General features: G+C 39.2%; 3 protein-coding genes and 2 long non-coding RNA genes across 7 annotated transcripts in view; 4 read left to right on the top strand and 1 right to left on the bottom strand.

Annotated features, from left to right (window-relative positions):
• The first annotated feature begins 20,967 nt into the window (after positions 1 to 20,967).
• LOC128738422 (uncharacterized) lies at positions 20,968 to 27,043 on the top strand. Of its 2 annotated transcripts, none has more exons than XR_008412106.1 (3): positions 20,968 to 21,192; positions 21,247 to 21,415; positions 26,935 to 27,043. It is a non-coding gene; the product is annotated as an uncharacterized LOC128738422 (long non-coding RNA). The 2 variants fall into 2 exon arrangements; XR_008412107.1 differs by lacking the exon at positions 26,935 to 27,043 and adding an exon at positions 21,710 to 21,824.
• Positions 27,044 to 28,531: 1,488 nt separating this feature from the next.
• LOC128738413 (uncharacterized) lies at positions 28,532 to 34,607 on the top strand. Of its 2 annotated transcripts, none has more exons than XR_008412104.1 (3): positions 28,532 to 28,756; positions 28,811 to 28,979; positions 34,499 to 34,607. It is a non-coding gene; the product is annotated as an uncharacterized LOC128738413 (long non-coding RNA). The 2 variants fall into 2 exon arrangements; XR_008412105.1 differs by lacking the exon at positions 34,499 to 34,607 and adding an exon at positions 29,274 to 29,388.
• A 1,570-nt stretch (positions 34,608 to 36,177) lies between these two features.
• Positions 36,178 to 37,605, top strand: LOC128737151 (LETM1 domain-containing protein 1). The gene is made up of 3 exons (XM_053831720.1): positions 36,178 to 36,412; positions 36,467 to 36,841; positions 36,912 to 37,605. The coding sequence occupies exons 1-3, from the start codon at positions 36,303 to 36,305 to the stop codon at positions 37,528 to 37,530; spliced, it is 1,104 nt and encodes a 367-aa protein (XP_053687695.1). The 5' UTR covers positions 36,178 to 36,302; the 3' UTR covers positions 37,531 to 37,605.
• A 194-nt stretch (positions 37,606 to 37,799) lies between these two features.
• Positions 37,800 to 40,083, bottom strand: LOC128737145 (zinc finger CCCH domain-containing protein 3). The gene is made up of 4 exons (XM_053831711.1): positions 38,981 to 40,083; positions 38,762 to 38,917; positions 38,508 to 38,703; positions 37,800 to 38,440 (listed from the first exon to the last, which is right to left on the bottom strand). Exons 1-4 carry the CDS (start codon positions 40,021 to 40,023, stop codon positions 37,985 to 37,987), a joined length of 1,851 nt encoding a protein of 616 aa, XP_053687686.1. The 5' UTR covers positions 40,024 to 40,083; the 3' UTR covers positions 37,800 to 37,984.
• Positions 40,084 to 53,181: 13,098 nt separating this feature from the next.
• Positions 53,182 to 60,948, top strand: part of LOC128737824 (merozoite surface protein 2) — a 9,836-nt gene continuing 2,069 nt past the window's right edge. Inside the window, exons 1-4 of the mRNA XM_053832561.1 lie at positions 53,182 to 53,424; positions 59,825 to 59,999; positions 60,536 to 60,711; positions 60,775 to 60,948. The exon at positions 60,775 to 60,948 is cut by the window's right edge and continues 27 nt beyond it. Of these exons, the coding sequence (XP_053688536.1) occupies positions 53,347 to 53,424; positions 59,825 to 59,999; positions 60,536 to 60,711; positions 60,775 to 60,948 (603 nt within the window). The 5' untranslated portion in view covers positions 53,182 to 53,346. The remainder of the gene's footprint in view (positions 53,425 to 59,824; positions 60,000 to 60,535; positions 60,712 to 60,774) is intronic.

The following is a 60,948-nucleotide window of genomic DNA, read 5'->3' as shown; positions in this document are numbered from 1 at the left end:
TGTACTTGAATTTAAAGCTGTCTTGTATATTCTTCTACATGCTAGGAAAGCGGAAGTTGCGAGACAAGGCAACGGCCTACATCCACTGAGCTAAACTTTTCCCGTTTAACCATTAGTGAGATATGTTGTACCATGTATCTCACACTCATGGTGGTAAGACGCACACGTTTACGTGAAGGCGAGATGGCCTGCTGAGTGATTCACCAGTTTAGTACATTCTGAATGCACCTCACTCACCGGGTCCAGCTAATATCAGGGACAAGCTAAGGGAATGGACAGGAAATTCCCACTAAAAGTTATTGGCTACATTGTGGTGGCGGATGCCACAACTTATACTTGTAACCCAACGGTTACATGTCTTACAGGGCAGTAACTTGGGACCTTTGCTTTTCACCTTGTACTTTAACGATATTGCTATTCTTCTGGGTTCCGGATGCGTACTGATATATGCCGGCGATCTAAAGATCTACTTAGGTGTAAAATCCGTCGATGATTGCCGCCGATTGCAAACACTGCTGGACACCTTCACTGATTGCTGTAACAGATACAAGCTAACAATAAGTGTCACTAAATGTGTGGTTATAACATTTAACCATTGTAATGTGCCTATCTCATTTGACTATCGGATAAACGGAACTGTTCTTGATCGCGTCGATCAGATTAATGATATTGGAATTCTGTTGGATAACAAGCTAACGTTCAACCAACAGTATACTGCTGTCATCTCTAGAGCTTTGCAGCAGCTAGCACAAAATTAGCTCGTGACTTTAAAGATCCGCATTGCTTGAAGGCATTGTACTGCGCATTAGTATGACCAATACTTGAGAACGCCTGTATCATCTGGAATCCTGAAAACTTGTGTTGGACAGCTAGAATAAAACGTGTTCAACGAAGATTTGTCCGTATCGCTTTAAGACATTTACCGTGGGCGTCTAACTAATAACCTTCCCCGCTACGAGGACCGATGCCAGCTTTTAGATTTCGATACACTAGAGAATCGTCGGAAGATTCAACAAGCAACTTTTGTAGCCAAACTTCTCAATAATGTACTTGATAACCCGGTTTTGCAGTCTCGCATTGATTTTCGAGCTTCACGTAGACAGTCTCGTTCTTTGAGCTTGCTGACAACTATAGATTCCATCGGATCATGTACGGATTTTATGAACCACTCTCCACTTGCACTCGAATTTTTACTCTAGTCCAAGACTTATTTTACTTCGGAAATGTTACCTCACGCGCTTTCAGTAGAAGAATAACAAGGTCTAGGATGCTGCAATAGACTTAGTTTTAGATTTAGTTTGTATGTAGATAATATCAGTTGTCAGATGAATCGACCAATATACAGTACAAAATGAGTTAGCCCTTCATCACATCAGAAATCCTTCTTCTATAAAGGTGGTTTTTACAATCGACGGAGGAAACGGTAGAAGAAAGTTTATTTATTTATTTATTTATTTGCAGTCAATCGTGTGTAGACCGTGATACAAGCTTAACCTAATGTTATCAATCGATTACATATTCTATTTATGTTTGCTCGTTTCTGCTAGTTTTCTGTTGTTATTGACTTGAATTACTTATTGTCCTAAAATATTGCTTCAATTTGGTTTTTTTAATTGTGAAGTCAATAAAATTACAATGTTGGTTGTATAGCACCATCATTTGATTTATGGGCCCGAATTTAGCATAATTAGTTCGATAATGATCCGTGGCAAATAGTGTACGAACACGTAAATTTCTAGTAGGTGCGTAAAAATTTAATTTAGATAAGAGTTCGGCAGAGTCAATACGTTGTGAGACTATGTCATTAACAAATGAGACCATTGCAAATTCACGACGCGCCTTTAATGTTTCGATATTTATAAGCTTGCAGCGGTTGTCATATGACGGAAGAGGAAGGCTCGTCCAATTTAAATTACGGAGTGCGTACAACAAGAATTGTTTTTGTATTGATTCTATTCTATTTATGTGTGCATTGGCAAACGGAGACCATACCACGCTACAGTACTCAAGAATTGAACGAACGTAGTAAATGTAAAGTGTTTTTAATGTGTATGGGTCTCGAAAATTAAAGCTAAAGCGTTTTATGAAAGAGAGCATGTTGCTTGCTTTACAAGTAATTGTATTATAGTGATCTATAAACGTTAATTTTGAGTCTAGAATAACTCCCAAATCTCTAATTCGTTCACAATTTTCTATCATTTGGTCTCCAAGGGAGATGTTGGTTATATGTGTATTTCGTTTCCTACTGAATTTAATTAATTTACATTTGTTCACGTTTAGTTGAAGTAAGCTCTTCTTACACCAATTATAAAAAATTTGAATTTCGTTACAAAATGTGTTGACATCTGTCTCATTTTTTATTTCTAAGTATAATTTCATATCGTCGGCGTAAATAAGGATTTTTATATTCTTGAGAACGAATGAGATATCATTAACGAATAAAATAAACAATAGCGGTCCTAAATGAGACCCCTGAGGGACTCCAGAAGTGACTTGAATGGGATTAGATGTTTTTCCTTTAAATTTAACAATTTGCTGGCGGTATGTGAGATATGATTCGATCCATATTAAAAGTTCTTGATGTATACCTATTTTTTTCAATTTGAAGAGAAGCATTGGTATATCAATGCGATCAAAGGCTTTACTAAAGTCGGTATATAAGGCTTCAACGTAGTTTCCATTATCCATTGCGTTAAGCGAAAAGTTAACAAACTCGAGTAAATTTGTTGTGGTTGAGCGTCCTTTGTAGAAACCATGTTGTGTATGAGTAATTCTATTTTTTATTTGCGAGAATACCTTCTTATTGACAATTGCTTCAAAAAGTTTTGGAATACAAGAGATAATTGCAATACCCCTATAATTACGGATATCAGATTTCTTACCAGCTTTGAACACAGGCACTAAGAAAGATCTTTTCCAGATGCTTAGGAAAATTCCAGATTGAAGGGACAAATTAAAAAGCCAGAATAGTGGAGTAGCTAGCTCTGTTGCTAGTTTCCTTATGAATGCTGGAGGTAAACCGTCTGGTCCGGGGCCTTTGGAGGAATCTAATGTTTCTAAGGCGTCTAATATTTCTAATACACTAATTTGTTTAACGTTTACGTTATTTGAGGATTCTGGAAAATGTGTAAAGTAGCCGTAATCGCGATCCTCTTCTGTGAATCTACCATAGATATCTCGGAAGAAAGTGGCAAAAAGGTCGCAAATTTCTTCTATGTTATCTGTGGTTTTTTCGTCCAAATGCATTCTAGATGGAAAGTTTTCTGATTTTAATTTTGATTTTACATAGTTGAAAAAGTTTTTTGGTTTTGATTTTATCTCACGCTCGGTTTTTTGTATATACTCTTCAAAGGCAACATTTATTGCTTGGTTTAGTTGATCACAGAGATCAAGATAATTTGCTAAGTTATTGTCATTGTTATGGTTTTTGTATGCTTTATGTGCCTTTTGCTTGCGATTTTTTATATTTTTTATTTGACTGTTGTACCATATAGGATGCTTTGAATGAGCCTGACGTCTTCGTTGTTTCATAGGCACCTCGTCTTTTAATATTTCAAATATGAGCTTATAGAAGGCTTCGACAGCCATTTCTACATTGTTTTCATTTCGAAATACATGTTGCCAATTAATATTGTGAAGCCTTTGTTTTATGTTCCCATAATTTGCGGACTGAAAGTCCGATACTTTTTCATATTCGCACTCGTAGGGTCGCAGATTTTCATGTATAAATAACGAATATTCGATGGCGGTATGAAATACCTCGTTTTTCCATAATGGAGTTTGCGATTCAGTTACGCAGAAGTCTTCGCCTATGTTAGTAAACAATAAGTCTAAGTAGCAATCTTGCCTATTCTTTACGTGATTAATCTGATAAAGACCCAAGTTGGCAGATTTGTCAAATATTAATTGCAAGGTTTCGTTTTCACCAACGACTGGGAGAAGAATGCTCTCGTTGTCAATGTCTGTAATGAAGTCAAGATTGCGTTGGTTGAAATCTCCGTATATGTGAAGCTTTATTTCAGGAGAGAGCTCAGATAAGACATTTTCCGCGACTTCAAAAAACCTTTCATAGTTTTCTTTACGTGCATTGTTTGGAGGAAAATAGACGGACGCAAAGATATGTGTCTCACCAGCTATTCGTGCTTTCGCCCATACATGTTCAAATTCGGTAAATGATGGAGTGATTATGATCTCTGAGTCTAGCTCTGATAGAATAGCAATTAATACACCGCCACCTGATTTCATTTCAGACAATTGATAATTACGATCATTTCTATAGACATTATATCTATTACCAAAAACTTCCTCGCTATGTACACTATCATCCCAACTAGTTTCGGTTACAAGAATTATAGAAAAGGAGCAACATAAAATATTCTTTTGAATTTCATTAATTTTGTGAGCACTTCGCATGCGGTTTAGATTTTGGCAGTATACCGCAACTTCAGTTACCGTAGAATAATTAAGCGAAGAAGTTGATGGGGTTTCAATGATAAAATTATTTGGTATATTTTCCAAGCAATGTTTGGAATGAGTATTAATAGTAGCGTGGTTATCAAACATATTTACCGAACTATGACTTATTTCATCAAAAACACGAGTGTTGCTGCAGGCAAGCCATACAATGTGTAGCAGAAGAATTAGATGCCATCGGTCGTAATGAAACAATAGTGTTTAAAGTAGCTCATGGGTGGCAAGACTTAAAGGGGAAAGAGCAGAAAATAAGGTAAGGAAGGGTCATTTGAGCAACGCTTATTAAAGTTTTTATAACGCTCCTCTTTACCCAAGCTGAGGGATTCGGGGATGAAACCAAGCTATGATGAGTGCCAACCCAAGTAGCAATGTTGGTTTTATTACACTCTTTTTATGGTTTTGCTGTTCAAAATTGACCTTTGAAGCTGCTATAAGAGTGCAATAAAACTCAAATTGTTACTGGCTAATTATAACCAGATTCTTCCGGATTCAATGCCCCTTTCTTACCTAATTTTTGCTCTTTCCCCCTTCACGTCTTGTCACGTGCTGAAGATACTGTGAACACCTTTGTTTCATTACATTCTGCCACCGTTCCCTCCCTTATAAAAAGTGACTTAATTAAATGCCTGACGTTATTACAAAGGTCAAGATAAAACACGAGGTTGGTCTACATCAGAGATCGTTCACAGACGAATACTTCCCAAAGCGCCTTTTTCAAAGGCTCGCCATTGTACTGTATTGACCGATAACCACTCCGGAACTTCTGCCATTCGAGAAATTGTGGGCCCCCATGAAGGGAAATGTTCGTAAAATCTTAAAAGTGATCGAAAATGTATTTGAGTTCAAGAAGGTGTAGTTAAAAGTATCAAAATAAGACGGCCCTATCATTGCCTAAAATTTGTTGAAAGGGATGAAGGCAAAGGTACGGGCGTTTGGATTGAAAGAAGAGTTTCAATAATGCAATTATATCTAAATGTAGGGTAATGCCGTTATCGTCGGGCCACTGTTATGGTCGGGCCACCACGATTTTTTCAGTTTTAGTAACTCGTGATACGTATATACAAGCAATGTAAAACTTCTTACTGTGACAGCTAACTTTTCACAATATTGTGAGTTTCAATCGTATATTCAAAACACGCGTACTGAATTCACTGATTGAATCAATACAAAAAAGTTTTGCAGGTGCAGTTAACTTTTATTCAAGAAATGAATCATGAAATGCAATTATCGGGATAAATATTGAACATTTATTAAGTGTGTTGTGCTCTAATCGAAGGATATTGAAAAATCCCGTCCGGTTAGGACGTAAGGGGGTAAGGGGGTAAATGCCACAAAAGCGCTTATTGTAAAGGTCGGGCCACTTGTGTAGTCATGGTTGGACCACCATAATTTTAAGCACAGAAGCACAATTTTCGCTAGAGAACGTCAGTCGCGGAAAATGTGATGAAATAAAGCAAAATTAGTATAATAAAAACCTAGATTGTTGTTGATTTTTCATTGCAGTAGTACACTTCGGGAAACGCCATTGTAGTAATATTGATTTTACAAGATTACCTAAAATTTCGCAAAGATGTTATTAAAAATAGGATATTCATACTTATAAGGGCCGTTGCTCACGAAATTCATTCTTTTGATGTCTCTACATAGAATTTCAATACGTATTTGTTATATTAAGAGCGGTGGCCCAACCTGTACAACGTGGCCCGAGTATGACAACATTTTTTGTCTTCACGTAAATGTCTATAACTTTATTATGTTTTAAGCAATCAGTTCAAGATTTTCCAAAAATATAGCTTATTTTTAGACCTTTCCAACGATATATTTAGATTTTAAAAATTCTTTTTGAAACGGGCAGTTATGGGCAAATGTCAAAAAGGCGGCCCGACCACGACTACATTCCCCTAATCATACAGTAAAGCTTAATTTCTAAAAAGTATAAAGAATAACGGCTTAAGGAAATAAAATTTGCAACCTATTTTGCACATTCATTTTTTTAAGTCATCAGTAGAATGAATTGGTTACAAACAGATAAAGATGAAGCTTGAAAACCAAATGCAATTCCGGCAAATTTTTCATGTTACGAAAAATCACAGGGTCTTGGGAACAATAGCAGAGGATAGTATTTTTTTCAAAATCAACCTTGATCAACCTAGACGTATTTATATGATGAAGTAAATACTACCTGTTGCAAATAAAGAATTCACTTATGTAAACGCGAACCTCGCCAATTATCATGGGAGACATGGTGGGGTGGGGGTGGCGTGACCAAAGTGGTTATAATTTATTTATGCAAAAAACATAATCCAAACTTGCTCACATGTCGTAGTACTTAGCATTTTTTCTTTCACGTGAGGACTTGCACGTCCCGAAAATTCATCACAGTCAGACGGATTGACAAAGAACTACTACGAGGCATTAGTTTGGTGGATCCACCTGCTTTGCGCTGTACGGAGACCAGAACGTATTTTCACAGGCTGTTCACATAAAATTAATTTACATTTAACATCTTTCCAAACATTAGACATGCTGGGCGGCTCCTGCTGTGCCTTGCTGAGTTTGCACTGCATGCTTCAATGCGCTCCAGTAAAAAAAGCTATAAATTTTGTGCTCCAAAGGTGGAAGCTATGGCAGCGAGTAGCTAGCAGCTCGCTCGGCTAATACTCATGCTCACTTACTGCAGTAAAGTTTTCTTATGTACTGATGTTGTATGTATACAAACAATGATGTGCTTGATTCATCCGCACATTAGGATGGTAATCTATCTCGAGTCAAGAGGCGGAATTTAATCTTTTTACTACACTTATAGAGTACGCTCAAAGATACAAATTAGCATCGTTGCACTACCAGTTATCCGAACCGAACTATAAGCACAACTTTAGTGACACTTACTGTCCCGTTCTCCGAGCAACGTTAACTACATACACTAGCTTGAGTGTAAATAAACATATGTTTTACACAGCCACACAGCCACCAACGAAAACAGGTCGCCACGGTGAGGAATGGGGCGGTTGGGGATGAAATTTTCCTCACTGTGAACTTGAGGTCTCTACCAGCAGACCCGCCAGGGTAGGTTTTCCAAACACGCACTCAAACTATTATTTCAATGGCAAATCTTCAGCAATCATTTCCACATCCTTCACCACCCGTTTTCTCGCAGCATCCGTGGATAGTGTGCTTGCCACTTTCAATCATCCCCAAACTTTTCCTGCTGACACACACACCAATTCTGCAGGAAGCCAGCAGTGTGTCACAGACAGCACCGAAAGAAGAAACGAAAATGCTCACTTTTCCCCGAACGCGTCTGAGATGCGTGACGTCCCGTATAAAACTGAACGTGGAAAACTTCGTGCGAGATGGTTCCAGTGGAAAATGGGAAAATAGCGGGAGAAATCTTTAACCACTTTACACACAACGTGGAGAGGCATGATGCCGTGGCAGTGAAGGACAAATTGAAAGCTCTCAGTTGGTAGCTTCTTCCGTCCGTCGCAGGACGAACGCACTAGAATGCGTTTCTGTGCTCGAGTGGGCTTCAATATTCAAGCAACGTTGAAGTAGGGTCTTTTTCTAATTCCCGTCATAATAAGGAAAGCCATTCTAATTTTCATCATTTGCTGGATGGATTTAGTGAATACTCCAAAAATTCTTGTACTGATTTGACTAAAACACACTTATCTTCCGATCCGTGAACTTTGAAATCACTGAAAAGCGACTATTAAAGCATAATATTGAAATTACGCAACTGACTTTATTGCTAAAATTCGTCGTACCGTTTTAAAATCCGTCCAACAAAATTTTTCATCGTCCGAACTAAAAATCACAACAATGTTTACGAAGCTAACGCGCATGTATTTGTGTAGGACGGCATGACAAATGTTATTCTACAAAATTTCTGCAGGTCAGGCAAGTTTTTCTGGCTGTAGAATAACGACAATGCCTTGCGTGAGTTATTTTCATTTATGAATGACGGAAATTAGCACGATTAGTCGACATTGTCTTCTTCGTCGCACGAAAAAACGTAGGAAATTTGGCTGGTAGGACTTCTTTAATGATAAAAAGCATTTAAATAGATCTCAGCTCACTTTGATTGATTGCGTATGATAGACAACTAACTAAAATATTAGGGAATACCTAGTTTTGCATTGTGTGTCATAAAAATGCTGATATTTTTAATAATTTGTGTTGGATAGGACGGGAATAGGCAATTACGACGATGTAGCAACATACCCTACAACCAATTCAGCTGATTGTTTATCAATAAAAATCGTTATTCTTTTTTGGATCTTTTTATTCATTATTAGTATGATGGTTCGACCAATTGTTGCGAATGTGATATCCAAAATTGACTTGTTTGATCAATTTGACAATAAAACCACGGCACATGGCAGATACTGTGGAATCAACCGATCTACTCATTTGTTCGCTACTGTACATAAGCCTCGGTAGTGTGCATACTTGTTAGATTATGTGAGAGTGTAACCTTTAGTATACGATCCGATGCGCTCTTCTCTATGCAGGATGAGTGGATACGAGCTCTGAACTTGAATCTTTGTTGTCTAACGCTCTGTCGTTCTTGAGGAGCTCCCGCCTTCCTTCGCTGGGGTCAATAGGGGGTGCATAAGCTGTGTAGCTTACGACGAGTGGCACCCACAGGCTGTTTGAATAATGGTTCACATAACTGCTCGCAGTTCTTCGGCGGTTTCCATGTAAACTGTATATGTACATGGAATATGTACGTCGTGTAGGACAGTGTTTTTGTAAATGTTTAATTCACTATAATTGGAATCCGATGCTGCTCGATATTTCATCTTCTCGCATAGGAAAATATATGTGTTTTAATTAAGAGTAAAGGAGTAGCTTACTCACACCTCAGTTTATTCAGCTTCGTACGCGGCGATTGTTTATACTTTTTAATTATAAGTTGTTCCGAAGAATGAGGCCAAATAAAATTAAAGTCAATAAAATTATGAAATGAGTTCGTAACGTCGTATTGTTAGGAGGCAACCAACCTTGTTATTGTCATATACAAACTTTAATCTATACCTATAAAATGGATTTCTGTCTGTCTGTCCAGGATATTTGTATAGGAACCCCCCCCCCCACACTATTGAAGGGGGGAGGGATCATAATTCCCCTACTAAAGAGGGGAGGGGTCTCAATTCACCATAGAAAAAAAATTGCCTACGAAAACACCCACATGCTAAATTTGATTCCATTTGCTTGATTAGTTCTGGAGTAATGAGTAAATTTGTATTTCATTTGAATGGGAGCCCTCCTCTTAAAGTGGGGAGGGGTCCCAATTCATCATAGAAAAAATTCTTGCCTCTAAAACTCTTGACATGCCAAATTTTGTTCCATTTGCTTGATTAGTTCTCGAGTTATGCAGAAATTTGTGTTTCATTTGTATAGGAGCCCCCCTCTTCGTGAAGGGAGCGGTCTCTAACCATCATAAGAACCTTTTCTGGCCCCAAAATCCCATATATGCAAATTTTCACGCCGATCGGTTCAGTAGTTTTCGATTCTATAAGGAACATTCTGGCAGAAAGACAGAAATCCATTTTTATTGGAATAGATTTGTATGGGAGCCCCCCCCCCTCATAGTGGAGGGAGGGATCTCTAACCATCATAAGAACCTTCCCTGACACCAAAAACCCCTACATGCAAATTTTCACTCCAATCGGTTCAGTAGTTTTCGATTCTATAAGGAACATAAGGACAGACAGACAGAAATCCACTTTTATAGGCATAGATTTGTATGGGAGCCCCCCTCTTAGTGGGGGTAGGGGTCTTTTACCATCGAGAGAACCTTCCTTGGCCCCAAAAACCCCTACATGAAAATTTTCACGCCGATCGGCTCAGTAGTTTTTGATTCTATAAGGAACATAGGGACAGACAGACAGACAGACAGAAATCCATTTTTATAGGTATAGATTCCACACACTATTTATATGCGTATAATTTTTATGTGTATTTCTGGGAGGATTATGTTTATATGCGGCACATGATAATCATATGGAATTTCATATAGAAATTTACTATTAGTTATGTGCAGAATATTTTGAGTCTACCAATTGGTAAGTGAACCACCGCAATACCTTCCAACAGACACCCATTCGGTAGGGTGATTTACCAGGACATGTTCTGTTTCCGCTTGCGTTGTCCTGATGTCCTGATTTACAGTGAAAACTCCTGACTTTCAAAATGAAATCCTGCTTTACTAAAGAAATTGGAATATAAATGATTTTTAAGTCCTGTTTTCGTATGATATTGATATTGATTCGTCTGATGGAGGTAGACTCGATGCCGAGAAGGAAGCCTTCTACGTGCCGCTAGAGGTGACGTACAAGTTCTTCGCCACGGGAAATCAGGATTATCATCGGTGATATAACATTGGCGTAGCTAGTTGCGGTGCCCAGGGGACCAGGCTCCCTCCTAAAATTTTCACCATTAGAATTTGAAAAGCGAAAAAAAAATCAGTGTATATGTTCTCAAAAATAGTTCCCTCCTAAATTTTCTTGCACAAAACGCAAACGAATATCAACAGCTTTGTAATTACGAAACCAGACACATGTCAGGGACGAGGGAGGCAATCTAATCACAAACGAGCGCGAGATAGTCTTCAAGTGGGAGCAGTTCTTCGGTGAACACCTCAATGGCGAAGTTGCAAAAGGAGGCGGAACGGAAGTCAACCTTGAAGTGCCCATGGAAGATAGCAATATCCCAGTACCTGATCTCTAAAAAGTCAAACGAGAAATCGAATTGCTGAAGACCAATAAAGCCGCTGGTAAGAACCGTCTACCGGCAGAGCTTTATAAATATAATGTTCGAGAAACACTGACAACGGCCCTACACTGGGTGTTTTTTAAGATTTGTGAGGAGGAGAAGCAACCGATGGAAATGGATGGAAGAAGAAGCATATTGTTGGTAAAGCTGCCTGCAAGGTATTCTCCTAGATCTTGTCACACCGGCTGTCACCGATAGCACATGTTTTCGTAGGGAATTACCATGCAGGATTAAACGGGGCGCGTGCAACTACTGACAATATTTTTGCCATCCGACAGATCTTGCAGAAATATCGGGAGTACAACATGCCCATGAATCACATCTATTGTTTTTAAAGCAGCATACGATACAGTCGATCGAGACTACCCATATGGCCGATTATGCAAGAACACGATTTTCCGGTAAACTGACTGAGCTAATCAGCGTTACACTGCATCAAGTATATGTTTCGTGTGCATCTTGGAGACACTCTTGAATCCCTTCGAGGCACAGCGAGGATTGAGACAAGGTGACGACTGATCCTGTATGCTGTTCAACATCGCTCTTGAGGGGGTGATCCGAGCTTAGAAAAACTAGGGATAATTTGGCAAAGTGTCGACGAACGCGGAGTGAGTTGACCATGATCCTTAGGAAAAAAAGCGTCAGGAGCAGGACAGGGATCGTGAATAACTAGAACAACTATTTTACACTCAGACAATTCCTTTCGATATGTCGGAAGTACAATATGCCCAAGTATCATATTTGCGTGGATTTCAAGGCAGCATACGATGTAGTTGAGCGCAAAGAGTTATGACAGTGCACAAGAACGGTTATCCGGACAAACTAAATAACACGGCTGATCATAGCTACCCTGAAGCTAGTGATGTTCTACACGCGTGTTTCGGTAGCACTCTCGAGTTCTATCGAAACGGTCGATGCACGCTTCCGTATTCTATTTAACCTTCCTAGTGCATTGGGGTCGTTTTCAACCCATCGGCATACTAGCAAAGCTCGATACTCCATAGCGGAACAAGCTAGATACTTGAAATTTTCAGACTTTTCCTAACTTTGAAAAACTAGCATTGTGAAGGAGTTTCAGTTTCCAGCGACATCTAGAAGAGGCACAGCAAAAAAAAGTTACACATTGACATTATGCATTGAGATCGAAAACGATCACCTACCCCGAATTATCCCGTTTTACGGTACATTATAAAAAAAAAAATAGCGGGTGCCGGATTTTATGCGGCTAACGTTGAAGTGGCCATTTGGCTCCAATATATCCCCATTGTACTTCCATTAGTGTCATTTCATCAAAGCGATGTGATTTGATGTGCAGCATGATGAATTATACCAAAATCCACAAATGTCCCCCGAACCAGGTACCGGATGTTCCTGAACCGATGGTAAAGTGGTCAATTGACTTCTAAATGATCCTGTTTTACTTCCATCAGTCTTATTTTATCAAACCAACGTGACTGTATTGCATGATGAATTATCTTAAAATACAAAAATGTCCCCAAAAACCGAGTACCAGACGTTCCGGTGCCGATACTGAAGTGGCCATTTGCCTTCAAAATGTCTTTATTATACTTTCAATAGTTTTATGTTATCAAGGTGATGCAAGATAAATCATCCTTATATTTAAAATTGTCCCCAAAAGCCGGGTACCGGATGTTCCCGAACCGATGGTGAAGTGGCCATTTGGGTCCAAAATGTCCCTATTGTACTTCCATTAGTCTTATTTTATCTTGCCGATGTGATTTGATGCGCCGCATGATGATTTACCTAAAAGTACAAACATGTCCCCGGGACCAGGTATTAGGGTTGCCAAGTCTGAAAATTATATTACCCGGCCAGTCGGTCCTGTCTTCAAAAAATGGCGGGGGGGGGGGGGGTTGTGTCAGCCGCCGGAAGTCGGTTGACAGTTTCCCGTGTAAATGGGATGATCAGTCAGTAGTTGAGAACCAAATGGTAGGACATCGCAGTCGAGACCACAACGAACATTGAATGGATTATTGAAGATAGCTAGTTTCAGAGTGACAACTACTTGCTTCTGGTGCTAGGGGACAATTTAATCTATGTTACCGCCAGAAGCAAAGTATTATCACTGCAAAACTGGCTATTTTCAATGATCCACTGCTCAGGATTGCTAATAAATTCATTAGAAAATTTTACAAGTCAGGCAAAAAGTACAAATCCGGCTTCATATGTCGGAAAACCGGCCTTTTTGCAGGATTGACTGGCCACCGGCTTTCCAAGTGAAAAACCGGTCGGGCCGGCCAAAAACCGGCCACTTGGCAACCCTACCAGGTAGTGGATGTTCCGGAACCGACGCTGAAGTGGCCATTAGTCAACAAATATTCCCTAACATACCTTGAGTGCCACTTTTGGGTCATACCTTACAAGCGAAGTAAAGAAAACGAAATTCGGATTGAAAATGGATGAATGAGCGCAAGTTAAATTCTTGGTTCGTTTTCGACCCTAATGCATAATATGTAATATGTTTTTCCTAATGCATTAGGAAGGTTAACATCGCTATTGAAGGTGTCAGCGGGCGTCAAAACAAGGGGAACGATCTTCAACAAAAGTAACCAACTCCTACTTAGCAGAGGACCATGACATCATTACTAAAAACCTTGGGACGGCAGAGGCAATCTACGCCGATCTAAAAACTACAAGGTATACAACCCTAAGGGTTGTACGAATGGATGACGTAAGACTATATCATATCATTAGATCAAAGTCAAAGACTAATGTAAACTGCATTTCTGGCATATGTATGTTTATAAGAATCTGTGAGTGCCATTGTTTAAGTGAATGTTTAAAAGAGAGCGTAATATTCAGATTCAATTCTTCTTTGAATGCAATGGTGGCTTTGAAAATACGTGGATGGAGGTTCATAAGTACAACGCCTGCAACCATTGAGACATAGAAGATTTCTTTTAAAAATCACTTGTGTGCATCATAAAGGTTGAAATAGCATAGCATAGCATAGCATAGACAACCGTACACATCATGGGTGGCTGATATGATATACTCGTAAGTACACCATACACCTGGCCATGTCCTCATGATTGTAGAAATGGGTACGTTAGTTGAACGCCTACTTTAAAAGGATGCGCAAAAACTCACGCAATCTTCATAGGTATTCTTGAACCCAGCAATATACAATATGAATATAATATTAAAAATAAAATTAAATAGAGCATACATGGGAAAAATAGAACAATCTCACCATCAATCCGTCGAATGAAAAATAATTACGTCAGTTTCCATCAGTGCATCTAATATCCAATAATTAATTTAATTTTTCCTTGCGATATCCACGTGCATTATTTAAGCTTCTTACGGCTAGAGTCTTAATTGTACAGTAGGAGGTGCTTGATGAGCTAAAACGAAACAAAGAATTAAAATAACATATTATACTTACCTGCTACCAATGCCGTGTGGCTCAGTCGTCTGCATCTGGGAACCACGCGGCATCGCACCTCCTAGCTTAGCTACTCAATATAGCATTACCGAGTATGGCCACGTGGAGGCGCTAGGTAGGAGCTTGGACTGGCAAAAGCTATGTTGGTCGCTTTCTCGTTTGCCTTCCCCATTTCATACCCGAGTGCATCATAAAGGTTGAAATAGTAATGAATGACCAGCTTCCCGATTGTTGTATTAAATGTGATTATGCGTAGCTTGACATGTTTCTATAATCTTACTTTTACTCGCTTGTAACCTTTAAAAGGGCCATTGGTTACAAATAACATTAAAGCCAAAGCACGTTCATCGCAAATATGACGTACCATTCGAACGTCCTTCTCTTTTGACATAAATGACAACAGGCACGAAAGTTAACGGCGTCGATTCACTGTCTTTTGCTCCGAAAAGGTTTTACTAGTTTACTTTCACAGCTTACCGCTTGTTACATAGCAGAAAATATAGCACATACGCAAAAATTTCTGTTTTATTTGTATGAGAGTCCTTATCCTCCTACCACAGGGGTGAGGGGTCTCAAACCATCATAAAATAAATTCATGTCTCCATGAACCCCCACATGCCAAATTTGGATCCATTTGCTTGATAAGTTCTCGAGTTATGAGGAAATTTATGTTTCATTTATGTGTGATCCCCCCTTCTCAAAGAAGGGAAAAGTCCTAATTCACCATAGAAAACATTCCTGCCTCCAAAAACCACCACATGCCAAGTTTGATTCCATTTGATTAATTAGTTCTCGAGTTATGAGAAAATTTGTGTTTCATTTGTATAGGAGTCCCCCCCTCTTAGAAGGGTAAGAGGTCTCAGTACACCATAGAAAAAATTCCTACCTCCAAAAACCCTCACATGCCAAATTTGGTTCCTTTTGATTGATTAGTTCTTGAGTTTTGAGGAAATGTCTATATTATTTGAATGGGAGCCCCCCCCTCCTAAAAAGAGGAGGGGTCTCAATTCACCATACAAAAAAATCTTGCCTTCTGAAACCCCCACATGCCAAATTTGGTACAATTTACTTGATTAGTTCTACATTTATGAAGAAATTTGTATTTCATTTGCATGGGAGCCCCCCCCCCCTTATTAGAAGGGGAAGGGGTTGTAACGGGAATAGTAGGTCATGTCACACCCTTGTGTATTGCTTTTTATAGTCTAAGTTTATATAATACAGATGATCACCAATACTTGTAGAACGATGTACAACAGAATGAGAAACAGAATAATAAACACTTCGTTGTCAGAACTGATCCGAGTCGCACGCGTTATTCTTACATGGTGTCAGCAAGTAAAAGTGAAAGCGTTCTTTTGCCTATCTTGTAATTGCAAGATTCGGAATGTTGTGAAATTGGAAGCAGGAGGATAAAGAAATGCAGAATTCGAATCTAAGCTTCGAGCAGAAGGCCATGTCGACTACAGGAACGTCGATTAAGCCTCCCAGGCCATTAGTCATCGAAGAGGGTATGGCGCTCAAGTGGAAGCAATGGTGGCGTCAATTTCATTGGTACGCGGTAGCCACCGGACTCGACAGCAAACCTCAACATATCCAAGCAGCAACCCTGCTTAGTTGTATTGGTGACGACAGTGTTCGTGTGATGGATACGTTTGGTCTAACAGATGCACAAGAACAAGACATAACGGTTCTTAAAGAAAAATTCGACTCATACTTCGTGCCAAAATCGAATCTAACTTATGAGCGAAACGTGTTCGGTAAAATAGTACAAAATCCCGGTGAACAATTCGATACGTTTTTAACTCGTGTCCGTGAACAAGCGAAAAAATGCTCGTTCAGCGTACTTAGCGATTCGATGGTAAAGGATAGAATTATTTCGGGCACCGTTCACAAGAAAATCATTCCTCAGTTATTGAACGACGATTTAGACCTACAAAAAACTGTCGATACATGCAGAAATTACGAACAGTCGATTAAACAATCGAAAGTGATGTTGGAGAATTCGTACAGTGAAGTGGATTTGCTCAAACAGAAAAAGTATGACAATTCGCAAAATAGTGGCAGAGAAGAAAAGTTTCCGTGCAATCGCTGTGGACTTGAACATCGAAGAAGACAGTGTCCGGCGTTTAACAAAGTGTGCGTGAGATGTAATCGCGTTGGACACTTTGCAAGCAGATGCTTTGGAAGAGCCGGTACTGATTCAAGGAAAAATAAATCTGTGAAAATGGTAACATGCGAGCAAGAAGAAAAATCCGAAGAACTATCGGTCGAAGAGCTTTTTATAGGCGCGGTAAATGATGATGATGAAAGCAGTGATGATGTGTGGTATGAGACGGTACAAATCAACGGAAAAAGTGTTACGCTGAAACTGGATAGCGGTGCTGCGTGCAATGTATTACCCAATAGCATTTTTCGTTCACTTGGGTCAAAGTTAATGTCATCCACAACTATGCGTTTAGTTTCGTACAGTGGTCACAAATTGAATGTAAAAGGGGAAGCACATTTACCGTTAATCGTGAGAGGTCGCGCAGAATCAGCTGTGTTTAAAGTGATTGATGAAGAAGTTATGCCTATCCTTGGTCGTAAAACGTGCGTACGGTTCAACTTAATCGCTAAAGTGCAGGAATTAACTATGGATGACTCGTTATTTAACGGATTAGGGTGCATCAAAGGATTCGAATATGATATAGACTTAACCGAAGACCCAACGTTCCAGTACAATCCACCCCGTAGAATTCCACACTCACTTCGCGACCAAGTAAAGGCTGAGCTAGATGCAATGGAGAAGATAGGTGTAATAAAAAAGATCAGCGCGCCAACTCCAGTATTAAATGCGATGGTAATTATTAGACAAAAAGGTAAGCTTCGTATTTGCATTGACCCTTCGCAAGTGAATAAAAATTTACTTCGACGCACGCACCCTCTTTCTACCATAGAGGAAATTTCAAGCAGAATTTGCGGTTCTAAGTGGTTCACCGTATTGGATATGAGAAAGGGATTTTGGCAAATCCCAGTGTCCGAACGAACAAAAAAATACCTAGCATTCGGTACGCCATGGGGGCGGTATACATGCAACCGTTTACCATTTGGGCTTGCTTCGGCACCCGAAGTCTTTCAAAAATTAATGAATTCCTTGCTAGAGGGTCTCCAGGGAGTGGAAAGCTCAATGGATGATATTTTGATACACGCTCCTTCAAAGGACCAGTTAGGCCAGATTACGAAACTAGTACTTCACAGAATAGAGTCGGCAGGTTTGAAACTAAATCATGAGAAATGTTTATTCGTCAAACAATCCGTCAAGTTCCTGGGCCATATAGTCTCAGGAGAAGGACTTAAAGCTGATCCTGATAAATTAATAGCAATACAACGACTTAAGCGACCCGAGAACAAAATTCAACTCCAACGCGTGTTAGGTATGGTAACCTATCTGGGAAAATTCATCGAGAACCTTTCAGAAATTACTGAGCCCCTGAGGAAACTGCTAATAAAAAACGTCGATTGGGTATGGGACATTGAACAAGAACAGTCTTTTAATAAAATCAAGAATCTCATGCAACGGCCACCGGTACTAGCTTATTACGATGTCAAATCAGATGTGACTCTTTCTGTAGATGCAAGCTCAAAAGCTTTTGGAGCAGTATTACTGCAGAACGGAAAACCCGTAGCTTATGCTTCGAAATCTCTTACTTCTGCACAAGAGAATTACCCACAAATCGAAAAGGAAGCGGCGGCAATTAGGTTCGCTTGTAATAAATTTCATGAGTACGTTTACGGAAAAAGATTAACCATAGAAACCGATCATAAGCCTTTAGAGTCTATCTGTAAGAAAACATTGGATAGAGCGCCACCCAGACTCAAACGAATTTTACTAGATGTTACTCAATATGCCCCCAAAATAGTATATAAAAGGGGATCTGATATTCCGATTCCTGACATTCTCAGTAGGGACGTAGAAGATACATTCGAAAACGATCCAAACGACGAATTAGAGGTTCATATAGTGCTCCAAATGTCGAAAGCTGCTAGATCAGAAATAACAGAACAAACGTTAAATGATCCAGAGTTAAAGGAATTGAGTGCTACAATAATGTCAGGATGGCCATGCGACAAACACGCTGTCCCCAACCGTATTGCTAAATATTGGAATTTCCGAGATGAGCTGGCAGTTTACGAGGGATTAATTTTTCGATCGCACCAAATATTGATCCCCGCTACTCTCAAACAAAAAATGTTAACGGTAATTCACGCTGGACACAACGGAGTACAAGGATGTGTAATTCGAGCAAAGCAAATGCTATTCTGGATAGGTATGGTTAGTGATATTAAAAAGATGGTAGAAAACTGTAGAATATGTGAAAAATATCAACGTTCGTCAACGAAACATGAGATTTTGACCAACGAGGTTCCTACGCTGCCATTTGAAATAGTTGGTTCCGATTTGTTTCATTTCCAAGGGGAAGACTATGTTTTAATCGCCGATAGTTATTCTGGGTATTATGATTTTAAAAAATTAAGAGAGACGTCATCAAAATCGGTAATCCAAGAACTTAAACAATGGTTCTCGTCATTTGGAATACCTCGAATAGTTTATACGGACAATGGACCTCAATACTCATCACACGAATTCGCAAAGTTCAGCAAAGAATGGTCTTTCGATCATATCACTTCGAGTCCGCATTTTCCCAGAAGTAATGGCCTTTCAGAGCGGTTTGTTCAAACAGCAAAGAACTTGTTAAAGCGTTGTACAGAAGAGGGCTCAGATCTTCAGCTAGCACTTCTACTCCAAAGGAATACACCTCGCGATAAACAACTATTATCACCAAATCAACGATTAATGAGTAGAATGGTACGTACAACCATGCCAGTAACAAAAGCGATACTTCTACCAAAGGTAGTTCTTAATGTTCATGACAAACTAAGAGAAGCAAGAGAAAATCAAAAACGATACGCGGACCGCGGCTGCCTTACTGCGCCAGAGTTTGCGAAGGGTCAAAATGTGGTAGTGCAAAATACGAAGTCACACCTTTGGGAAAAGGGAAAGATCCTGGAACGACTGGATCAACCACGCTCTTACCTTGTAAATTTGCCTGATAATTGTCAAATACGCAGGAACGTCAGAGATATAAAACCATCTAAAACATCACCATCAGACACACAATACGTTGAAGATCCATTCATCATAGTTCCCGAGGAAAACGATCAAGAAGCAGAGCCAACAACAGACTTCACCTCAACGAGCGTTCCGAACACTGAAGTTGATACGAGCTCGACACGATTACCAATCAGAACAAGAAGTGGACGGGAAGTTCATATGAGAAGAGACAGTGAATTTGAATATTACTAAATTGATTTATAAAAGGGGAGATGTAACGGGAATAGTAGGTCATGTCACACCCTTGTGTATTGCTTTTTATAGTCTAAGTTTATATAATACAGATGATCACCAATACTTGTAGAACGATGTACAACAGAATGAGAAACAGAATAATAAACACTTCGTTGTCAGAACTGATCCGAGTCGCACGCGTTATTCTTATTCAGTTTCGTTCAGTACTTTAGTAGTTATTAGCATTTGAAATCTTTCATTCCAACGTTACACATCTATTTTCGTTTTCACAAAGTGCTACCCAGTCCCAGATAGTAAACAAAGACGTAGTCCTACGTCAAAACGGATCATCGTACCCCTGGTGAAAGTCGGGAGGCTTCGGTGGTCCAGCCATGTCGCATAGTACCATCGATTCCAGAAATAGAGAGACCCTACGTCCTGGGTAGCTTAATCAGGTTGAAGCTGACTTGCGAGTGTCGAGACGCTCAACGAATTAGCAACGAGTAGCCTAGGTCGCGTACAATGGAGACAAGTTCTTGATACCTGCTTCTGTAATCTGAACATAGGGAGAGAAAGCGGTTAGGTTGGCCATTTGCCGAATCTAAATCTTCATCCGCATATTTGGGCGAAAAATGTCCTGATTTTTAATTGGACCGGTATGGTCACCCTACCATTCGGGGACAATTTATTTGGGAATTCTTGGATAAAATTACAAATTAATATCACCTAGTACACTAGTGCTGGTAATGCTCCTATATTGAGTCATTTTAACTTGAAATTTTATCCAAAATCTCCCGAAAAAATTGTTCCTGAATGGATTCTGTTCTCGGCATCGGCATTCTCTGTTGTCACGCCTGTTCACACGGAAAACCAAAAGTACCCAACAACTATGTTTAAGTAACCTAAAATTGGGTACTATTGATTCATCTTCAGTGTTGGGTAGTTTTTAAATATATACATTGAGTCATATTTACTTAATAAAACGGTAATGTGCGCATATGCAATGTTGGGTACTATTCTCCAACTTAACGTTGAGTAGTTTGTACCTAACGTTGGATGAAAATAATTGAACCCTATAGCGAGCTTTGTTGATGGTGGTTTTGCTCGTTTTATTTACTTCGTGATTAGTTTTTTCCGCGGTGGCATTTCGTTCGCGGTTTCGTTTATGAACCATTGACTGTTCGATGTCGAATGTTCGAAATTGGTAAGTAAGTAATTTCTGTCTAAAGCAGTCGATTTTGAAATTTTATTTTTGAAGGACTGCAGTGTTACGTATAAACAGCAGAAAATGGAAGAACAGCATCAATCTTCTTATGACTTAGATGGATCATCGAGACTACCAGACATTTTCATACCGACCCGTGATAGCTAATCAGGAAGCTCAATAGTATGCCAAACTGTGGGACTACTGCGGATCGAATCCCGAGGTAAGCTATAGTTTCAAAATACTGTAGTTTAATTAGGCTATTTTTATGGAAATAAGCGTGAATTCTTAAAAACAAAGCATTTTCGGATAAATGTTTATAATAGTAACACGAAGTACACCCAACAAACATTTTTGTTTAAGAGTAGCTTGTCTAACAATTGTGTAACTAAAACCAATGAAACAAGCCCTTGATAAGCTACTATACAACAAAAATGTTCCTTGGGCATAGAGTAGTTATGTTGGAAATTCTTTTAAAACAAAACATGTCTCTTTATATGATTTTACCGCTTCCCAGGCTGGAATGCAGCCGCAGCCGGGTTCGAATCTAATGGCATCCGCACCCACAATATTTTTGACATAGGACTACGTGCTAGTTTACTACACTGGGTTTCACGCCAACTCAACCAGAAGATAGCTTTTTTGACGTAGGACTACGTCTTTGTTTACTATGCTGGGACTGGGTAGCACTTTGTTAAAACGAAAATAGAAGTGTAACGTTTGAATAAAAGGTTTCAAATGGTAATAGGGATCATTCAATAATAACGTCCACTGTGGGGGGAAGTGTCAATTTTGGGACAGGTTGTGACAAAGGGGGGGGAGGCAAATGGACTTTCATCAAAAGGCTGCAAAAATATGTTTCTCAGTCATTCATCACTCAGCGATTTATTTCGATTTTCGAATTTATCTTACTTCAGAAGATCGCTGCAGAGCCCGACATCGTCAAAACAAATAAATAAAACTGATTCTCTGCTACCTTTGCTTCACTCTAGAATCGACTTGTTTCATCTGCTGAACAGAATCTTTCAAGCAAGCACTTGGTTGAGTTTTGCGACGCAATCGAACAGAGGAGGGAGAGGAGCAGAAATTTGGTGGACGTCATAATTCAATCGTCCCATAACTACTCAACTACTGAACGAAATTGAACAATTTGTATGTCGTTGGATAGATAACATGACCAGCAATTTTATGGAGGGGATAAGAGAGCAATTTTAAGGAGGGCGTAAGAGGGAGGGCTCCTATACAAATGAAACACAAATTTTCTCAAAACTCGAGAACTAATCACAGAGAACAGATTAACAGGCTCGAAGGAAGTAATCGATTTTTTGTATGTAAAATCTGTCGGTAGCGCCCTCCAGAAATAGTTTGCTAAACGCATCAAAAAATATCCATGTACCTTTATCAATATTTCTTTGTGTTGGAGTTACATAGCAGCGACGGCAGCGACATCAAGATTTAGTTTGCCACTTACTGCTCGAGGGGTGCTCTATTGAAGGATTTCTCGTAGATCACATAAAAACCTTTTACACACTTTTTGTCAATTACCTGGTAGTCTGTTCTCTGTGAACTAATCATGCAAATGGAACCAAATTTGCCATGATGGGGGTTTAGAAGACAGAATTGTTTTCTATGGTGTACTGAGACCCCTTCCACTTCTAAGAGAAGGGGCTCCCATACAAAAGAAATACAAATTTCCAAACTCTAGTGCTCATCAAGCAAATGGAACCAAATTTGGCATGTGGGGGTTTTTGGAGGCATGAATTTATTTTATAATGGTTTAAGACCCCTCACCCTTATGGTAAGAGGATAAGGACTATTATACAAATAAAAGAGAAATTTTTGCGTATATACCATATTTTCTGCTATGTAACAAGCGGTAAGATGTGAAAGTAAACTAGTAAAACCTTCTCGCGGCAAGAGACAGTGAATCGACGTCGCTTACGTGCCTGTTGCCATTCATGTCAAAAGAAGACATACGAATAACGTCATATTTGCGATGAACGTGCTTTGGCTTTCATGTTATTTGTAACCTATGGCTCTTTTAAAGGCCACAAGCGAGTTAAAGTAAGATTATTGAAACATGGCAAGCTACGCTACCTGTCAATTTCAACCTTTATTATGCACACAAGGTAAAAGAAATCTCTATGTCTTAATGGCCACCTTGAGAAAACTTTGAGCTCAAAGAAGTACTATTTTTCACCGAAAAAGCTCAACAACAGAAAATTTAGAAAATAACGTATATAACAATGTTCCACTAAAACGTGGATTATAGTAAGATAAATAGCTTTCTAGAATACTATGAACACGTAAAAATTGACCAGAATAAGGCCTTTGCAAAACTATACCTATAAAAATGGATTTCTGTCTGTCTGTCGGGATGTTCCTTATAGAATCGAAAACTGCTGATCCAATCGGGGTGAAAATTTGCAGGTAGAGGTTTTTGGGCCAGGGAAGTTTCTTATGATGGTTAGAGACCCCTCCCCCCAGTAAGAGGGGCCAAATTTGGCATGTGAACGTTTTTGGAGGCACGATTTTTTTCTATGGTGAATTAGGACCCCTCCCCACTTTAGGAGGGGGCGCTCCTATATAAATGAAACACAAAGTTCCTCTTAGTTCGAGAACTAATCAATCAAATGGAACCATATTTGGCATGTGGGTGTTTTTGGAGGAAAGAATTTGCTCTATGCTGAATTAGGACCCCTTAGCTTTTTAGGAGGGGGGGCTCCCATACAAATGAAATATAAATTTCCTCATAACTCCAGAACTAATCAAGCGAATGGAACCAAATTTAGCATGTGGGAACCAAATTTAGCACCTTCCCCTTCAATAGTGGGGTGGGGGCTCTTATACAAATGAAATACAAATATCCTCATAACTAGAGAACTAATCAAGCAAATGGAACCAAATATGGCATGTGGCGAGTTTTAGAGGCAGGAATTTTTTTATGATGGTTTAAGACCCCTCACCCCTATGGTAGGGGGACACCCCGTCGACATCTCTATATCGAGCTGCAGTGAACTTCAGCGACAGCATGTCCTGGGCTCAAAATTTGACAGCGGGCCCAAATCAGACTGCTGGCAGTTGAGCGAAACGCAGTGCTGACATGCTATCTCATTTTCGCACACACGAGATGTTGGCGTCGAAAACATAGTTGCCTGCCGATGGCGTGTAGGGGGATAAGGACTCTCATGCAAATAAAACAGAAATTTTTGCGTAACCCAAAAACTGATTGAACTCGAGAAATTTTAGACTCTTATAAAACATTAGTCAATAATAAGACCACCAAAAACTCCGGGGGTCAGCCCGGAGCCATACTGTAGTAGAACGGTTGAATGTTAGATATTGGGGAACCATATTGTAGTAGAATTTAATTGGAATAGTTTTCTTTTTATTTAATTTCAGATGCTAGATCAGTAAAACAAATCAGGTTTATGTGCATTGTTTTCATAAGCAAATGATGTCATGTTCATTATGACATTTGAACCATTTTCAATTTGCACGTCGTGTAAACTAACGGGATTCAAATTAAAGTGTTCAGAATAAGAGTGGTGAAACAAACGGGGATCCACGGCACGTATTTCTCTAGAGAACGAGCCAAGTTTGATGAATCAGCGTCAAATAAATCTAATAAAACTGAATTATTTACTTGAGTGTAACAGAAAACACTTGCATAAGAAGAATATCCCAAGTAACCAGTAAGCACTAAACATTAGTCCTCTGACAACATTGTATAAGCATGCAGAACCATGATTTAAAGTTTATTATTCTTTATATACTTCTATAGAACTCTGATAATGCCAAAAAGGCGAAATAGCGGGTTAATTGAATGATTCTGGCGTAGCGAGATCGTAGGCGCGAACCTGCATTTTGCCCAACACTAGGAAGCCCTTTCTTAGCTCGTTGGTCGCTCCACCGCTCTGGAAAAATTGGGCTTTATCGCCACGGATCCTCCACACTATCTCGCCTGTGCGACAGATCTCCTACAGTGCCACGATGCCAAAGTTTCGGGGCTCTAACTGATCGAGCAGCACCCTATCGCCACCAGCGAAATTTAGCGATCTGCAGTTCCAGGTACCAAGTTTCCATTCTATGTCTTTATTTCATCGCCTTAGTCCATGCCAAGGCCCATGCTGAATGTTCCGAGTAAGATTTCTTTGATTCTTTTTACCTTTAGGGTTTAGATAGGTAGCCGTACCAAGGCCTACGCTACCGAGTCTCGGGATGGGGCTATCATCTTGTACTGTCGAGACACACTGTGTCTCCTTACCTGTTGGTATACGACCTTAGTTTCCATCGGGGTTGGTTACCCGATCTCCGCTAAGGTTGCCCATTTTCCGATTGGTACCACGAGGAGGTAGGGGTAGGAGTTGCTGGATAAGAGGCTAAGCACCACTATGGGGTCTGTTTTACGCATTACTCAACCATTTACCAACCACCATCTCTTGCAATTTAGCTTCCGTTATTACTTGGGACACAAAAGTAATTCGCTTAGAACACTCTCATTCATGCAATTTTTTTCAGTGTGCCTTATTGTGCCGATAAAGTGCTAATCACGTCAAACTTGTAATGCTTATCTGTTCAGTTTAACAAGTTTGAAAGTGCGACTGCTCAGAACCGCGATCAAACTGCGATATACTGAAATCACTGTGGTAAGAAAGAAAAAGGGCAACAACGACAATGTTGCTGTTTCGTTCTGTTATATACATGAGCATTAGGAACAATAATCCATATTTAACTACCACGCATTAAAAAGATTTTGGTAACTGTTTGAAAAATCAGTTAAGTGAATTCTAGATATTCATATAGGGATACCTCGATATAAGACAACCTCGTCATAAAACAACTTCGATATATTGCGGAGTTTCCACCTGTTTAGAGTCCTACTCGAAAATTATTAGCGTGGTTATTTTCTGCGTTTACCACACATGTTTGCAATTTAGCAATTTGAACCATCAATGTTTCGTTATTGCCTCCTCACTGCACCCCTCCTTGCTAGACAAGCATATTTTCAATGTATTTATCCCGCATTTTGCACCTTACTGGACACCGCAGTCTAAAAGTGCGACTGGCACAAAAAGTGCGACAATGCGAATGCTGTGAGTGAAAAAGAGAAAGAGTGACAACTGCAATGTTGCTGTTTTGTTTTGTCATATGCATTGGCATTAGAGTAAATAATCTGGATTAATCCAGGTACAACTGCAAAGCATAATAGTAAGTACAAGATAGTTATTATTAAAAAACGAATTTGCGTAGGACTCGTAAAATTGCTGCCAGGTGCAATAAGACAATTCGATATAAGATAATTGTCACATTGATATAAGACAAAACTCTTTAACATAGCTGGTAACGCAACCAGAGCTAATTTTCCATTCCAAAATCGGCGCCATGATGTTCATTATTTCAAAATAACCCTAAAAGTTGTAAAAAACTAATAGCTCCAGCAATAATAAATAGTTCAAAAAACGTAAACACACAAGACAGAGGAAAATTGGAGACCGCTAATGCATTTTTTTTGAAAAAATCATATTTCGATATAAGATAATTTCGATATAAGAAAACTTTTTGAAATTATAAATTGTCTTATATCGAGGTATTCCTGTATACTGGGAAATTATAAAACAATTATTGTAATGCAAAGGCCAGGTAACACCGCTGGGTGGATTAATTTAGGTTTTATCAGTAGAATCTAAAAGGAAAAAAATACATGACGACTAATCTACTGATTTTTCTTTTCACTTCCAGAAGTCCGATGCCTTCCAGCATCACTTGCTTGTGTACAACGCTTCCGATCGTCACTAGGTCACTCCCTGTTTGCTAGATCAGCTGGACGATCGATAACATGATAGATACCCAACAAACATTTTTGTTTAAGAATAGTTTATACATTTATTTTACAGCTAATACACATGGAACAAGTGCTTGATAGGCTATTATACAACAGAAATATTCCTTGGGTATTCAGAACAGAACTATTCCGATGCAATCAAGCTTGTCACAGCCGGTTGCATCTGTTTCGGGTTTACAACCACTCCAATGTAGTGCAGGTGATGGTGAACAATGTTTAATAGCATCTTAGATAAGATTACCTTGGATTAACTCGAACATAAACGATTCGCTTGTACAGCGTTGATCAGCATCAAATTTCACTGTCGAAATTTATCGTTCAAAAGATCACTCGTTACTCAAAACTATATATAGTCACATTTACAAAATAAATTTAACTATCTTACGATTGTTGCTTTTCGGATAAGTTCGACCTTTTTGTTATCTTTATCATCAGTTCTTCAACATTGGTTTATTCCATCTACTCAAACATGAGTTCTTGCGTATCAGTATAATTAAAAATAATGTAATAGCGAATAACCAGAATTCATCCTATTTTATCTAATAGAAGAAAATGAACAAAAAAACGTTTAAATACGGCTTAAAGTTTAAACACGAGTAATTGATTTCTGAGATTTTTAATGCAGTTATTATGCTTAAAACAAAAGACATCCACGAAAAAAATTTTTTTTGTTAGATTATAGTCACTTTAACAGCTTATGTCATTCGTGACTTCTGCGGGGTTGGGATTTGAACCCGGGTCTTCGGCGTGAGAGGCGTGAATGCTGACCACTCCGCCGAGACTGACCCCTTCATGAAAATTTATCATTGTGCTCTGACAGACGTAAAGAACACAATGATAAATTTTCGTGAACTTATCTTTTGTTTTAAGTATAAAAACTGCTTTTAAAATCGCAGAAATCAATAAGACCTTAAATAGACGAAATCGGGCCCATTTTACGTATTTTTGAGTAATTTTTTACTCATTATATAGTTTTAAGCATAAACTTAATGTTGGGTACTTTTAATCGAGCATTAAGTAGATTTTACGCAATGGCGGGTTCAAAAGCATTACATTATTTTGGGTAATTTTAACCGGACAGTAAGTAAATTTAACCTAATAAATTAGGTTTATAAGCATTAACTCAATGGTAAGTATTTTTAACCTAACATGTAGTAAATTTTACTCAATAGATAGTTCAGATGAACAAACTCAACATTAAGTAATTTTAACCGAAAATTGTGTTTAATACCTTTTACCTAATATTAAGTTTATTAAAAATACTCAAAATTGGCTTCCTGCACGCATGTTACGGATTGGGTAGAAGGAACTTAATACTGGGTACTTTCAGTTTTCCGTGCACCTTGTTCACCCCTCATTGGCTTTTATGCTGCATGCACGGAAAACCAAAAGTACCCAACAACTATGTTTAAGTAACCTAAAATTGGGTACTATTGATTCATCTTCAGTGTTGGGTAGTTTTTAAATATATACATTGAGTCATATTTACTTAATAAAACGGTAATGTGCGCATATGCAATGTTGGGTACTATTCTCCAACTTAACGTTGAGTAGTTTGTACCTAACGTTGGATGAAAATAATTGAACCCTATAGCGAGCTTTGTTGATGGTGGTTTTGCTCGTTTTATTTACTTCGTGATTAGTTTTTTCCGCGGTGGCATTTCGTTCGCGGTTTCGTTTATGAACCATTGACTGTTCGATGTCGAATGTTCGAAATTGGTAAGTAAGTAATTTCTGTCTAAAGCAGTCGATTTTGAAATTTTATTTTTGAAGGACTGCAGTGTTACGTATAAACAGCAGAAAATGGAAGAACAGCATCAATCTTCTTATGACTTAGATGGATCATCGAGACTACCAGACATTTTCATACCGACCCGTGATAGCTAATCAGGAAGCTCAATAGTATGCCAAACTGTGGGACTACTGCGGATCGAATCCCGAGGTAAGCTATAGTTTCAAAATACTGTAGTTTAATTAGGCTATTTTTATGGAAATAAGCGTGAATTCTTAAAAACAAAGCATTTTCGGATAAATGTTTATAATAGTAACACGAAGTACACCCAACAAACATTTTTGTTTAAGAGTAGCTTGTCTAACAATTGTGTAACTAAAACCAATGAAACAAGCCCTTGATAAGCTACTATACAACAAAAATGTTCCTTGGGCATAGAGTAGTTATGTTGGAAATTCTTTTAAAACAAAACATGTCTCTTTATATGATTTTACCGCTTCCCAGGCTGGAATGCAGCCGCAGCCGGGTTCGAATCTAATGGCATCCGCACCCACAATATTTTTGACATAGGACTACGTGCTAGTTTACTACACTGGGTTTCACGCCAACTCAACCAGAAGATAGCTTTTTTGACGTAGGACTACGTCTTTGTTTACTATGCTGGGACTGGGTAGCACTTTGTTAAAACGAAAATAGAAGTGTAACGTTTGAATAAAAGGTTTCAAATGGTAATAGGGATCATTCAATAATAACGTCCACTGTGGGGGGAAGTGTCAATTTTGGGACAGGTTGTGACAAAGGGGGGGGAGGCAAATGGACTTTCATCAAAAGGCTGCAAAAATATGTTTCTCAGTCATTCATCACTCAGCGATTTATTTCGATTTTCGAATTTATCTTACTTCAGAAGATCGCTGCAGAGCCCGACATCGTCAAAACAAATAAATAAAACTGATTCTCTGCTACCTTTGCTTCACTCTAGAATCGACTTGTTTCATCTGCTGAACAGAATCTTTCAAGCAAGCACTTGGTTGAGTTTTGCGACGCAATCGAACAGAGGAGGGAGAGGAGCAGAAATTTGGTGGACGTCATAATTCAATCGTCCCATAACTACTCAACTACTGAACGAAATTGAACAATTTGTATGTCGTTGGATAGATAACATGACCAGCAATTTTATGGAGGGGATAAGAGAGCAATTTTAAGGAGGGCGTAAGAGGGAGGGCTCCTATACAAATGAAACACAAATTTTCTCAAAACTCGAGAACTAATCACAGAGAACAGATTAACAGGCTCGAAGGAAGTAATCGATTTTTTGTATGTAAAATCTGTCGGTAGCGCCCTCCAGAAATAGTTTGCTAAACGCATCAAAAAATATCCATGTACCTTTATCAATATTTCTTTGTGTTGGAGTTACATAGCAGCGACGGCAGCGACATCAAGATTTAGTTTGCCACTTACTGCTCGAGGGGTGCTCTATTGAAGGATTTCTCGTAGATCACATAAAAACCTTTTACACACTTTTTGTCAATTACCTGGTAGTCTGTTCTCTGTGAACTAATCATGCAAATGGAACCAAATTTGCCATGATGGGGGTTTAGAAGACAGAATTGTTTTCTATGGTGTACTGAGACCCCTTCCACTTCTAAGAGAAGGGGCTCCCATACAAAAGAAATACAAATTTCCAAACTCTAGTGCTCATCAAGCAAATGGAACCAAATTTGGCATGTGGGGGTTTTTGGAGGCATGAATTTATTTTATAATGGTTTAAGACCCCTCACCCTTATGGTAAGAGGATAAGGACTATTATACAAATAAAAGAGAAATTTTTGCGTATATACCATATTTTCTGCTATGTAACAAGCGGTAAGATGTGAAAGTAAACTAGTAAAACCTTCTCGCGGCAAGAGACAGTGAATCGACGTCGCTTACGTGCCTGTTGCCATTCATGTCAAAAGAAGACATACGAATAACGTCATATTTGCGATGAACGTGCTTTGGCTTTCATGTTATTTGTAACCTATGGCTCTTTTAAAGGCCACAAGCGAGTTAAAGTAAGATTATTGAAACATGGCAAGCTACGCTACCTGTCAATTTCAACCTTTATTATGCACACAAGGTAAAAGAAATCTCTATGTCTTAATGGCCACCTTGAGAAAACTTTGAGCTCAAAGAAGTACTATTTTTCACCGAAAAAGCTCAACAACAGAAAATTTAGAAAATAACGTATATAACAATGTTCCACTAAAACGTGGATTATAGTAAGATAAATAGCTTTCTAGAATACTATGAACACGTAAAAATTGACCAGAATAAGGCCTTTGCAAAACTATACCTATAAAAATGGATTTCTGTCTGTCTGTCGGGATGTTCCTTATAGAATCGAAAACTGCTGATCCAATCGGGGTGAAAATTTGCAGGTAGAGGTTTTTGGGCCAGGGAAGTTTCTTATGATGGTTAGAGACCCCTCCCCCCAGTAAGAGGGGCCAAATTTGGCATGTGAACGTTTTTGGAGGCACGATTTTTTTCTATGGTGAATTAGGACCCCTCCCCACTTTAGGAGGGGGCGCTCCTATATAAATGAAACACAAAGTTCCTCTTAGTTCGAGAACTAATCAATCAAATGGAACCATATTTGGCATGTGGGTGTTTTTGGAGGAAAGAATTTGCTCTATGCTGAATTAGGACCCCTTAGCTTTTTAGGAGGGGGGGCTCCCATACAAATGAAATATAAATTTCCTCATAACTCCAGAACTAATCAAGCGAATGGAACCAAATTTAGCATGTGGGAACCAAATTTAGCACCTTCCCCTTCAATAGTGGGGTGGGGGCTCTTATACAAATGAAATACAAATATCCTCATAACTAGAGAACTAATCAAGCAAATGGAACCAAATATGGCATGTGGCGAGTTTTAGAGGCAGGAATTTTTTTATGATGGTTTAAGACCCCTCACCCCTATGGTAGGGGGACACCCCGTCGACATCTCTATATCGAGCTGCAGTGAACTTCAGCGACAGCATGTCCTGGGCTCAAAATTTGACAGCGGGCCCAAATCAGACTGCTGGCAGTTGAGCGAAACGCAGTGCTGACATGCTATCTCATTTTCGCACACACGAGATGTTGGCGTCGAAAACATAGTTGCCTGCCGATGGCGTGTAGGGGGATAAGGACTCTCATGCAAATAAAACAGAAATTTTTGCGTAACCCAAAAACTGATTGAACTCGAGAAATTTTAGACTCTTATAAAACATTAGTCAATAATAAGACCACCAAAAACTCCGGGGGTCAGCCCGGAGCCATACTGTAGTAGAACGGTTGAATGTTAGATATTGGGGAACCATATTGTAGTAGAATTTAATTGGAATAGTTTTCTTTTTATTTAATTTCAGATGCTAGATCAGTAAAACAAATCAGGTTTATGTGCATTGTTTTCATAAGCAAATGATGTCATGTTCATTATGACATTTGAACCATTTTCAATTTGCACGTCGTGTAAACTAACGGGATTCAAATTAAAGTGTTCAGAATAAGAGTGGTGAAACAAACGGGGATCCACGGCACGTATTTCTCTAGAGAACGAGCCAAGTTTGATGAATCAGCGTCAAATAAATCTAATAAAACTGAATTATTTACTTGAGTGTAACAGAAAACACTTGCATAAGAAGAATATCCCAAGTAACCAGTAAGCACTAAACATTAGTCCTCTGACAACATTGTATAAGCATGCAGAACCATGATTTAAAGTTTATTATTCTTTATATACTTCTATAGAACTCTGATAATGCCAAAAAGGCGAAATAGCGGGTTAATTGAATGATTCTGGCGTAGCGAGATCGTAGGCGCGAACCTGCATTTTGCCCAACACTAGGAAGCCCTTTCTTAGCTCGTTGGTCGCTCCACCGCTCTGGAAAAATTGGGCTTTATCGCCACGGATCCTCCACACTATCTCGCCTGTGCGACAGATCTCCTACAGTGCCACGATGCCAAAGTTTCGGGGCTCTAACTGATCGAGCAGCACCCTATCGCCACCAGCGAAATTTAGCGATCTGCAGTTCCAGGTACCAAGTTTCCATTCTATGTCTTTATTTCATCGCCTTAGTCCATGCCAAGGCCCATGCTGAATGTTCCGAGTAAGATTTCTTTGATTCTTTTTACCTTTAGGGTTTAGATAGGTAGCCGTACCAAGGCCTACGCTACCGAGTCTCGGGATGGGGCTATCATCTTGTACTGTCGAGACACACTGTGTCTCCTTACCTGTTGGTATACGACCTTAGTTTCCATCGGGGTTGGTTACCCGATCTCCGCTAAGGTTGCCCATTTTCCGATTGGTACCACGAGGAGGTAGGGGTAGGAGTTGCTGGATAAGAGGCTAAGCACCACTATGGGGTCTGTTTTACGCATTACTCAACCATTTACCAACCACCATCTCTTGCAATTTAGCTTCCGTTATTACTTGGGACACAAAAGTAATTCGCTTAGAACACTCTCATTCATGCAATTTTTTTCAGTGTGCCTTATTGTGCCGATAAAGTGCTAATCACGTCAAACTTGTAATGCTTATCTGTTCAGTTTAACAAGTTTGAAAGTGCGACTGCTCAGAACCGCGATCAAACTGCGATATACTGAAATCACTGTGGTAAGAAAGAAAAAGGGCAACAACGACAATGTTGCTGTTTCGTTCTGTTATATACATGAGCATTAGGAACAATAATCCATATTTAACTACCACGCATTAAAAAGATTTTGGTAACTGTTTGAAAAATCAGTTAAGTGAATTCTAGATATTCATATAGGGATACCTCGATATAAGACAACCTCGTCATAAAACAACTTCGATATATTGCGGAGTTTCCACCTGTTTAGAGTCCTACTCGAAAATTATTAGCGTGGTTATTTTCTGCGTTTACCACACATGTTTGCAATTTAGCAATTTGAACCATCAATGTTTCGTTATTGCCTCCTCACTGCACCCCTCCTTGCTAGACAAGCATATTTTCAATGTATTTATCCCGCATTTTGCACCTTACTGGACACCGCAGTCTAAAAGTGCGACTGGCACAAAAAGTGCGACAATGCGAATGCTGTGAGTGAAAAAGAGAAAGAGTGACAACTGCAATGTTGCTGTTTTGTTTTGTCATATGCATTGGCATTAGAGTAAATAATCTGGATTAATCCAGGTACAACTGCAAAGCATAATAGTAAGTACAAGATAGTTATTATTAAAAAACGAATTTGCGTAGGACTCGTAAAATTGCTGCCAGGTGCAATAAGACAATTCGATATAAGATAATTGTCACATTGATATAAGACAAAACTCTTTAACATAGCTGGTAACGCAACCAGAGCTAATTTTCCATTCCAAAATCGGCGCCATGATGTTCATTATTTCAAAATAACCCTAAAAGTTGTAAAAAACTAATAGCTCCAGCAATAATAAATAGTTCAAAAAACGTAAACACACAAGACAGAGGAAAATTGGAGACCGCTAATGCATTTTTTTTGAAAAAATCATATTTCGATATAAGATAATTTCGATATAAGAAAACTTTTTGAAATTATAAATTGTCTTATATCGAGGTATTCCTGTATACTGGGAAATTATAAAACAATTATTGTAATGCAAAGGCCAGGTAACACCGCTGGGTGGATTAATTTAGGTTTTATCAGTAGAATCTAAAAGGAAAAAAATACATGACGACTAATCTACTGATTTTTCTTTTCACTTCCAGAAGTCCGATGCCTTCCAGCATCACTTGCTTGTGTACAACGCTTCCGATCGTCACTAGGTCACTCCCTGTTTGCTAGATCAGCTGGACGATCGATAACATGATAGATACCCAACAAACATTTTTGTTTAAGAATAGTTTATACATTTATTTTACAGCTAATACACATGGAACAAGTGCTTGATAGGCTATTATACAACAGAAATATTCCTTGGGTATTCAGAACAGAACTATTCCGATGCAATCAAGCTTGTCACAGCCGGTTGCATCTGTTTCGGGTTTACAACCACTCCAATGTAGTGCAGGTGATGGTGAACAATGTTTAATAGCATCTTAGATAAGATTACCTTGGATTAACTCGAACATAAACGATTCGCTTGTACAGCGTTGATCAGCATCAAATTTCACTGTCGAAATTTATCGTTCAAAAGATCACTCGTTACTCAAAACTATATATAGTCACATTTACAAAATAAATTTAACTATCTTACGATTGTTGCTTTTCGGATAAGTTCGACCTTTTTGTTATCTTTATCATCAGTTCTTCAACATTGGTTTATTCCATCTACTCAAACATGAGTTCTTGCGTATCAGTATAATTAAAAATAATGTAATAGCGAATAACCAGAATTCATCCTATTTTATCTAATAGAAGAAAATGAACAAAAAAACGTTTAAATACGGCTTAAAGTTTAAACACGAGTAATTGATTTCTGAGATTTTTAATGCAGTTATTATGCTTAAAACAAAAGACATCCACGAAAAAAATTTTTTTTGTTAGATTATAGTCACTTTAACAGCTTATGTCATTCGTGACTTCTGCGGGGTTGGGATTTGAACCCGGGTCTTCGGCGTGAGAGGCGTGAATGCTGACCACTCCGCCGAGACTGACCCCTTCATGAAAATTTATCATTGTGCTCTGACAGACGTAAAGAACACAATGATAAATTTTCGTGAACTTATCTTTTGTTTTAAGTATAAAAACTGCTTTTAAAATCGCAGAAATCAATAAGACCTTAAATAGACGAAATCGGGCCCATTTTACGTATTTTTGAGTAATTTTTTACTCATTATATAGTTTTAAGCATAAACTTAATGTTGGGTACTTTTAATCGAGCATTAAGTAGATTTTACGCAATGGCGGGTTCAAAAGCATTACATTATTTTGGGTAATTTTAACCGGACAGTAAGTAAATTTAACCTAATAAATTAGGTTTATAAGCATTAACTCAATGGTAAGTATTTTTAACCTAACATGTAGTAAATTTTACTCAATAGATAGTTCAGATGAACAAACTCAACATTAAGTAATTTTAACCGAAAATTGTGTTTAATACCTTTTACCTAATATTAAGTTTATTAAAAATACTCAAAATTGGCTTCCTGCACGCATGTTACGGATTGGGTAGAAGGAACTTAATACTGGGTACTTTCAGTTTTCCGTGTGGGTCAACTAAATGTCACTTCATAAAAGTGTCAGATCTGATCAGATGATCTAAATAATTCGCGTTGACGGCATTAAACGATCTCTTGCACACTCATAGAAATGCCCTTATGTACGTGTGGGTGAAAATCTGCCAAAATGTTTCGATCTCTTGCGCTCTTTAAGGAATCCCTATTCCGCTTCACCCCTACAGTAAACTTTTGGAGGTGGCAGCAGCTTACGTTCGTCAACGCGAATCAAAACATTTTCAGGCCGCTTCGCATCCGAGTGGTCGTAGTTTTATCGTGAAATCAACCAAAACATTGTGAAAATGATGTAATTGTTACAAAAAACAAGTTCTGTTACTAGTCACCGTATTCCAAAATGTCGTTATCTCTGCTGAAAAACATCTGTCGGCAGCAACATTTTATACAACGACAAACTCCTTTGATCTGCGCTCGGCTGTGCCACCAGCAGCTGCCTAAGGATGATGGGTAAGTCGGTTGAAACTAATGTAAAATATAAACTCTACAGTTGATTGATTCTAGTGACAAGCAACAAGATGGCAAGGAAAAGCTGGCCGCAAAGTACAGTCGAGAAAATGTTAAACGGAACGTGCAAGGTTACGTCTTCTCGCGATTTTTCGACTACGTTAAAAACTATGACAAAGTCCTGGAGAAGAAGTTCCCATCGGCAATGCACGTGTACCGGGTGTTTTTGGTTGGAGTTAAAGAGTTTTTCAACGACATGAAAAAGCTAGTCAAAATCACAAAAATCGTTTATCAAAACGACAACGATCTTCGTTGTCTTACCCGCAAGGAAATTGAGCTGTACTATCAGATGCCAAGGGACATGAAGAAGGTGGCTCCCGTTCTGCTGATTTCGGCGCTGCCCTTTGCGAATTATGTGGTGTTTCCTTTGGCGTAAGTTTGTTTTGAATGGCTTTGATGGTGGTCAAACGAAATGTGTAATTGTTTTGTTTTTTCGTTATAGATACATGTATCCTCGCACTTTTCTGACTGCTCATTTCTGGTCCATCCAGCAAAAGGGAGACTTTGCCCAGCAGGATCTAAGGCAAAGATTACAGTACAATAGGAAGGTGTTTCGTTGCTTGCAGGCTAAATTGGATATCTTGAAGAAGACCCAGGATCCTCAATACGAAAAGTTTAGTTATATATTAGGTTTACTTGGCAGCGGTTTGCATCCCACGTCGGATGAAATTCTGGATGTGAAAGATTTATTCACGAGAGCTCCCCTTCATCTGAGTCGTTTATCGTCAGTGCACCTGAAGTATCTCTGTCGGTTGCACGATCTGCATTCGGGCTTGATGAGAAGATTCCGCCTATCGGAACGTGCCTACATTGTGCATCACATAGACCTGGCGATAAAACGGGAAGGCGGCGTCCACAACATGTCGGTTGAGTCCCTAAAGCAGGCCTGCTTTCTGCGAGGGCTAAACGCTACCAATTTGAGCACGGAAAACATGGTCGACTGGCTGAACGAGTGGGTCAAAGTGTCCTTAATCGTCGATCAAGACAACATTAGCCTATTTCTGCATCTGCCGGTACTGCTCTCATACAATCACCCGAACAATTGGATTTTGACGCATTGAATAGATGGATGCGTGATGGTTTATGGGCGCCCGCGATGCCTTTTTCCGTTATATTTTGTTCCAAATAAAGACAGTTTTGGGAATTTTGGACTAAACAGTTATTTTATACGATGTTCAACCAAATGATTCATAAAACTTTCTCAAGCCAGAAGTTCGGGAACCGATAAATATTTGGGTTCGGATTAGAGAACATTTTTCATAGATATTTTTAATAATCATATACCACAGCATAGCTACTGAGTACAGAAACTGCTGCTTCAATTCGTCACTTTTATTAGTCAAATTTAAATAAATTTAAAATCTTTTTACTTGATGAATATTTAAGAGCTATGTAAAATTTTGCCTAAATTTAACTTAATATTATACCGGAAGAATTGAAGCCGAGCATTAACAACAATCACACAAACCAGCATATATTAAACTGGCGATATGGCAGATAAAAACTATGTTTATTTCACAGCGGTATATACGATGGCAGAGGTCCTAACTTGACCCTTCTTGCGATCGTACTGGTTGCGGCATCATCTTCACTTTCACTATCACTGTTGATTTCAATCTCTTCTTCATTTTTACTCACTAAATGCCCCGCAGGAAATCCCTCACCCCGATGGCCTTGCTTCATTTTTTCCACCTCACCTAAAACACGTTTTCGTTGAGCCTGCCCAGCAGCACTCAACCGTTCACCGTCTGCTGCTCTGGATCCGTCAGGATTGTCCAAATAGTACCGTCGAATTCTAGTTTCCTGGCGAATCACAGACGATTCAATCGGCGAACGGTTGGTAGCCGCGTCTTGAGACCGCATGGCAGGCGCTTGCTTACTTTTTCGTCCATGTTGATAGGGACACTTGGCTTTGTTGCACACTCCCAAGAAGTCGTATTGCGGACAAGCGAACACATGGCGTCGTTGGCACTTAAATTGTAAATGTAAAAATAAAGATATATCTGAGTTTAGGTTTCACCGGGAACACTTGTCATACCTTCTCTGCTAACGGGCAAAATCCTTTAAGAAAGTCTTCGCAAACCCGTTCTTTGCCGCTGACTTTTTTGTGCAAATAGGGACACTCGTTCCGGTCGCAACGGCCTTCCAGGAAAAAGTGACAGACGGGCATCTTTTCCAGCGAAACATTATGTGAAAGCAGACAATCCGGACTAGAACATTCACCCCTAAGAAACCTGCAAAATAATTCTCAATTGATTGCAGTATGTATTTCAAAACGCTATATTTACTTACTTCGAGCAAATCGTCACAAGTTTAGGATCATGTACTTTAGGACATCGTCTGTTAGCGAAAGCCGTACATTTCCCCAGTCGTTGGTAGATCTCGCAAGGCACATTGCATTTACGCAATTTATTCGTCAAAACTTGAATACTCCTTTGCTTCGCCACGCTGCAAAATTAAATCAAATCTGAGCAAATTCATTTTTACAAAAGCGACACTATTAAACCGCACCTTAAATGACTCCTGGTACGGTGAACGTCCGTTTTGACGAACGTTCCGTCGGTCTTTGGCATATAGGTAAGCCGCCCGATGTCGATTCGGCCAAGTTTCGTTTCAGACGACGGGCCCTGATCGGATATGGATGGCACTTTTCTCAACTTGTTCCCGCTTGGATCCAGCAAAAATGTGGTTCCACGAATTTTAAGGCACCGTTCTTTGTTGGTGGCGGTGGTGGTAATGTTTTGCGGTGTGGCATTGTTCGATACTTGCAGTTTGTTGGTTGACGAACGGTACAGCAATCCGTTGATGTTGACCATAGCCAGTTTTTTATTTGGCGAGGTGTACGACGCAGGTCTTCCAGCGGATGCATTTGCTGGTGATTTAACACGTCTCCTGTGAATGTAAGGAAAATTGTAGCAAAATTCGACAGTTTTCTGTGAGTATAGAGCAACTTCCAATTTGAGCAATCTTCGGTCCGTAACGATAACATTTTGTGGTTCAAAGGAAGGGCTGCTGAACAGTGAGTGTGAACGAACTAGATTTTTTGGCTTGATGCCAGCGCTTGCTGAACTGGAACCGCTACTATGTTTATTAACCAGCTTAAAACGTTTTCTGACATTGGTTTCCGGAGTTTTCAGGGGAACTATGTTCGGTACTGCTGCGGGGGTAGAGCGGACAAGTTTGTTTTTACCAATCTTTACCAGTGGTGCTAAAATCGGTTCCCGAGGTTGTACAATCACATTGGAAGAAGCTCGCACCAGTTTTCGCCTGGTTTTTTGAATGATAGGATTAAGAGATGACGATGTAGCAGTCAAGGTCGTTTCACGGAAGATTAGATCGTTCGCTAATTGCTGCTGTTTTTGAAAATTTTCAATAAAGACCGGATTAAAGTGAATATTCGGAGCATGGTGAACTAAAAAAGAATTGTTTAAAACTGTGGGAACGGGCTGCAAAGGTGGCTGGATCGCTTTAGCTAGAAAGTTCCGATTGATATGAGCCTTCTTGAAATCGGGATTGATGAAAATCTTCGATGGTTGTATATCCGTATTGTCCATTTTGTAGCAACTTATTGAACACTCGATGTCACAAAACTGAACACAATATCAACAGATAAATTACGTAAATTTTACAAAAAAAAATACTCAAAATGGTATTCAAAATGTACAATCACTGCTTATTCTGTGAAACCAAATTTTGACAATGGCCTTCAATTTTCTTTATTATTTATTTTCCTTTGTTTAATGTCGTCACAGGTAAAGCCGTTCTAATATTTAGGTAATGCCATGATAATCGAACGAGCTTTTGGTCGAAGATTCTTTGCTGCCGCTGCGCCCTCTGCCTACAAAACGGGGTAGATAGAGATGTGGAAGAAGAAAACATTAGGTCCCGTTTAAATATTACGTAACGCAGCAGCGAGAGTGGGTACCGGTACGTCATGCGGGAATTCTTTTGAAATGTGGGGCTACTTTGGACACTTTAAATTCTTAATGAATTTCAACATAAAGCCTGATAGATGTCATATCACATCCATGTCATTTTATGAAACAACATTTAATCTACCTCTAGGCGTAAAATAAGTTTTAAAAATCTGCTGCCGCTGTTTTTCAAAACAAAATGAACTCTGAAAGCCTGACTGAAGTAATTATCAGCTACTGGAACTTCTTCTGTGTAAACATTGTTCACGCTATTCCAGATAACGGTAATATCTCAATTTAGATTCAAAAACTATTCTTTTATTATATTCTGAAAATTGCTGTGTAAATGGATCATTGAAAAAGCTAAAATACACTCGACGAACGTCTATGACCGACTGTCAAACTGCCTTGCAATCTGATTGGTCCACCTGAAAAGACCGGTTCAGATTACCCGTTATCAACCGTCAACAACACCGGAACGGCAAGAAATTATGACGTGTAATCTGTATCAGCCTTAAACTTTACTCTATAAATATGCCACGTGGGGCTTCAGTGTCCATCTAGCGGTAAGCATAAGCAAAAGCTACCTACAATGATTTATTGCAAATCGAAATCAATTGATTGTTTGAGAAAATCCCAAAGCGCTCAATATTTCCATAGACTAAATATTTCGTTAGCAGCCATATTGTACAGTTATATTTGTTTACTTCTTCTAGGTTGAAAAAAATGATGCGGAATTATCGTAAAGCTAACAATAGTCACTCCATAGTTTTTGCATCGCAATAGTTTTTGCTCCATTGAAGCGGCAATTGCGAAAAATTATGCGGCGATGGCGCGCTTCTAGTGAGGCGTCAAAGAATCAACCACTGACGAACTGACATGACACATAGAAGAAAATCCTTTAAAAACCATCGTCCTACACATTTGGCCTGCACACTAGCACCCTCTGTTATGCATGTTGCGGAGTAGCTTGCATTTGCAGGGTTTCATGCTGTAGGGTTTTTACATTTGTAATGGTTTTATACTGAAAACTCGATGCAACACTCGCGCGCCGCGGTGTGGCCATGTTGCAAAACATGCTTTTTTGAAAAATGAGTAGTTTTTGATTGGACGATGGAATTAACGCGAGTGTCCCGTCTGTTTGTCTGTGAATCAACGGTACCAAAAATCCGACTCGGCAGTCTAATAAATGAGCTGTTGAAAGCATTAGCACCACATACTAACCGTATCCTAGTTTCAGGCTTCAGAAAGTGTGGTATCCAGGGATACCAGATTTGCAGATTTGTCTGCAAATTGCAGATTTTTGGAACGGTCTTGCAGATCATTATAAATTTGCAGATATTTGCAGTTTTTATGACTTTTATTGTTTTGTTGCAGATTTTTGTTCGAAGCTCTTTAAACTTTCACAGACTTCCTAAAAAAGCGTGCAGATTTTCGCAAATTATTTTCAAACCAGAAAATTCGAGTAGCCGGAAAACTGCTCGATTTTTCCGGTTTTCGAGCAGTTGCAGACATTTTTTTAGAAAATATGGCATCTCTGGTGGTATCGTACCATGAAGAAGGTTGAGAGCGATTTGGTTGAGGAATCATTCAAGGAATTTCTAAACAGTCATCGGAACGACGTCATTGGTTGTTCAGTTTGCTCTAAACTAAAGAAAAAATTGAAAGTGCTCCCTGGAAAAGTGATTTTGCCAGATGAAATACCTAAACGAGACACGAAAATTAAATCTAAAACTGCCAACCAGCGAACAAGGAAGTGCAAAACGGTCGCGTTGTGAAAAATATAATCTAACTCAAATTTGGTTTTCTTCCATATAAAATAACGTCAAGTAATAGAAAATATCTAGAAATATGTAAAGAATTGCCAGCAACTAACTGATGCAAAGCAGCAAATGAACCGTTCAAAACTATTCTCGGATAAGAGAGTCGCTGATTCTCCTCGCTTTGAGAATTCTGTGTCACATCACATGCACAAAATGCAAGACAACTGTTTCGAACAAATTCTTGCAGTACCTATATGGATATAATCTGGCAAAAGAAAAGGATGACCGCTCACTTTTCGATGACGTTTCACCTTCATTTCAATCTTGAAATGGCGGTTGAAGAAAAGGGGTCGTTTTATACTTTAGGAAAATTGTTTACCTTAAGGACATCATATTGGACTAGGTTTAAACATTGAAACGGTAACATCGGTTGAAGAAGAGGGGTGGTTTTGCGCTCTGAGGTACTTTCCAAGCACAGATATCAAATTAGTATAGGTTTAGTCGCCGTAAAAAATCTCCACCTATTGGGACGCGGAGTTTCTGTCACTTTTTTGCAAAAAAACACGTGCAAACCATGGTGACGTCTTTTCTTCGACCAATCAGGATGCGAGGATTTCTAGTTGGACAATGCTTCATTATTTTCAGTTTTTCAATGGTGTACACATACGAAATAATAGCGTTCCTCATTTGAGCCAATTCTTAGAAGATGTTCCGATCGATTGGTGAAAAAATATTGAAAATCGATCAAGAAACCGCTAAGCTATTAGCGTTCAAAACCTGACCACTTCGAGAAAGATTTTTTGGAATAACACCCTGCCCAGCCAAACCTTGCCGTAAGACGTAGTCTTACGTCAAAAAGATAAAAATCAGCATTACGTACAGATATACATGGTAATAAATTGTATTTGATGCGCAAAACTGGTACATCTGTACTATTTTGGAGGCGATATACGTGATTACGAATAATTTTAAGCATTACGACTATACAGTGGACCCCCGTTCGTTTGAATGATTCCTCATGCAAACTAACGGGGTTGCTTTTTAATTTGAACAACTGGTAACCCTAAATATGCTGGAACTTGTGTGAACTGGCTGCCCTGTTCTTTGTTATTGTTTTGGTGGTTTGATTCAGTTGGCAGTTGAAAGCAGCGAGTATTTCATTCTCCGATTGGATTTCTACACTAATCATTGGGAAAACGCAATGTGAAACAGATTAAACACGCTAGATCAGTACAAACAAACGTGTTTATGTGCATTGTCTGCATAAGCAAATGATGTCATATTGAGAATGACATTAGAACCATTTTTAATTTGCACGTCGTGCAAACCAACGGGGTTCAAATTAAAAAGTGTTCAGATTAAAAACGGTCAAACGAACGGGGGCCACGGTATAAGTATTTATATACGATAATATCCGATTAGGAGCGAGTCGCTCCGAACTACTATACGATTTTGTGCTGAAAATCATATGCATGTCAGTTATTATCCTTATATACGATAGAATATCAACTTGGTCCCACTTTATCCAGCTTTAGTTACGATTTCGAAATTGTTAGGAGATATTTGCGATAGTTTTTGTACATTGATATACGAGTTGGTGCTAGCTGGGTAGTGGCTATTGACTTTCATCGGGTTATTTCTGTTATTCTAAATGGTAGTCTACGAAAAGACGGAGAGGGATGCAGGGATGTGTGTCAGAAGTGGCGCGTTGTAAAATAAAGTTACGTCATGGCTACTCAGTGACTGAGTTGAAACTACTCATTTTTAACCGTTGTATGGGGCTGTGTATGAGTAGAATTGAATATTGTCACTGTGCAAGAGCTACTCAAAATTGCGTAGATGGTTGTTCCGGTATAAGCCTTTTTTGACGTAGGACTACGTCTTACGGCAAGTTTTGAGATAGGGTGTCATTCCAAAAAATCGAAAAATGCGAGCGTCACGAAAAATGAAAGGTTTTGAGCGCCAATAGCTCAGCGGTTTTCCGATCGATTTTCAATATTCTTACACCAATCGATCGGAAAATCTTCTAAGAATTGACCCAAATGAAGAAAAGTATGGATTCTTGATGTTGAACTATTGAAAAATTGAAAATAATGAACCTATGCTTTACCAGAATTCTCGCTTCGTGATTGGTTGGAAGATTCTTTGTGATGATCTAAACCTATACCAATTTGATATCTGTGCTTGGGAAGTAAGCCAAAACAAGTGACAAATCTTCCTCATTTCAACAAGATTTATTAACACCGCGGTTAAACCTAGACCATTTTGATGTCCCTGCTTGGGAAGTACGCCAGAAAGAGTGACAAAGCCCCCTCGTGCCAACAGATTTCTTACGAACACGATTAAACCTAGTCCAATTTGATGTCTGTGTAAGGGAAGTGTGCCTGAAAAAATGACATAAGCTCGTTGTCCCAACAGAACGCAAATTCTTTACTGCGAGACGATTAAACCTCGGCGAATTTGATATCCGTGTTAGAAAAATGTGCTACAGCTGTAGTGTTCGGTTATAATACGACTCTGTGAATACGCATGCTTGCCGTTTCATTAGAAGTGCAGTGAAAAGATGTGCTGTTGATAAAATAGGATTGAATTGGTAAAATCCCTTCAACGTGGGAACTATGGGTAATAAAAACAATCTTTAATTTCAATAAGGTAGCAGGAAAGCAATAGTTTGTGTTCATCATTTTGTTAAATTGTTTTCAAATGCTCAATCTTTTGAGAATTGAACGTATGCAATGTTACTACTTTGATAAATGTTACATAGAACGCATGTAGCATGCATATATGTTGCATATAGCATGTATACATGAAGAATCGAATGATTACAAGCATGAATACATGCTACTATAATTATAAAGAGACTTACGTAGTCCTGCGTCACCTATATATGCGGTCGTGTCTTGTACACAACCCCTCTGATTTTTTTGCGAAAATTTGTAGTAGAATATGACGCTTGTTTTCGACGCTACGGTTTGTAGCGTGATTTTTAAAAGTAGTTGCTTGCTGTTTTTTGCGTAAATATGGAAAAAATTAAACAAATTGTAGATCCGGAGACAGTCGAGACTTTAGTGGGTAAGTTTTTTCATACCAACTTTTGCCATATCCTGTTGACAAACGTTGACAAAACATCGATAGGCATTCCAGCGCATCCAAGATAACTCTGGGAAAACGTCTTTTCTACTGATATTTTTTTAGTCTCAAGTTCATTATTGACATTATTTTTAAATTTCTCTGTAGTTCGCTGTACTATACTTGGCTGTCAGGAAGCTATATCTGGAAGCGCAGAATATAAATTACATGTTATGAATCACGGAATTAGAACCAGCGTTGAAAACAAAGTACCAATAGCGTGCAGTGAAAGCGCCTTAAGATATCCATATTTTCGAGACTATGACAAACACTACCGTGTTTGGAATTATACTCAACAATCATCTCGTAAAATATTCGACGACTTAGACTTAGTGACTGTGACTTAGAAACTGAGGGCGAAACGGTTGATAGTTCCGAGACAAATTTTTGGTTTCAGCAGGCAAGTTATCAACGATCGCCTAGACGAATGCAGTAGATTATATGTTGCCCTAACAAACTTTTAAATAATTGAAAAATGTTAGGCATTGTCTAACTAAAAATCCACGCTCTGTGATTGGTCGGAATAAGTAGTGCGGATTTGCCTTAGCGATAATGATGTTTCCATACCACAATCAGAACGGTTATTTACAGCCGTACTTAAAATTACACTCATTCAGTTTTTACACTTGCATTTAATGGTTCACATTACATTTTTCCTTTACTTTTATAATTTTTTTTAACAAAACCCGCTCGTCCCAGCAGTTCGAGGATTCGTAACGACGTTCAGACTTATACCAATGCTGTCCTTAAGGGAAATACGCCAGAAAAGGTGATAAAGTCCTCTTGTCCTAACGAAATTTATTAGGACCGCTATAAACCTAGACCAATTTGATGTCTGTGTTAGGGAAGTGCGCTAGAAAAAGTGATAAATCTTCTCATCCCAGCAAGATTTCTTAGGACCGCCCGACCGCGATAAATCTAATCCAATTTGATGTCCCGAAAGTGAACAGTTATAAAAAAGTGAGAAACCAACTCTATCTTTCGTCCGATTGTATCGATATACTGAAAGAATTTATTCAAAACTGATGTCTTATATGGAAAAGAAGTTGACGAAATATTTATGCAAGTGGCGTGATGCAGCAATTTTCAAAGTGAGGAAGAATTAGCGACTACAGCACTCGTGCGCTAATTGCACGCCCTCTAGTCGCACCGTCTTTTAATTGCACGTCCGCTAGTTGCACGATCGTGCAACTAAAAAGCAGTTATCTGTCAAACTACACGAGGTTTCTCAGGTGGTTGCTATAAACAAAAATGCAGCGTTGCCGAATGCAAACTCTCTATCTCTGCAATACGTAGATACCTTACAAACAAATTCATGCAAATTTTGCAAAACTTTGGCTAATTGAACACATATTCATCAAACTTTTAGTTCGCTAGTAAAAATTTTAATGTTTTTCCCAAAATTTAGCGTACGTATGAATGCATGTGAAGAGTTCTTTACAGTGATAACGCATCACGTTTTACAATAAATATTGGCAACCATCGTGCAATTAAAAAACGAAATTCGCTAATCGCATTGCCTCATTCATGCAATTAGCGAACGAGTGCTGTATCTGGTCCGAAAATATGGTTTGGGCGTCTAATATGTTGCTTTAATTGATGATATTTTAACAGTATTTTAACTGTCATAATTTTAGCTCGCTGTTCATATGATAATTGAAAGGCAATTATTTTTCAAACCTACCTGTCACAATAAATGGTGCTGTATATCAAATATTTGCAACAAAATGGACGAAAGCGAACCAACGGTAGATGATAACTCAGATTATTTATTTATTTTTTTCGTTCATAAGTTGTGCGTCCAATGAAAAATATTTTATATTTTGAGCAATATCCTTAACCTAGCCAAAATTCATCTCAAGTCAGTTACCTAAAGTTGACTAATGCTACAAGTCACACAAAAATTTTCAATATGCGATATCGTCGCCAATCACCAGAAGAAGTGTGATTGTGGCCTGATGAAACTCTTAGTAGAACTATAAACTTTAGAAAACGGATATAACGAATATACAGAGCACGGGGATTTAGGAAATTTAAACTTATTTTCTTACATCAAATTTATAAGAATGTTCCAGAGCATTTATTACAATACAGTAAATTGAAAATTTGCGTGATAAACATTAGTAAAATGTCAAGCTTTGTCAAATTGAACCTGCATTCGTAGTCCTGCGTGAGCCCTTCATTCGTGCCCCTGGGCACTGACCTTCGTACTTCTTTTGACGTAGGACTACGTCTTTGTTTACTATCTGGGACTGGGTAGCACTTTGTGAAAACGAAAAAAGAAGTGTAACGTTGGTATGAAAGATTTCAAATGCTAATAACTACTAAACTACTGAACGAAACTGAGCAATTTATATGTCGTTGGAAAGATAAAATGATCAGCAATTTTATGAAGGGAGCGAGAGAGCAATTTTATGGACGGCGTAGAGGGAGGGCTCCTATACAAATGAAACACAAATTTCCTCAAAACTCGAGAACTATTCAAGCAAATGGAACCAAATTTGGCATGTGGGGGTTTCAGAAGGCAAGAATTTTTTCTACGGTGAATTGAGACCTCTCCTCTCTTTAGGAGGGGGAGGCTCCCATACAAATAATATGCAAATTTTCTCATAACTCGAGAACTAATCAAGCAAATGGAACCAAATTTGGCATGTGGGTGTTTTTGGAGGCAGGAATTTTTTCTATAGTGAATTAGGACCTTTGCCTTTTCAAGCCTCATACAAGCGATTTTTAAGAGAAATCTTCTATGTTGAATGATTACAGGCGTTGTACTTATGAACCCCCGTCCACGTATTTTCGAAGCCACAATTGCATTCAATGAAGAATTGAATCTGAATATTTCGCTCTCATTTAAACATTCACTTAAACAATGGCACTCACAGATTCTTATAAACATTTATATGCCAGAAATGCAGTTTACATTAGTCTTTGATCTAATAATCTGTTACAGTCCTACGTCACCCATTCGTACAACCCTTAGGGATGTATACCTTGTAGTTTTTATCAATGACCAATGTAGTTCTTTTAAGGCTACTTACATGGGAATAGATGGAACAACAATGGAGATAGAACCGAAAGTGCAACTGTAAAAATAAGCAAAACCTTGGGCTTAAACGTCTTTCCTAAGACTTGACCCTTCTTTATCGACAGACTTCACAGCCGGCTATTGGAGTACAGGATAGTGCAACAATCGTGCAAGTGCAACACCGCCTAGCCGAGATTCGAACTTACGACGATTGACTTGTTGTGCAATTGTGCAAGTGCAACTGCAAGTATCTTTATTTTTGGTGTCGGGGACGTAAAGGTTATAACCAATCGATTATTTCGATTAATCGATTATGTAGCGCCGATTAACCGATAGCGATTATTGGCCGCCCAAAAAATAATCGATTTTTAACTAATCGATTAACTGGAAAAATCGGACATTACTAACGACGCTACCCCTTTTGAATCTAGTCCAATTTGATGCCCTGAAAGTGAAACATCATAGAAAAGTGAGGGGTCATCTTTTTCTTTTGCCAGATTCCATCCATATAATACTGCAAGAATTTGTTCGAAACTGTTGACTTGCACGGAAACAGGGCTGAAGGAATATTTGTGTACGTGATGTGACGCAGCAATTCTAAAAGTGAGGACAATCAGTGACTGTCTAATCCGAGAACAGTTTTTGAGCATTTCATTTGGTGATTTGCATCAGTTAGTTGCTTGCAATTCTTTACATAGTTTCAATTGTATTTCTATCAAGTATTTGCATACTTAGCTGTAAAGTAAAGCATTGAGAGGAACTAGTGAGATGCAGAGGACATTAGCTAATTGATATTTTAACAGGCTGTTAGTTGTAAGATAATTATACTACAAATCAATCTATCACAATGAATACTGCTATCAACAATTAGGATAACCAACCTATTTTGGACCCCATCAGCAGCTGTACATAATTTGGACACTTCCATTTGATTTTGCTGTAAGTGTTCAAATTATGTACAGCTGCTGCTGGGGTCCAAAATATGTTGGTTATCCTACGTAGAAATTGACGAACGCGAATTAGTGTTGTAAATGATAATCCACAATAGTTATTTATTTTTTCGGTTTAACCGTCGTTGTAAGCAAGCTCCTTAAGTAAGCTCTTCGTCAATTGTATACCAGTTTCAAACCAATGACTTAAAGTTGGCTAGTGCTAGTGTTCCCCTAGGCACAGACTTTCATACATTTTCAAATTCTGCTTGGCTGGGGTGCAGTAAAGTGCAGAAGAGCAAAATCGAAGCTAATATTTACAATTCATGGTTGCATTGGACGGGGCGAAATAAAACAATTCGTTCCTTTTGTGCATATGCTTTTGCCATCCAAATCAAAGCAAATATATAAAACAGCACTAAGATTCCTCAAACAAATTGCCTCAAAGATCGAAATAATTCTTGATCCAAAAATCATTTCCACGGATTTTGGAAGCGCTGAAATCGATGCTGTGAAGGCTGTTTCTCATGGTATCAACTCTAATAAGTATATACTTGATTTAATAGGAAAGTATTTATAATGTATTTCATTTATAGACTCTATCCAATATGACTTATAATACCATTTCGTTAAAAACATGCGGCAAAGACTACAAAAAAATGTGCTATCAAAGAGTTGCAGTAATTCAGTAAAACACATGTAAGCCATGGCGTTCGTCTATCCAGCAGAGGTTGCTGAAGCTATGGAGACTGTTGGACGATATAGAACCGACTCTAAAGGAGTATCGGTACTCGTAAAACTGAGAGTTCCTCCAAAGTTTTGGTCGATGGCAGATAGCACAATGAATGATGTCGCTAAGTAACGTCAAATGAAAAACGACCCCAAACTAAAGCTGTGTGAATTTCCTGTGTGAAATTGTTAAATAGCAAAATGGCGGAGCAATCGAAATTTAATGAAAGTAAGGACATATCCGGAGTGTTTCCAGCAGGTACTACAGGTCAAATAAGTCCGTTAAGTTTTATGTCAAATGTATTATTAAAAATTTCTCGACAAAATATAATCAGGGATATAGTAAGTAAAGAGAGTAAAGAAAGCAAATGTGGCTGAATTGTTGGTAACGTGCCAGTTGAAATCCTTTCAAAATATGACGTATCTTTGAAGATCAAATCTTGTGCAACATAAGCTTGTGCAAATCTACTTAGGGATGAGTTCTATTACTTTGTCGAATTTGACGTCTTGAAAGTAAATGGTTAAAGAAAAGAGCGCCACCATTCCTTCAATTCAACTGACTATACCTATTTTTCCAAACTCAACTTGTCAGTTCTGCTTTTATTCGACAGACTTCGTAGCCAGAAACAGTTGCATGGCTAGTGCTGTGATTCTATTGATTCTAACAGTTGCTCCCAGTCGAGAGTTGAGCGTGCTAACAACATGGTTTGTTAGACCATTAACACCGTATATTATATGTAGATAAAACTAAACATTAGAATTAATTTATGTTAATTAATTTCATTGCGCATTTCTAAATGAAATGCAGAACGCAATGAACTATCACGACAAATGCTTGTCTTCTCTTGCGAGAAGGACCCATTAAAAATACAGCATAGGAATGTTTGCACCTCAGGTTATTAAATAAGAACGACAGCAGGGACTCCATCGTTGAGATCTGCTGAGTAGGATCGTTTCAGATTCTTTGCTTCGACCAATATCACAACGGTGACATGACAATTTAGAAAATTATCAAGCCCGTTAAACTAGCTGCGACATCTGCTACCGCAACCTCGAACTTCGATTACGAAAGCAATTTGATCGGCAACAACTGAGGTGACAAATACTGCAAACTGTTCGCATGAATCCGGTTCTGAGGTTGCCTCAACACCGTTCAGACAAATATTCGAAAGTACTGAAGAGCATGTCTTTTAGAGTTGACGCAGTTCTATTTAAAAGTTCTTCCGCTTCGCGCTAAGGACGTTTCACTCTACACCCACAGAACTGATATTAAGGCTTGTTCGCGACAAAATCTGGACACCTCAATTTTGCAATAAAACAAATTTGCTAGAAGTTTAATCCATGAAACAATTTTATATCATTTATGTGTGTATCGTTAATAATTAGCAAACAAATTAACATTACTTATTTGGTCTGCATGAAAAATTGACGAACTTTGGAGCTTACCCTTGCCATGAGGGTCAGTGCAGACTTGCGCGTTTGTCCAAGATTTTCGAAATTTATCTATAGTTCTTGCTTGTTGTTTGTGCTGGGACAGCTCTCTCTTCACCAAAGCCCAATACCGCTCGATGGGGCGTAACTCTGGACAGTTAGGTGGATTCGCCTCCTTCGGTACAATATGGACTCCATTAGCCATACCATTCCAAATCATCTTTGGCGTAGTGACAGGATGCCAAATCAGGCCAAAACAGCGAGGGTACATCATGGCTGTGCAGGAACGGTAACAATCGTTTCTGCAGGCATTCATGACGGTATATTTAACCGTTCCCGCTTGTTAACCGTCCTTTTGCTTGCTCGACCACAGCTGCATATGGCCTGCCATACTAAATATTTTTTGGGGAACTTGGGTTTCTTATTTGCATGGCACTGGCAGTGTTAAAAGACATACCAGAAAGCTGTTTAGTCTTCTAGGACATACGTTTCATCGTCCATTATAATGCATGGAAACTTCGTTAAATATTCGCGATAAAGCTTACAAGCGCGTGTTTTGGCCGTCGTATTTTGCTTATCATTACAGTTTGACACAGTCCTCGCCTTGAAAGACTTCATGCCTTGTCGTTGCTTAGAAGTGCACGAATGTTGGCGACATTTTTATTTTACGAGCAATGGTACGTACAGAAAGATCTGGTCTCCTCCGTAATATTTGTTTTACCTCGCATCCTTGTGGTGGTTCCTCAGATCCGTTTTTGTTCCACTGCCCTTCTTCCTAGTTTTTGTCAAGCGAGTATCGAACGATTTTAAAACATTGTGAACAGTTTTTGGCAAGTTTTCTTAACGAGAGATCCGGATTTTCATTGCGACCGCACAAAATTGCTTTTCGCACCTGCTCTTCTTTCGACGCCATTTTACGCTGAGCGCTTGTAATATAAACAAGTGTTATATTTTCAGAAAGAACAGACATACGTCTACCACTCTGCAAAATATTTCACTCATTGTTAATGTATTTCCGAAGCTGTGTGTGTTTATGGGTGTCCAAATTTTGTCGCGAACAAGCCTTATTCCACTTTGTATTGTATATTCCTCGTATTTACATATTTCCGTATTTAAATATGTGTATTACATGTAACTAACTGTCTTGCTAGCAGACAAAATTGTGGCACTAATCAACCAACAAAAATTAAAGAGCTACAAGTCTAATGAAATAATATTAAAACGCAGTAAAGTTCTCCATCTGCCACCCGTAAAGTTTGATACCCAGTTAATCGACTGTAGCCCAAATTACGATTACGAACTTGGCCTTTATGACTCATGTTCAACACTTCTTTGGAACGCTGCGCATCAGCGGTTCTTGTGTCCACCTTACGGCAATAATTGATAATCGGCGAGATAATATCATCAATTACGGAGTGAGTGATAAAAAATATCTTCCAATTCAAGTGTATTCAATCTTCAAAAACAAATATAAACTAATCATGACAATATTGAAACACTATTAGAAACTAGTAAATAGAAAAAATCGCGCTACCCAGATTGATGATATTTATGTACGTCATACAACTGAAGAGACCATACAAAAAAAACACATCAGCAAAAACTTGGACTCAAAATCAGCAAGATCATTCCAAAGGTTGCTGAAGCCAAAAGGAAGCCAGCACAAGCGCAAATAAACATTAAGAAGCCTTATGAACGATCATACCCATTCAGTGCGAGTCGATCTTTCGAGCGCGCAGCAACGTTTTTCCGATCGGGCCTTTCCCCAGTCACTCAGAAGCAAAGAATAATAGTCAGTGGAATACTCAGTGGAAGAATACCTCAGCAACCGCTTCCAGGTGTGACGTGAGCAAGTGATAAACGCGATCGTGATCTAGGTTCCCACTCCACACCCCCTCATCAGCATCAGCATCTGCAGTGTCGCAAAGTGTCATCCCGAGGGATTAATATTTCAGATATGGTGAATAAATTGGCCGTAGTTATAGTAGCGGTGGCTTTGATTGCCCAATGTGTCTACGGATTACCGGCACCGCAAGTAAGTTCGAGAGTTCATCCAACCGGTAAAATCTAATTGAGTAGTGATTTATTGTTTCTTTCCTAAGAAATATCTACTAAAATCGGTCATCCACAGCAACAGCGTGATAAGTTTCGTGGCTTATGCTAATGAAATTATACAAGTCGCTACCGTTCTGCTCACAGAATTTGGTGTCTGACTAATTTTCTTTTAATTTAATTAATTGTAGTGTTGTACTTATTGGGAACAGATGCTTTATTAGTTTATTTTTTCTGTGTGATGTTACATTGAATTTGGTAATGGAGAAGAACCAGGTATTCAATTCTACAATGTACAGCATCGAAGTGTTTATTTATAACCTTTTCGTTTTATTTAAGTAAAGGTTTGTCAAATCAAACGCACTCAAAGGTGTGCTAAAAGTGTTCAAGTGTTTTATGCACCCTGTTAAAAGCAGTATTCAAATCACAGACAATATTTTCCAAGCATTTGAAAATTAGTTTATTTTACTCTAACCTTTAAGAAAGACAAGAGTCGTAAGACTGCCACGAAACGAGTTGCTTGACTATTCTAACTGTTTCATAACCGTTATGTTCCACAACTCGGAAGTTATCTTATCTAAACTGATAATCGCTAATTGTTCTTCGTTGTATGCCCTTTAACAGATTGCATCGAATTGCAATCGCGATCGCCTCAAATGACGGCAAGTCGGGTACCATTTAACAATATCAGTTTCATTAATCTGGACATGCGTTACTTTGTAGAAATTCTTATTAAATTTAAACTCATTTCCGCTCAAGAATTAGAATCTATATTTCAGAGGCGGTTCGCTTCTGTTTTTTGTTCAAGGCTGTAGGCCTGTCTGTTATCCAAGATTTAATAGCGAGTAAAAAGTTAGGAATTAGGTAATAAAAATAATCGTCCAGATGAATTAAAACCTGATTCAGTGGCGCAGATGGAGGCCAGTTTCGTGAGATATCAAGCGTCGATGTTAGTTCAGCTAACTTTTCGAAGACTTATTGTTTTATCATCGCATTGAAAATTGAAAATAATTCAGTTTATTTTATACCGTTTCGCCCAATACTAATACTGTACCCAAAAATGTTTTTTGTCCAACAAACAACAATTTTTTTATAAATTGCAAAATAATAAACTGTAATGCATTAAGGCAGTATCATTGGGGTTTTTCCTCTCTTAATCTGTTGCTGATTAACAGTTGACCTTTGTTCATCATTAATCCATGTATCGAGCAATTTACGTTTTGTGCGATGATTCTGATAAATTGAAGTAGACTGGAAGTGTTATTTTCGGTAGCCAGCTGAACCGTCATGCTCCGTCCATTCTCCGACGTTCGATATGGTAAAATAAACTCGGACGCTATTTTATAACGCATCATTAATCGCGTACTACTTGATATGAATGCAAATTATGCGCGAAGCGACGCAGGGCCTGTACATATCTCGATAGCCGGCATTGTTCGTAGCAGGTGAATCTCGAACTGGAAATTCTGCCGCATATCGGTTGGAATGCTGGTAGAATTTTTAGATTCCCATTAAAAATAATAGTTCACCTTTTTGATGCGACAAGGGATTTGCTGTTCCCATAAACCTACGAGAGAAATTCTAGACATTTACCTTATTGTGTTACGCTTATTTGTTCGCTAATCTTCTAGATTTTCTTATCTTGTTTCATCCGATGTTAATCTCCACAATCAGTAAAAGGTGTTCTCCCGTGTTCAACATCGTTTAATCGTTCGCAATGCCTGCCATTGTCTCAGTGCCAAGGAAGCATTATTTGAAAGTAGTTGCAGTTGACATTGAACATTCGATCGACGGACGGCGGACGACATGTAGGTAATGATAAAAAGAGCTATATTTCCATATAGGAAAAAAATAACACAAAACCTGTCTAGCGTAGTGAATTAATTGTACCTACTGTATCTGAGTCGGTCTGTCTACTTGAAAATCGGTGCAAAAGTAAACGGACGGATATAACGGATTCGCTGTCCTCCAATGACGCCCCGTTGCTGATAAATATGACCGCCAACGGTTAGGGTTCTACAGGAAGGTGATTAACACAGCAGTAATCTACGAATGATATAAAATACAACAATGATAGTTGATTGTACAACCTATTTTCGAATCATTATACGAATTCGCTACTGTCACGGCTTAAAGAACGATTAGGCATCGCATAAAAGAGAAAGTGTGGAATAAATATTGTGTAGAAGAAACTGGCGGAAACGTTCCGCAGCTATTTTGCATATCGATTGGACCCGTTTCGATCAGAAATTTCACATCGATCGGAATCAAACTGTCTGCTGTAATACACGTCAACCGAAATTAAGAATATGATTGCTGATCGGGACGGGTCCGACCGGGATGTAAAATTGGAGCGATATTATCTAGCTATTTTTTCAAGTTTCTCTTCAACCCATCTCATCATTCTCATCAATCAACATCAGCATTACATAAAAAATCAATAAATATTTAAAAGGATTTTTTCGCTCTCTCGTGCGTTGCTTCGGCGAAGTATTCATCCAGGTTAAAACATAACTTTTAAAGGTGTCTGCTATAGGGCCATGATCGTCATCATTTTTATACAGCCATCGAGTACCCTTAACGACAGAAAGAGCTGTGGCTGTGGTTTCAACAAGACGGCGCAACGTGCCACACGGTACGTGCTATGATTTATTCAAAGACTCGAATGACTTACTTACTTAATCAGCTCCAGGCCGTAGTTTCCTCTGCTGTACGAAGAAGACGTCTCCATTCCACTCGGTCCATGGCCGCAATTCGCCAGCCACGTAGTCTAAGTAGGGTCCGCAGGTCGCCTTCCACTTGATCGATCCCTCTTGCCCGCTGCGCGCCCCGCCATTTCGTTCCAGTCGGATTATTATTGAGAACTTTTTTAACCGGGCTGTCGTTCGACATCCTCACGACGTGCCCAGCCCATCGCTGGCGACCGACTTTTGCGGTGTGAGCGATGGGTGGTTCCCTAAGCAGCTGATGCAATTTATGGTTCGTTCGCCTCCTCCACGTTCCGTCTTCCATCTGCACTCCGCCGTAGATGGTGTGCAACACCTTCCGTCCGAAAACACTATTCATGTATTTTGTTTTCAGTTTTCAGCTTCAGCTTTCAGTCCGATGTACGTTTCCGCCATCCTCTCAAACGTACGTGTAATGATGTCAACGTCGTTAGCGAAACCAAGAAGCTGAATGGACGTAAATATCGTGCCACTTGTGTCTATCCCCGCTCTTCTTATCCCACCCTCCAAAGCGATGTTGAACAGCAAATATGAAAGCCCATCACCTTGCCGTAACCCTCTTCGAGATTCCAAGGAACTCGAGACTGCCCCTGATACTCGAACAACACACATTACTCGATCCATCGTCGTCTTGACCAATCGCGTTCGTTTATCTGGAAATCCGTAGTAGTACATAATCTGCCATAGCTGATCTCGATCGATCGTGTCATACACCAATTTGAAGTCGATGAATAAATGATGAGTGGGCACGTTGTATTCGCGAACTCGAACTCCTTTGCAAATGGTGATAATCGACGACATAAAAGTTGGGAGAGTACCTTGTAGGCGGCGTTCAACAGTGTGATTGCGCGGTAATTACAACAATCCAATGTGTCGCACTTTTTGTAGATCGGACACACGATGCCTTCCGTCCACTCCTTCGGTAGTAGCTCCTCCTCCCAAATCTTGACAATGACCCAGTGCAGCGCTCTAGCCAGCGCGGCACCACCGTATTTCAGCACCTCGCCGGGTAACTGATCAGCCCCAGCCGCTTTATTTTTCTTCAACCGACCGGTCTCTTCTGCTACCTCCTGGAGGTCGGGGCTGGTATTCTATCGTCTTCTGCACGTGCTCCAAGATCTATTGCCATATCGTCACCTTCATGTTCAGCTACATCGCTGTTAAGGTGCTCGCCATAATACTGCTTCCACCTCTCGATCACCTCACGTTCGTTCGTGAGAAGATTACCGTCTGAGTCCCGATACATATAGGCCTTCGGCACATAGCCTTTGCGCGAACGGTTTAACTTCTCGTAGAACTTCCGTTTATCGTTAGCACGGTATAGTTCTTCCCTCGCCTCGCGATCTCGTTCTTCCTGTTGGCGCTTTTTCTTCCGCAAGACCGAGTTTTGCCTGTTCCTTGCTTGTTTATATCGCTCTACATTCGCCTTCGTACGGTGTTGCAGTTTCAGCATTCTCGTTCGTGCTGCATCCTTCTCCTGCACTAATTGCTCGCAATCGCCATCGAACCAATCGTTTTTTCGGCTCGGTTTCATTGTACCTAGTGCCGCTAGAGCAGTACTACCGATGGCGGGCTTACAGTGCTACGACTTCGAAGTTTCGGGGATGTAGTTCATCATAGTTATCCTATCGCAACCCGGGAAGCCGAGCGATTTGCAATTCCATATCCCGAGTTTCCAATCGTAGTCCTTATTTCGTCGCGGAGGTCGACGCCGATTGTTCCGATCCCTATTTTCTTCTTCGTTGTTGGTAACTTTTTGTTTTCCAGGGCGGCTTGTTGGGCCTGCCCCTAATCCCCTGTCTCGCCGGAGGACCATCGCGCACAGCACTGTTTAGAACAGTGATGGCCAAACTGCGGCCGTTCAAGAAGTTTTATGCGGTCCGCGGAATGATTTGAGAGATGGTGGACTTATGAGTAACTTTTTTGTTGACACAGGGGTCACTCAAATCAGCCGTAATGCCTCGTGCATTTAGTATTTCCGAATGCTTTACGGTTTAAATCTCGTGGTAATTCCCACAAAATGGTTTTTATTGCCGCATATTTTGCATTTTGTTTTGTTGGGCGGTAATCGTGAGTATGAATGTATGTTCCGCCATTACTCCGAAACGCCTGAACGGTTCTTCATCAGTGCAGACGGACGGACGGATCAGACGATCTCGTACAAGGGGAGGAAAAGTGTTCCAATAGTTAAAGGGGTGGCACAGACAAACAGACGAGACACTCACGTTAATTCTATCGTCCAACCAAAAACCACTCATTTTTCAAAAAAGCATGTTCCGCAACATGGCCACACCGCGGCGCGCGAGTCTTGCTTCGAGTTTTCAGTATAAAACCATGCAAATGTAAAACTCCTACAGCATAAAACCCTGCAAATGCAAGCTACTCCGCAACATGCATGACAGAGGGTGCTAGTGTATCAGCAAAATGTGCAGGACGATGGTTTTTAAAGGATTTGTGTCATGTCAGTTCGTCAGTGGGGGTGGGTTTCTTTTACATTTGGCACGATAGCAGTTGTACAAGCGGCTGGACGACACGAGAGGATCTCCGAAAGGGGGGAATAAGGTGGCCCCATTGACAAAGGGGAGGTTTAAAAATGCAAAACGGTTTGTCTCGTTTTATAGGAATTACCGAAAAAAGTCAGCTTTACAAGTGACTGAGGAATCACAGAGAGGAGAAGCTGTCAAAAGATAGACACATTCAAATAAAGAAAAGGGGTTTGTTTCTTGCACTATAAAAATTTTTCGTTGCAACAACAAATGTACAAGTGGTTGAGAGACAAAGGGGCCCTGAGTAAGATCGTGAAATCAGCTAGTATTAAATAATTATGTGGAAAAAACCTCAAGTATATCTAAACACGCCATCTTTAAGCTTATTTTAGATTTGATGGTTTCAAACTCTGCTGGTCATTCTAAAAATCAATTCTGCTAATCAATGCACAGTGGTCCGATTTCGAACAAATGCGGGCGTTATCAATTGGGTAAAAAATGCGAAATTTGCGTGTTTGGAGAAGTTTAATAATAAAATATAGCGCATCTTTCTGCTCTGTTAGGGTGACAGTGAATTCATCTATTGGGGTGATACAAACTTTTGGTTTTTTTTAATATAAAAAAAAATTCCAAAAAGTTTCAGAACATACTAAAATAAGCAACTTTGCTAAATATAGTAACTATACTAATAAATATACTGATGTATTAAAAAAGAGCACTTAAAAATCAATTATGATCAATAGCTTTGCACACGATTTTTTTATTTCTTTCGAGTGTTGTACAAAGTTACTCAGTATGCTAAAATACAAATTTTCTCTGAAAACTCCAAAGGAATCTAAAAAAAATCAATTGAAAAATGTAGTTTTGATAAAAAATTTTAAAGCACCACCCTTGCGATACGATAATTTTGAAAAATTCATAGAAATCGACTTGAAGTTGTAAAAATTAAAAATCGACTTGAAGTTTATTAAAAATTTAAAAATTTACCGCATATCTAAGAGCTTTTACACACCGTACAATAAGCATAGAACAAACTTTATAAACTAAATGAATCACAGGAAATTTCGAAACCACTAACAAAAGCGCCAAATAATAAGCTGAAAGACCTGAAATAATAAGCTGAAAATAAAATGGGTAATTACATTATTACGCTCGTTCCAAATCGTTCCAGTGGTTATCGTTCAAAGATGGTAAATTTGGCGTCGGATACGGTGGCTATCACGCCGAAGCAGGACTAGGCGGATTCCTTGGGGGCAATAAAGGTTTCGGAGGCCTTTCGGCATCCGCTGGAACACCAAATGGACAGCACGCCGGAGCCGGATTGGGTGGCATACTGGACGGAAATGGTAACGGACTTGGTGGATTCTTAACGGCATTCGCTAGATCGGCAGGACGATAATAATTTGTATCTACTACTACTGTGAATGGGTATATGTTAATTGCGCCAGTAAACCTGAGCCGCTGATGGAACTCGCATATGACTTGCAAAATTTGACTAACAAACAAATTGGAAGAGGAAATAAAACAAAAACGATACCTTAAAATCAATTGATTGGCCGCTTTGTTAATCACCCTAATTGGTTTCCCCCTGCTGTACGTAATTGTTACATCGTACTAACTGCTTACCTTGATTCATACTAATGATGTATTCGATAGTGATTAACGTATAGCATGATTTGTGTTTAACTCCGTTAAATGAAAAATAATTTATTTGATTTAGTTCAAAGTTAAAATCCTAATTAATACCGACTTAACAGATCCTGGAAACATGCCTCTATATAATACTGAAATAATGAAATAATGGTTTTGATGTTGTTCAAGCCGGACTTTTTAAGCAAGAGCAGGTCACTTTGAAATTAAGCAATATTAATCGCCTAAATAGCCAAAACTGCCGGAGGAGCATATGCAGGAGCTTCCGCGGGACAGGGAGTCGGTGCCAGTGCGGCCATTGGAGGCAACTTAAACGGTGCAGGTGGCGCTGGAGGTACCGGAGCTGAAGCACACGCCGGAGGCGTTAGCAAGAAAGTTGTGAAGCTTGGTCAAACCGATGTTGGCGAAGTATGATTCCACCTTCCAAAGCAGTGAAATATGCTATTAAATGTTTGCAATGAAATATTTTAGACCATTTATACGCATGAAGTTCCACCCGCTCCGCAGTCCGTAAATACTCGATTCAATCAGGATTTTGAAACAAATACTAGGACAAAAACGATTGTGAAGGAAGTTCATACTGATCTTGAGGCACCGCCAGTAGTTCAGCCTCACGTTCACACTCGCACAAAAACGATCTACAAA

This window comes from Sabethes cyaneus, chromosome 2, assembly GCF_943734655.1.
Source record: "Sabethes cyaneus chromosome 2, idSabCyanKW18_F2, whole genome shotgun sequence".
Taxonomy (NCBI): domain Eukaryota; kingdom Metazoa; phylum Arthropoda; class Insecta; order Diptera; family Culicidae; genus Sabethes; species Sabethes cyaneus.
Note: the sequence above shows the minus strand (reverse complement) of the source record. Positions and strands in the feature narration are given on the sequence as shown.

Excerpts from the sequence above, each read along its gene's own strand:
- LOC128737151 (XM_053831720.1), top strand. The coding sequence starts at position 36,303 with ATGTCGTTATCTCTGCTGAAAAACATCTGTCGGCAGCAACATTTTATA. Across the intron at positions 36,413-36,466 it reads CAGCTGCCTAAGGATGATGG|TGACAAGCAACAAGATGGCA; the intron begins GTAAGTCGGTTG and ends GATTGATTCTAG. Across the intron at positions 36,842-36,911 it reads TATGTGGTGTTTCCTTTGGC|ATACATGTATCCTCGCACTT; the intron begins GTAAGTTTGTTT and ends TTTTCGTTATAG.
- LOC128737145 (XM_053831711.1), bottom strand. The coding sequence starts at position 40,023 with ATGGACAATACGGATATACAACCATCGAAGATTTTCATCAATCCCGAT. Across the intron at positions 38,918-38,980 it reads CGTACCAGGAGTCATTTAAG|CGTGGCGAAGCAAAGGAGTA; the intron begins GTGCGGTTTAAT and ends TTAATTTTGCAG. Across the intron at positions 38,704-38,761 it reads CTTGTGACGATTTGCTCGAA|GTTTCTTAGGGGTGAATGTT; the intron begins GTAAGTAAATAT and ends ATTATTTTGCAG.